Source organism: Bufo bufo, chromosome 3 (assembly GCF_905171765.1).
Source record: "Bufo bufo chromosome 3, aBufBuf1.1, whole genome shotgun sequence".
Taxonomy (NCBI): domain Eukaryota; kingdom Metazoa; phylum Chordata; class Amphibia; order Anura; family Bufonidae; genus Bufo; species Bufo bufo.
Genome location: NC_053391.1, coordinates 294036161 through 294108249, shown reverse-complemented (window position 1 = coordinate 294108249; position 72089 = coordinate 294036161).

Genomic DNA, 72089 nt, shown 5'->3' with positions numbered 1-72089 from the left:
AGGAAGGATCCTGTTTTCCCAGCCTTACTGTAGAGAACAAAACTATTATATGCAGCCAATTGAATCAAATATACAGACACCTTCTTATACCAGCGTCTGGTGCGTCGGGAAACTAAATAGGGAGCCAACATCTGGTCATTGAAGTCCACCCCTCCCATGTGAAGGTTATAGTCATGGACACAGAGGGGCTTTTCAATGACACTGGTTGCCCGTTCAATTTGTATAGTCGTGTCTGCGTGAATGGAGGAGAGCATGCAAACGTCACGCTTGTCTCTCAATTTCACCGCGAGCAGTTCTTCGTTACACAAGGCAGCCCTCTCCCCCTTGCAAGACGCGTGGTAACGAGCCGTTGGGGGAAGCCCCGGCGACTAGGTCGCGCGGTGCCACAGCAGCCAATCTGTTCTAGGAACAAATGCCTGAAGAGGGGCACACTTGTGTAGAAATTGTCCACATAAAGATGGTACCCCTTGCCAAATAAGGGTGACACCAAGTCCCAGACTGTCTTTCCACTGCTCCCCAGGTAGTCAGGGCAACCGACCGGCTCCAGGGTCTGATCTTTTCCCTCATAGATCCGAAATTTGTGGGTATAGCCTGTGGCCCTTTCACAGAGCTTATACAATTTGACCCCATACCGGGCGCGTTTGCTTGGGATGTATTGTTTGAAGCCAAGGTGCCCGGTAAAATGTATAAGGGACTCGTCTACGCAGATGTTTTGCTCAGGGGTATACAAATCTGCAAATTTGTTGTTGAAGTGGTCTATGAGGGGCCGAATTTTGTGGAGCCGGTCAAAAGCTGGGTGGCATCTGGGACGGGAGGTGGTGTTGTCGCTAAAGTGCAGGAAACGCAGGATGGCCTCAAATCGTGTCCTGGACATAGCAGCAGAGAACATGGGCATGTGATGAATTGGGTTCGTGGACCAATATGACCGCAATTCATGCTTTTTGGTTAGACCCATGTTGAGGAGAAGGCCCAGAAAAATTTTAATTTCGGAAACTTGGACTGGTTTCCACCGGAAAGGCTGGGCATAAAAGCTTCCCGGGTTGGCGGATATAAATTGAGTGGCATACCGATTTGTTTCTGCCACGACTAAGTCCAAGAGCTCCGCAGTCAAGAACAGCTCAAAAAATCCCAGGGCCGAACCGATCTGAGCTGTCTCAACCCGAACTCCAGACTGGGCGGTAAAAGGGGGAACTACAGGTGCGGCTGAAGTTGGGGACTACCAATCAGGGTTTGTCAGCACCTCAGGGACTCTAGGGGCTCTACGGGCCTGTCTGTGCGGTGACTGCAACGGGGTAACTATTGCACGTGCCACCGTACCAGCTTCAACTGCCCTTCTGGTGCTCGCCACTTCACCATGTTGTACGGCAGTGCTGGTACTAGGTCCAGGATGGGCTGCGCTGCTGGTGTATGCCTCACCACGTAATCCGACAGCGCCAGCCCCACTCTGCTGCCCTTGAAACGGATCCTGCGCAACCTGTGGTCTAGCGACACGGGGCCGGGTACGCCTGGTGCTATCAGGGACCTCAACCTCCTCGTCCGAACTTTGGGTCAGACTGCCACTGCTTTCTACAGGTTCATATTTTGACTTGCTAGATTCATCAGATGAGGGGTCCCATTCCTCATCCGACTGGGTCAGAATCCTGTAGGCCTCTTCAGAAGAATACCCCCTGTTTGACATTTGGACTACTAAATTTAGGGGTATTACCTGAGACTACCCAAGAAAAAAAGCAAGCCTGTCTTACAAATGGGAGGCTAGCGAAGTACCGGAGGCCGCTGCGATTGATAAAAAATATCAAAACAGATTTTTTTTATCGCCGCAGCGCTTGTAAAGTGATTGTGCAGTGATCAAAAAATAATATTTTTTTTGTCACTGCGGCGGGGCGGGCGTGGGTGAACGCACGTGTGGGCGACCGATCAGGCCTGATCGGGCAAACACTGCGTTTTGGGTGGAGGGCAAACTAAGGTGACACTAATACAATTATAGATCTGACTGTGATCAGTTTTGATCACTTACAGATACTATAAAAGTACAAAAGCTGATTAGCGATACGCTAATCAGCGAATCAGTGACTGCGGTGCGGTGGGCTGGGCGCTAACCGACGCTAACTACCTAACCAAGGGGCCTAAACTATCCTAAAACCTATCAGTCAATACCAGTGGGAAAAAAAATTTGACAGTTTACACTGATCACTTTTTTCCCTTTCACTAGGTGATTGACAGGGGCGATCAAGGGGTTAATTGGGGTGATGGGGGGTGATCTGGGGCTAAGTGTGGTGTTGGTGGGTACTCACTGTGATGTCTGCTTCTCTGCTGGAACCAACCGACCAAAAGGACCAGCAGAGGAGCAGAGAAGCCATTTAACACCTTATATTTATAAATATAAGATGTTAGATGGCTTGTGATTCGATTTTTAAAAAATCAGCAACCTGCCAGCGACGATCATTGGCTGGCAGGTTGCTGACAAAATACTCCTCTAACTTTTGCAGGCCCACGATGCGATTGCGCGGGCCGGCTCTGACCGAAATCTCGGGCCTCGCGAGATGACACACGAATGCGTCCAGGAGGAATGAATTGACCGCCTCCAGGACGCATCCTGCTCAAAAAAATAAAGGGAACACAAAAATAACACATCCTAGATCTGAGTTAATTAAATATTCTTCTGAAATACTTTGTTCTTTACATAGTTGAATGTGCTGACAACAAAATCACACAAAAATAAAAAAATGGAAATCAAATTTTTCAACCCATAGAGGTCTGGATTTGGAGTCACACTCAAAATTAAAGTGGAAAAACACACTACAGGCTGATCCAACTTTGATGTAATGTCCTTAAAACAAGTCAAAATGAGGCTCAGTAGTGTGTGTGGCCTCCACGTGCCTGTATGACCTCCCTACAACGACTGTGCATGCTCCTGATTAGGTGGCGGACGGTCTCCTGAGGGATCTCCTCCCAGACCTGGACTAAAGCATCTGCCAACTCCTGGACAGTCTGTGGTGCAACGTGACGTTGGTGGATAGAGCGAGACATGATGTCCCAGATGTGCTCAATTGGATTCAGGTCTGGGGAACAGCGGGCCAGTCCATAGCATCAATGCCTTTGTCTTGCAGGAACTGCTGACACACTCCAGCCACATGAGGTCTAGCATTGTCTTGCATTAGGAGGAACCCAGGGCCAACAGCACCAGCATATGGTCTCACAAGGGGTCTGAGGATCTCATCTCGGTACCTAATGGCAGTCAGGCTACCTCTGGCGAGCACATGGAGGGCTGTGCGGCCCTCCAAAGAAATGCCACCCCACACCATTATTGACCCAATGCCAAACCGGTCATGCTGGAGGATGTTGCAGGCAGCAGAACGTTCTCCACGGCGTCTCCAGACTCTGTCACGTCTGTCACATGTGCTCAGTGTGAACCTGCTTTCATCTGTGAAAAGCACAGGGCGCCAGTAGCGAATTTGCCAATCTTGGTGTTCTCTGGCAAATGCCAAACGTCCTGCATGGTGTTGGGCTGTAAGCACAACCCCCACCTGTGGACGTCGGACCCTCTTATCACCCTCATGGAATCTGTTTCTGACCGTTTGAGCAGACACATGCACATTTGTGGCCTGCTGGAGGTCATTTTGCAGGGCTCTGGCAGTGCTCCTCCTGTTCCTCCTTGCACGGTCCTGCTGCTGGGTTGTTGCCCTCCTACGGCCTCCTCCACGTCTCCTGATGTACTGGCCTGTCTCCTGGTAGCACCTCCATGCTCTGGACACTACGCTGACAGACACAGCAAACCTTCTTGCCACAGCTCGCATTGATGTGCCATCCTGGATAAGCTGCACTACCTGAGCCACTTGTGTGGGTTGTAGACTCCATCTCATGCTACCACTAGAGTGAAAGCACCGCCAGCATTCAAAAGTGACCAAAACATCAGCCAGGAAGCATAGGAACTGAGAAGTGATCTGTGGTCACCACCTGCAGAACCACTCCTTTATTGGGGGTGTCTTGCTAATTGCCTATAATTTCCACCCATCCCATTTGCACAACAGCATGTGAAATTGATTGTCACTCAGTGTTGCCTCCTAAGTGGAAAGTTTGATTTCACAGAAGTGTGATTGACTTGGAGTTACATTGTGTTGTTTAAGTGTTCCCTTTATTTTTTTGAGCAGTGTACATATTAAATCGAATATCTATCGAATCCCTCTTTGACAGATAGAGTATACAAGGTCCACAAGCTTTGCTTACTCGACCAAGCAAGGCTTAAGATTGAAATCGATATTCAGCCCGCCTGGTTTCAAAGTTTCCATTTTAAATATCCACTCCACTTCTTTGCGATTTATATCAAATACTGGATCCCCCGCCAGTTCGAACTGACTTTTTCTAATCCCATAAATTTCAAACCATTCAGGTTTTTGTTGTGATTTAATCCGAAGTGGAGTGGGACACTATGATTTTCCAAACCTTTTTTGATATTGCTAATATGCTCTTGTATTCGTGTTTTGAGTTTGCGGAGAGTCCTGCCTACATACTGGAGCCCACACGGGCACTCCAGTAAATAGACTACTCCCATTTTTTCACATGACATATCACCTTTAACCTTATGTACCACACCCACTTTAGAAATAGCAAGTTGTACATTTTTCATTTTTTTGTCCTCTCTGCTTTATTCACTGCCCTTAAATACCACACCTGAAAGGGGTGGTATTATTGCCCCTGACAAAGCTGACTGGCGAAACCTAGGTCGGGTGCTACACGAGAAACCACTATATGGTTTTATACTTTTACAATTCACTCTCTTGTGAGTATATAAAAAAATCCATGGGAAATATATCCTTGTGGAACTTCACTATTGTGCACCAAATTTTCATTACAGCGGTTTGGATGTTTTCCAGTGCATCGACACCTGAATTTATTGTGTGGCTGCATTGTGAAAAGCTTGGAAATCCGATATACCTCTGACCTGACGGACTTCTATGTATTGGGCAGCGCGACCACCATTACCTATTCGCATAGGCCTAACTAATTGGGACAAAGTCCTCAAAAATAAAAATACAGCCACAAAATGGGATATTGTTAAAAACATCCTAAAAACTAATTGTGAGATGTACATACCTTATGGGAATAAAAGGTTAGCGAACAAGAAAAAAACTATGTGGATAAATCGAAATGTAAAGAAAGCAATAAATGAAAAAAAGAAAGCATTTAAATCACTAAAACAGGAGGGTAGTGAGGAAGCATAGAAAAACTAGGACAGAGAAAGGAAAGGAAAAAATGTAATATGTAAAAGACAAATAAAAGCAGCCAAACTAGAGACAGAGAGGTGAATTGCCAAAGAAAACAAAATTAACCCTAAAATGTTCTACACTTATATAAATGGTAAAAAGTATAAATCTGAAGGTGTCGGCCCTTTACAGAGTAATGAGAGGGGAGTTACTTATGGCTTCATAAGGGATCGGTCATGTCAAACTAACTTAATCAGTTTCTATTAGGAGGTAAGTTCTAGACTTGACTGTGGTGAATCAATGGATGTCATATATCTGGACTTCTCCAAAGCATTTGACACTGTACCACATAAAAGGTTAGTATATAAAATGAGAATGCTTTGGCTCGGGGAAAATGTCTGTATGTGGGTAAGTAACTGGCTCAGTGAAAACAGAGGGTGGTTATTAATGGTACACACTCAGATTGGGTCACTGTCACTAGTGGGGTATCACATGGGTCAGTATTGGGCCCTATTCTCTTCAATATATTTCTTAATGATCTTGTACAAGGCTTGCACAGTAAAATATAAATTTTTGGAGATGACACTAAACTGTGTAAAGTAATTAACATGGAAGAAGACAGTATACTGCTACAGATGTATCTGGATAGATTGGAGGCGTGGGCAGAGAAGTGGCAGATGAGGTTTAACACTGACAAATGTAAGGTCATACACATAGAAAGGAATAATGCAAGTCATCAGTACATACTAAATGGTAAAAAACTGGGTAACACTGACATGGAAAAGGACCTAGGAACTTTAGTGAACAGCAAACTAAACTGTAGAAACCAGTGTCAAGCAGCTGCTGCCAAAGCCAATAAGATAATGGGTTGCATCAAACGGGCATAGATGCCCGTGATGAGAACATAGTCCTGCCACTTTTTCAAATCACTAAGCAGTCCACACAGAGTAATGTGTGCAGTTCTGGGCTCCGGGGAACAAGGCAGACATAGCAGAGCTGTAGAGGGTTCAGAGTAGGGCAACTAAAGTAATAACTGGAATGGGGGTACTACAGTACCCAGAAAGATGATCAAAATTAGGGTTAATCACTTTAGAAAAAAAGACAACTCAGGGGAGATCTAATAACTATGTATAAATATATCATGGTCAGTCCCATCATCTATTTATCCCCAGGACTCAGACTGTGACAAGGATTCTTTACAGTAAAAGCAGTGAGACTACACTGCGTGCAGAATTATTAGGCAAATGAGTATTTTGACCACATCATCCTCTTTATGCATGTTGTCTTACTCCGAACTGTATAGGCTCGAAAGCCTACTACCAATTAAGCATATTAGGTGATGTGCATCTCTGTAATGAGAAGGGGTGTGGTCTAATGACATCAACACCCTATATTAGGTGTGCATAATTATTAGGTAACTTCCTTTCCTTTGGCAAAATGGGTCAAAATAAGGACTTGACAGGCTCAGAAAAGTCAAAAATAGTGAGATACCTTGCAGAGGGATGCAGCACTCTTAAAATTGCAAAGCTTCTGAAGCGTGATCATCGAACAATCAAGCGTTTCATTCAAAATAGTCAACAGGGTCGCAAGAAGCGTGTGGAAAAACCAAGGCGCAAAATAACTGCCCATGAACTGAGAAAAGTCAAGCGTGCAGCTGCCAAGATGCCACTTGCCACCAGTTTGGCCATATTTCAGAGCTGCAACATCACTGGAGTGCCCAAAAGCACAAGGTGTGCAATACTCAGAGACATGGCCAAGGTAAGAAAGGCTGAAAGACGACCACCACTGAACAAGACACACAAGCTGAAACGTCAAGACTGGGCCAAGAAATATCTCAAGACTGATTTTTCTAAGGTTTTATGGACTGATGAAATGAGAGTGAGTCTTGATGGGCCAGATGGATGGGCCCGTGGCTGGATTGGTAAAGGGCAGAGAGCTCCAGTCCGACTCAGACGCCAGCAAGGTGGAGGTGGAGTACTGGTTTGGGCTGGTATCATCAAAGATGAGCTTGTGGGGCCTTTTCGGGTTGAGGATGGAGTCAAGCTCAACTCCCAGTCCTACTGCCAGTTTCTGGAAGACACCTTCTTCAAGCAGTGGTACAGGAAGAAGTCTGCATCCTTCAAGAAAAACATGATTTTCATGCAGGACAATGCTCCATCACACGCGTCCAAGTACTCCACAGCGTGGCTGGCAAGAAAGGGTATAAAAGAAGAAAATCTAATGACATGGCCTCCTTGTTCACCTGATCTGAACCCCATTGAGAACCTGTGGTCCATCATCAAATGTGAGATTTACAAGGAGGGAAAACAGTACACCTCTCTGAACAGTGTCTGGGAGGCTGTGGTTGCTGCTGCACGCAATGTTGATGGTGAACAGATCAAAACACTGACAGAATCCATGGATGGCAGGCTTTTGAGTGTCCTTGCAAAGAAAGGTGGCTATATTGGTCACTGATTTGTTTTTGTTTTGTTTTTGAATGTCAGAAATGTATATTTGTGAATGTTGAGATGTTATATTGGTTTCACTGGTAAAAATAAATAATTGAAATGGGTATATATTTGTTTTTTGTTAAGTTGCCTAATAATTATGCACAGTAATAGTCACCTGCACACACAGATATCCCCCTAAAATAGCTAAAACTAAAAACAAACTAAAAACTACTTCCAAAAATATTCAGCTTTGATATTAATGAGTTTTTTGGGTTCATTGAGAACATGGTTGTTGTTCAATAATAAAATTAATCCTCAAAAATACAACTTGCCTAATAATTCTGCACTCCCTGTATACAACTCTCTGTGGTAATGGTGAGTTCACTAAAAGAGTTCAAGAGGGGCCTGGATGTATTTCTGGAGTGTAATAATATTAAGTAGAGATGAGCGAATTTCTCAGAAATTCGATTCTGCCTGTTCACCGAATTTTCTGAAAAGATTCTATTCGATCCAAATTTATTTGTGGCGAATCGCATTAAAAAAACATCTATTCATCCCGGCTGCAGAGAGCCTGTATAGTGGTGTAGAACACTGTGCCTTGCAGTAACACGCATAAAGGAGTCTGCTGTGGTAGTGAAAAAAGACTGTGAGTCAGTATGACACGCAGATGACAGAGTCGCTTTTAGAATCAATGTACACTTCACTTATTTGCACAGTTATGGGGCCAAAACTGACCAAATAACTCCAGTGTGAACTGAGCCCTACAGGTCGATGTTAGCGTCAAGAAGAAGCGCACTTCTTTTCCCCTGTCGTCAGCTGATTCCACATAGATGTCTACAGGACCTATTCTATTAAACACTTATACAAGTAGAGCACCCCGACAGAGTGGAGAGGGTGTCAGCAGTAAGTTTGGGTTGACGACACCTATTATTTTGCCCTTCCTCTGATACGTCAGAACAATAACCCCCCAAAAAACAAATCCTGTCTGTTGAGCATCCCCCTTTAGGCTACTTTCACACTAGCGTTCGGGGCTCCGCTTGTGAGCTCCGTTTGAAAGGGCTCACAAGCGGCCCCGAACGCATCCGTACTGCCCTAATGCATTCTGAGTGGATGCGGATCCGCTCAGAATGCATCAGTCTGGCAGCGTTCAGCCTCCGCTCCGCTCAGCAAGCGGACACCTGAACACTGCTTGCAGCGTTCGGGTGTCCGCCTGGCCGTGCGGAGGCAAACGGATCCGTCCAGACTTACAATGTAAGTCAATGGGGACGGATCCGTTTGAATTTGACACTATATGGCTCAATTTTCAAACGGATCCGTCCCCCATTGAATTTCAATGTAAAGTCTGGACGGATCCGTTTGAAGCTACTTTCACACTTCAAATTTTTTCTACAATATAATGCAGACGGATCCGTTCTGAACGGATCCAAAGTCTGCATTATATGAGCGGATCCGTCTGGGCAGACCCCAGACGGATCCGCTCTGAACGCTAGTGTGAAAGTAGCCTTACTCGGTCAGCATTTGGTCAGTAATCCATCAGTATTGCTAAAGCCAAAAAAAACAGAAGTGAATCCAAAACAGAGATGACACGTGAATGGAATATTTGCATGTCTTGTGTGTTTTGTACACACTCCTGCTTTTGGCTACCAAATCATAAACCAATTCTCATGCAAAATAGGGACTATGTCATACAGACCTTACAGTTGCTACATAGACAGGATCCATTGTGCGTCTCATTTTTCCTTCCTTCTGACAGATCAGAATAAGGGTCAAATAATGACCCTTTATGGCTTGGGACTCTCCACCTCGGCTCGGCACAAGCCATCAGTTCTCTGAAAGGTGCAGAGTCCACCACTTGGAAAGTGAGAGACTGCAGCACCAGCAACTTGGCACATTCAGCTTCTGCGCCATTGGATGAGTCCACACATACTGTTGTCTCTTGGCAATCGCTTTGGTGATCGATTGCTGACAGAATGACAGATGAGGAGGAGGAGCAGGAGCATCAGGACCAGCAGATGATGGAAAAGACAGACAGTTCCCTTCGGCTGAGGTGGTGGAGCCCTTGACTGCAGGAAATCGGGTGCATGCCACTGGGTGATGCAGAGGTTGCTGCAGCAGACTGAACCACCACATCAGAGCCACGGTTCTTCCAGGCCACTTTATGGTGATGGTGCATGTGTTGATGCAGGATCGTGGTGCCCTGACCACGCTTCACCTTCTGCCTACAAATTCGGCAAATGGCCATGGTAACCTCCTCTGGCGGCCTAACAAAAAGTTGCCACACCGCCGACTATGCTCTTTTTCCCCCAACACTCCACGCTGACTGCCTGCTACCGCTGCCTTGTGAACCCCTGCACTGCTACTTTCTGGGCAGGTAGGCTCCTGCAAAGCGGGTGGTCTACCCAGGGCACATTTGGCTTCAAACCTCCTACTGCTGCCACCCTGCTGTCCCACAGCCACGCTGCCTCACGCGCAAGCTGCTACCCTCTTCTCCTGATGATGATGATGATGATGAAGCCCCTAATTCACCCGGCTTCCAAGTACGATCGGCTACATCATCATCATCATCCGCTACTGCCTGCACGTCACTGATGTCCCCCTCAATGGTCTCAAGGCCAGGAGCCTGACCGCCCGCAACACCTGTTCCCACACAACTCTCCTCATCACTACTTGCCCACCTACCGGAGGAAGCGGAGGATGTCTCCTGCAGATATTGGCTGGGCAGTAGCTGCTGACTGTCCTCACTGAAAGGTGGAGCCAAGCCTATGGCATATAATACTTCTTTCACTGAGGGAACTGAAAATGACAGAGGAAGGTTCAGGACAGATGGGGGCATAGGGCCTGCTCCCGGGCATTGCCAACTTAGCATCATGTCAGAAGAACCCACTGACTCTTGACTGGGGGTGTCTGATGTCACTTGCGACGAAGTAAAAGACAGAGTCAACCATTCAAGCACCGCTGGGTTGCTGGTCAAGACACCACCGCTAGATGACACCGGGAGCTCAGGACTCTCGCTGCGACTACTGCTGCCACCCCCCTTCTTCTGCTGCCTGCGACAGAAACATTTTGGCCACTGCTCGTTCCCCTTGAAGAGCCAGTCACCTGTCTGTCTAACATACTGTGTAATAAAACAATTAATCCTTTCACGCCCAGAGCTGTCCGCAACCGGCAGTAATGCCGATCACGGACATTTAATCCCACAGATGCCATGGTCAATTCTGACCACGGCATCTGAGCGCACTGAAACCGAAAGTGTGCACTTTCGGTTGCCCTCCGGCTCCCCCGTGTGGCGAACTTAGTAGCCGGAGCATGTATGCAGCAACCCCTGTCTTTATGAATGACAGGAGGCTGCTGCATAGTATTTCCTATGGAGCCCTTGCCAGTAATAGGGCTCCATAGGAAACTAGTAAAATCATCATAGATTCCAATGCAAGTGCAGATGATTGATTGATATAGTTCCCTATGGGAACCATAAAAAAGTGTAAAAAAATTTTTTTAAATACACATCATGGGTGTCGCAATGCACATAGTATAAGAATATAAAAATATATTCCCCATACAGCAAACAGCGAAACGTGATCAAAAAGTCATACACAGTCATATGGCGACAAAAACAGATTTTTTTCCCACTTTTAAATTTTTTTTATGACTATCAAAATGCAAAAAAAACTATACATTTAAGGTGTCGCATAATTCATACTGACCTGTACAATAAAAGTAACCGGTCAGTTTTATCGCACATCAAACGTCGTAAATAAAAAAATACGTAAAACGGTGATGGAATTGCTTTTTCTTTTCATCCCATTTGGAATTTTATTCCCCTTCTACATGATATGCAATATTAAATGGTGGCGTTAAAAAGTACAACTTGTCCCACAAAAAACAAGCCCTCATATGGCTATGTGAACAAACAAATAAAAAAGTTATGGTTCTAGAAAGGCAGGGAGTGCAAAACGCAAAAATAAAAAATAAAAATCGGGCCTTAAGGGGTTAAATTCAAATAAAACCCCCCAAAAATGGCTGTAGTACAATGTTACTTCACCCCGAAATGGCAATTAAGATGTATTATTTTTCCTATTTCTACACCCCAAAAAAAGAAATATAACGATCACAATTCACCGCAGAACGGGTCATGGGAAGTACATATATTTTCTTTTTCTACACTACGTAAATGGCTGTAGTACAATGTAACTTTACCACTGAATGCCAATTATGACATATTTTCTCCTTTTTTTTCCTATTTCTACACCACAAAAAAAATATATATATATATATATAACAATCACAAGTCACCACAGAATGGGTGATGGGACTTATGTACATTTTCTTTACCACGTAAATGGCTGTAGTACAATGTTACTTCACAGCTGAACGACAATTATGACATTTTCCCTTTTTTTGTCCTATTAATACACCCCCACCCAAAAAAAACTATGTGAAATCAACGCAGAATGGCTAATGGGATGTAACATAGTAAAATAGTATATAAGGTCGAAAAAATACATTTGTCCATCCAGTTCGGCCTGTTATCCTGCAAGTTGATCCAGAGGAAGGCAAAAAAAAAAAAGTGAGGTACAAGCCAATTTTCCCCACTTAAGGGGGAAAAAGTAAGAATTAGTCTTACCGGTAATGATGTTTCCAGGAGTCCGACATGACAGCACTACATGGAGGTTGTCTCCCCCGCCCACTATTGGGACAGGAAACAGAGAGGTTAAAAGCTCCCCCCCCACCCACCATCACCAGTGTTTTATAGATTATCACACAATAATGGGTAACATAGTGAAAAAAAGTAAAGGAAGATTACTCTAAACATTAGGGAGGGAACTACCAGTGCTGTCATGTCGGACTCCTGGAAACATCATTACCGGTAAGACTAATTCTTACTTTCCAGGACGTCCTCCATGACAGCACTACATGGAGTAGGAATACCAAATTAATCCAAAAACTAGGGAGGGACCGCAGCCTGAAGAACTTTACGTCCAAAAGACTGGTCAATATTCCCTGACACATTTAGTCTGTAATGCTTACAAAAGGTCTGGGAGCTTGCCCAGGTGGCTGCTCTACATATCTGGTCGATAGAAGCATTCGCATGTTCGGCCCATGAAGCCGAGACTGCTCTCGTTGAATGAGCCCTAATCTCCTGGGGACAGGGAAGCTCCTGGCTCTGATAGGCCTCTTTAATGACTATCTTAATCCATCTAGCTAAGGTTGCTTTAGAAGCTTTCTTGCCTTTATTGCGGCCTGAAAATTGAACAAACAGATTTGAGTCCACTCTAAAGGAACTGGTAACGTCTAGGTAGAAAAGGAGAGAACGTCTGACGTCTAGAAGATGGAACTCCTTCTCCCTTTCGGTCTTTGGGTCTGTGAAGAAAGTTGGTAGTACTATCTCCTGGTTACGATGAAAGGAAGAAGCTACCTTCGGTATAAAGGACGGGTCTAGTCTTAATATGACTCTATCTTCACAGATTGTAAGGTACGGTTCACGGATGGTGAGGGCCTGGATCTCCCCTAGCCTACGGGCTGATGTGATAGCCACTAAGAACATCATCTTTAAGGTCAGGTTTCTTAGGCTACTGTCGTGTAGGGGTTCAAAAGGTGATTTTGTTAAGGCATTAGGAACTAGCGACAGATCCCAGGGAGGGACCTGGGACCTTAGTGTTGGCCTAATCCGTGTGGTTGCCTTTAAGAACCTGCTTACCCACCGATTTTCTGACAGGGAATAGTTTAGAAACCAACTTAAGGCTGCAGTTTGGACCTTAAGGGTACTGGGCCTGAGACCCATGTTAAACCCTTCCTGGAGGAAATCAAGAATATCTCCCACACTCGGGAGTAGAGGATTCTTCTCTCTCAGCGCCATCCAGGAGCAGAATTTTTTCCAGATTTTATTATAAATCGCCGAGGTCACCTGTTTATGGCCTCTCTGAATAGTGGCTATTACTTCTTCTGAGAACCCCTGTAATCTTAACAAGTCCCTTTCAGAAGCCACGCTGTTAATTTCAGCCTGTTTATTTCCGGATTCCATATTGGACCCTGATGCAACAGGTCTGGCCTGAGAGGGAGGGGGAACCGGTTCCTCTTGACTCAGGGAGGACAGGACGGGAACCAGGCTTGTTTTGGCAAAAGGGAGCTATGAAAGATCACTTTGGCCGATTCTCTGCTGATCTTCTTTAGGGCTACTGAAATCAGAGGGAAAGGAGGAAACGCATACGCCAGCTTCATGTTCCAGGACTGAGATAGAGCGTCTACGGCCGTGGGGTGATCGGCAGGATTCCGGGAGAAGAAGGAGGTTGTTTGAGTATTCTCCCTTGAAGCAAAGAGGTCGATGTCCGGATATCCCCATGAGGCTGTCAACTCTAGAAACACCTGTCTGTTCAAAGTCCACTCGTTTGGATCTATAAAGTGTCCGCTGAGGAAATCTGCCGACTGGTTTTTTGAACCTTGTAGGTGTACGGCTGAGATTGACAGCACATTCTCCTCTGCCCAGGAAAAAATCTTGTTTGTTAGATTCTGGAGGAGAGGGTATCTTGTTCCTCCCTGATGTCTGAGGAAAGAGACTGCTGTCATGTTGTCTGACAGGATTCGTATGTTCTGTCCACTCAGAAGATCCTGACTCTGTCTGAGAGCTTCCCAAACGGCCTGAAGTTCTCTGAAGTTTGAAGACCTGTTTTTTATGGTCTGGCTCCAGGTTCCTTGGAAATAGTAGATTCCAACCTTTGCCCCCCAACCCTGTTGGCTGGCATCTGTAGTTACTATGACATACGGATTTAGATTCCAGGAAACGCCTTTTGATAGGTTGCTTGATGTCTGCCACCAGTCCAGGGATCTTCGAGCATTCTCCTTTATAAGGATCCTCCGGTCTATGGATCGGTGGTCTCCGTCCCAGACCGATAGAATCATCTTCTGCAGGACTCTCGTGTGATGTTGACTCCACGGTACTGTAAATATGCAAGATGTCATCAGGCCCAGGATGCTCATGGCATTTCTGATGGTGCACACTGATTTCCCCTGAAATGCTCTCAATTTCTTGACCAGGTTTTGTTGTTTTTGAGGTGGAAGAAAAGACCTCTGTAGGTCTGAATCTAGTAGTGTTCCTAGGAAGATCTTCTTGGTCTCTGGTAATAGGTCCGATTTTTCCCAATTTATGATCCAGCCGAGATCCTGTAAGAGGGATATTGTTGTCTGGGTTTGTGACGCTAGAACCGGTGCAGAGTCTGCGGTCAGGAGGAGATCGTCCAGATAAGGTACAATCTTTATTCCCTTCAGCCTGAGGAAGGCCACTATCTCTATTATCAATTTTGTGAACACCCGGGGGGCTGTTGATATCCCAAAGGGCAGGCACTGAAACTGATAGTGGTTTACTCTGCCTGCTTCCCTTACTGCAAATCTTAGGAATTTTTGGTGGTCCGGATGTATTGGTACATGGTAATATGCATCTTTTAAGTCTAAGGTGCACATTACCGCTCCCTGAGAAATGAGGGGTGTTGTTGATCTTATTGATTCCATCTTGAAACGACGGTACTTTATGAAGACGTTTAGAGGTTTTAGGTTGATTATAGTTCTGAAAGAACCATCCGGCTTTTTGACCAGGAATAACCTTGAATAGAAGCCCCTGCCTTCCTGACCCGCAGGGACGCGAGTCACTGCACCTAGATTTTTTAGTTTTGCGACGTCTTTTAAAAGATTTTCCTGTTGTGTACCTCCTCCGTACCCTGTTAGCACAAATTTGTGTTGCGGAATAGATATGAATTCTATCTTGTACCCTTCTTGAATAATTTGGAGCACCCAAGGATTCTGAGTTACCTGGCTCCATGCTGGGAGAAAGGATCTTAATCTCCCCCCGACTGGTCTGGCGTCATTGTTTGTCCTGGGAAGTGTTGGGGTTAAGCAGAAATCCTCTGCCCCTACCCCCTTTAGGATAGGACCATCTCCCTGATTTCCCCTTATCCTTATACGCTTGGTTTTTTGGCTGGAATTTTTTACGAAAAAACTGCGTCTTCTTAGTTTTAGTCTCAGGAAACCCTATCTTTTTATCTGAGGCCTTCTCCAGAATTTTGTCCAGACTAGGGCCGAACACGTATGACCCTGAGAAGGGGATAGCACATAGCTTATTCTTTGAGGTGAGATCACCAGACCAGTTCTTCAGCCACAAAGCCCTTCTTGCGGTGTTCAGAAGGGCCCCGCCTTTAGCTGCGAACCTGACTGACTCTGCTGAGGCGTCTGCTGTAAAGGCTGTCGCCATCTTTAGGAGTGGGATAGTCTCCAAAATGTCTTCCCTGGGAGTTCCCATTGACAAATGATTCTCCAGCTGAGATAACCACAATAAAAGGGACCTAGCCACTGAAGTAGCTGCCACGTTGGTAGACATCAAGGCCGCAGAAGCTTCCCAAGATTTCCTCAGGAGACCATCGGCTTTGCGGTCCATGGGGTCTTTCAGCTGGGAGGAGTCTTCGAATGGGATCGCTGTTTTTTTAGCTACCCTTGCGACCGGGGCGTCGATTTTGGGGATTTCTTCCCAAATTTTAGTGTCCTCTTTGTCGAAGGATAAACGGCTTCTAAATTCTCTAGGAATAAACAGCCTTTTTTCTACATCCTCCCATTCATCCAGGATCATTTGTTTTAGGCTAGAATTTAAGGGGAACACCTTCCTCTGTTTTGTAATCAGGCCAGCAAACATCTCCTCCTGAATGGATCTCTTAGCTGGTTCGTCTGAGATATCCATAGTCTGTCTAACTGCAGTTAGGAGGGAATCCATATCCTCAGTTGAGAAGCAGTACTTGCGTCTCTCCTCATGGGATGAGGAAGGTAAGGACTCCTCTTCTTCCTCCTCCCCTGAATATTCCACCTCTATGACCTCTGTGTCTGACTCCAAGATTTCCCTAGGTCTTTTAATCCCGGTGGTCTGTTCAGCCACCTTAGGCGTTATTAAGGAGGAAACTGACGCTTTGACCTCTTCCTTAATGATGGCTCTAATGTCCGTTAAAAGGGACGACTGTTCCTCTTTCATCATTTTGTTAATACAATCGGTACAAAAGCTTCTTTGTATATGACTCCTGAAGCCTTTTATTGCAAATAGCACATCTCCTGGGCTTCTTTTGATGTCCAACCTTTAGGGTAGGATCTTTCTCTCCCTAGGAGACATGGTGATAGAAAAAACAGGCCATAAATCCCTGAGCCTATCACTATCCCATATGCCAGCCCTTCACCACATGTAGTGCTGGGTTACTCACATGTCCCTGGGCAGGAGGGTCTGGGGACTGCTCTCTCACACCAGACGAGTCCATGACTGAGGGACTGACACCTAGCCCACCAGACTTTTAAATGCCACTGGCACTTACCCCTCCTGACGTGGATGCTCCTCCCACAAATTCTGGATGGACGCAAGGCCGTTCGCTAGGCCTCCAGCGTCCCTCGCCGCTTGGGGATCGTCCGCAGGGCGCCGCCATGCTGATTCCGGCGTCGGAGGTCACGCGCATGCGCACTCCTCTGCCGGCGCTTAGTCGTCACTTCCGGTTCAGCGCCGAACCCGGAAGTGAGAAGAGAAGCGCTCCGGTTCCCGCGCGATCCCTCCTGGAGGAGCGTCCTGCAGCCCAGAGCCCCAGCGGGGTTGCGGCTACCGTATCCCAGCCCCTGGTATACCCGCCTCCAGCCGCGAGTCGCGTGACCCACAGGTACTGGAGAGGGCTGGGAGGCTAAGGGACCCCAGCATAGGGGTTTTAGCCCGGCGAAATAGAAAAGAAAAAAGGATTATACAGGTCTACAAGAGACCACTCTCTGCCCTGTCCATTATTGGGACAGGAAAAAACACTGGTGATGGTGGGTGGGGGGGGAGCTTTTAACCTCTCTGTTTCCTGTCCCAATAGTGGGCGGGGGAGACAACCTCCATGTAGTGCTGTCATGGAGGACGTCCTGGAAAATTCCTTTCCGACTCCAATCAGGCAATCAGAATAACTCCCTGGATTAACAACCCCTCTCTAGTAGCTATAACCTGTAATATTATTACACTCCAGAAATTCATCCAAGCCCCTCTTGAATTCTTTTATTGTACTCACCGTCACCACCTCCTCAGGCAGAGAGTTCCATAGTCTCACTGCCCTTACCGTAAAGAATCCTTTTCTATGTTTGTGTACAAACCTTCTTTCTTCCAGATGCAGAGGGTGTCCCCTCGTCACAGTCCTGGGGATAAATAGATGATGGGAGAAATCTCTTGACTTTCCCCTGATATATTTATACATAGTAATTAGATCTCCCCTCAGTTGTTTTTTTTCTAAAGTAAATAACCCTAATGTTGATAATCTTTCAGGATACTGTAGTTGCCCCATTCCAGTTATTACTTTAGTTGCCCTCCTCTGAACCCTCTCCAGCCTGCTATGTCTGCCTTCTTCACAAGAGCCCAGAACTGTACACAGTACTCCATGTGTGGTCTGACTAGTGATTTGTAAAGTGTTAGGACTATGCTCTCATCACGGGCATCTATGCCCCGTTTGATGCAACCCCATTATCTTATTGGCCTTGGGAGCAGCTGCCTGACACTGGTTTTTACTGCTTAGTTTGCTGTTTATTAAAATTCCTAGGTCCTTTTCCATGTCAGTGTTACCTAGTGTTTTACCATTTAGTATGTATGGGTGATTTGCATTATTCCTTCCCATGTGCATAACCTTACATTTGTCAATGTTAAACCTCATCTGCCACTTCTCTGCCCAAGCCTCTAATCTATCCAGATCCATCTGTAGCTGTATATTGTCCTCTTCAGTGTTAATTACTTTACACAGTTTAGTGTCAGCTGCAAAAATTGATATTTTACTGTGCAAGCCTTCTACAAGATCAGTAATAAATATATTGAAGAGAATAGGGCCTATTACTGACCCCTGAGGTACTCCGTTAGTGAAAGTGACCCCAATCTGAGTGTGTACAATTAATAACCACCTCTATTTTCTATCATGGAGCCAGTTACTTACCCACATACAGACATTTTCTCTCAGTCCGAGCATTCTTATTTTATATACTAACCTTTTATCTGGTACAGTGTCAAATGCTCTGGAGAAGTCCAGATATACGACATCCATTGATTCACCACTGTCAAGTCTAGAAACTTAACTCCTCATAAAAACTGATTAAATTAGTTTGACATGACCGATCCCTCAAGAAGCCATGCTGTTATTTGCTTGTTTTCATTGAGATCCTCCAAGATAGCATCTCTTAGAAAACCTTCAAACAGTTTACCCACAACAGATGTTAAACTTAATGGCCTATAATTTCTGGCCTCTGTTTTTGCACCCTTTTTGAATATTGGCACCACATTTACTATGCGCCAATCCTGGGAACACTTCCTGTCAGTATAGAGTCTGTTAATATCAGAAATAAGGGTCTATGCTATGACATTACTTAATTCTCTTAGGATACGGGGTGTATGCCATCTGGTCCTGGCAATTTGTCTATTTTAATCTTTTAAAGTCGCTGTTGTACTTCTTCCTGGGTCAGACAGGGCACTTTTAATGGGGAATTTACTTTTACATTCTGCATTTCATCTGACAGTTTATTTTCCTCAGTTAATACAGTGGAGAAAATAATATTAATAGCTTTGCTTTCTCCTCGTCGCTCTCTGCAACTTCCCCCTCATTGCTCTGTAGAGGGCCGACACCTTCAGATTTATACTTTTTACCATTTATATAATTGAAGAACATTTTAGGGTTAGTTTTGCTTTCTTTGGCAATTAATCTCTCGGTCCTCTAGTTTGGGCAGCTTTTATTTTGTTTTTTACATATTCTATTTTTTTCCTTATAGTTTTTCAGTGCTTCCTCGCAACCCTCCTGTTTTAGTGATTTAAATGCTTTCTTTTGTCATTTATTGCTTTCTTTACAGTTCTATTTATCCACATTGGTTTCTTCTTGTTCCTTAACCCTTTCTGCGGTATTTACAGACAGACCAAAAGTTTGGACACACCTTCTCATTCAAAGAGTTTTTCTTTATTTTCATAACTATGAAATTGTAGATTCACACTGAAGGCATCAAAACTATGGAATTAACACATGTGGAATTATATACATAACAAACAAGTGTGAAACAACTGAAAATATGTCATATTCTAGGTTCTTTAAAGTAGCCACCTTTTGCTTTGATTACTGCTTTGCACACTCTTGGCATTCTCTTGATGAGCTTCAAGAAGTAGTCCCCTGAAATGGTTTTCAATTCACAGGTGTGCCCTGTCAGGTTTAATAAGTAGGATTTCTTGCCTTATAAATGGGGTTGAGAAAATCAGTGGCGTTGAGGAGAAGTCAGGTGGATACACAGCTGATAGTCCTACTGAATAGACTGTTAGAATTTGTATTATGGCAAGAAAAAAGCAGCTAAGTAAAGAAAAACGAGTGGCCATCATTACTTTAAGAAATGAAGGTCAGTCAGTCAGCCGAAAAATTGGGAAAACTTTGAAACTAAGGGCTACTTGACCATGAAGGAGAGTGATGGGATGCTGCGCCAGATGACCTGGCCTCCACAGTCACCAGACCTGAACCCAATCGAGATGGTTTGGGGTGAGCTGGACCACAGAGTGAAGGCAAAAGTGCCAACAAGTGCTAAGCATCTCTGGGAACTCCTTCAAGACTGTTGGAAGACCATTTCAGGGGACTACCTCTTGAAGCTCATCAAGAGAATGCCAAGAGTGTGCAAATCAGTAATCAAAGCAAAAGGTGGCTACTTTGAAGAACCTAGAATATGACATATTTTCAGTTGTTTCACACTTGTTTGTTATGTATATAATTCCACATGTGTTAATTCATAGTTTTGATGCCTTCATAGTCATGAAAATAAAGAAAACTCTTTGAATGAGAAGGTGTGTCCAAACTTTTGGTCTGTACTGTATATTTTTGTGGACTTTGTCCCAGTTAGTAAGGCCCATGGCCTCTTCTAGTTGGCTAAATTTAGCTTTTTTGAAGTTTGGTATTTTTGTTCCTCCCTGTAGAAATGCTCGTTTGAAGGATAATTGGAAGGTTATTACTTTATGGTCACTATTTACCAGGTGTCCCCCAACCTGCACATCTGTTGTTCTGTCAGGTCTATTGGTTAATACTAAGTCCAGTATGGTCGTCCCTCTAGTCGGGTTCTGAACCAGTTGGGAAAGGTAATTGTCTTTGGTTATCACCAAGAACCAAGAGATGTACAGCTTTCAGTTTCCCAGTCTATATCTGGGTAGTTGAGGTTCCCCCCATAATAACCACCTCATTATGATTTGACGCCCCGTCTATCTCGTTTAGTGGTAGATTTTCTGTGGACTCTGGTATATTAGGAGGTTTATAATAAACTCCTATTAGTAATTTATTATTATTGTTGCCTCCATGTATTTGTACCCACAATGACTCCACATGTTCATGTCCCTCACTTATATCTTCTCGGACTGTGGGCTTTAGACAGGACTTTATATCAAGGTAGACCCCTCCCCCTCTCTGGTTTTGATGATCCTTTCGAAACATACTGTAACCTTGTACATTAACTGCCCAGTCATAGTTATCATCCAGCCATGTCTCAGTTATTCCCACTATGTCATAGTCCTCCTCACACATCACTAATTCCAGTTCCCCAGTTTTAATAGTCAGGCTTCTGGCATTAGTACACATACATTTAAGAGGTTTATGTATATTTTTTACACTATACCTTTCCTTCTGAACTGTTCTAGTCCCTCCTTCCATTCCTCCCCCAGTCCCACTACCTTGCCCCCGATCTCTATCTTCCCATCCTATAACGTAATTTCCCTCCCCCCCAGTCCCTAGTTTAAACACTCCTCCAACCTTCTAGACATCTTTCTCCCAACACAGCTGCCCCTTCCCCATTGAGGTGCAGCCCATCCCTATGATAGAGCCTGTAGCTGGCAGAGAAGTCGGCCCAGTTACTCCAGAAACCCAAACCCCTCCTTCCAAAACCAGTTCTTGATCCACTTGTTAACCTCCCTAATCTCCTGCTGCCTTTCTTGTGTGGCTCATGGTACAGGCAGTATTTCGGAAAACACTACCTTTTGAGGTCCTTGCCCTAAGCTATTGACCTAAATCCCTAAAATAATTTTTAAGGACTCTCCACCTTCCTCTAACTTTGTCATTGGTTCCGATATGGACCATGACTACTGGATCTTCTCCAGCCTCTCCCATGCAAGTATCTTTCCTATTAATACACCACGTAAATGGCTGTAGTACAATGTAACTTCACCGCCGAACGGCACTTATGACATATAATTTTAACTTTTTTTAACTTTTAATACACCCCATCAAAAAAAATAAAGTAACACAATGTAAAATCAACACAGGACGGCTAATAAGACGTACGTATCTTTCCTATTAATACACCCCATAAATGGCTGTAGTACAATGTAACTTCACCGCTGAACTGCAATTATGACATATATTTTTCCCTTTTTTTTCCTAATAATAAACCCACCCAAAAAAAGTAAAACAATGTAACATCAACGCAGAATGGCTAATAGGACATACGTATATTTTCTATTAATACACCCCGTAAATGACTGTATCACAGAACTTGCACCCCAATCAGAAGCAAGGTTTGCTGCAATTAGTGATGCATCATATAGTGCAAACACCCTAAAAGCAATTAGGATCCCCAATAAGTGCAGCAAGGTGTAATATAATTGTTCCTATTGCACCCTGTTCTCCTTTTATAGCGTGGATGATGCCTCCCTATCCTTTCCCTACACCTTGACTAATCTTTCCCTGAACTTGTAAATCATTTCCTAACAATGTCCCTAGCACCTGCTGACGTCCTCTCCTGCACTAAGCACACTGGAAAATAGCAGAATCCAAAAAAGCTGAGGGTATTTATAGGGCTGTGACATCACAGGGCCTGGCTGGCTGCTGATAAGCTACATGCATGGCATTGTGGGTGATCCCTCGTTCCCAGAGTTCTTTGTTCCATGTTCTAACATGTGCAGCAGCCATTTTAGGAAAAAATTTGATTCGTTACTCGATTCTATTCGCTCATCTCTAATTACAAGCTATAGCTACTAGAGAGGGGTCATTGATCCAGGGAGTTATTATTATTGCCTGGAATTTGTTTCCCCTAAAGAGGTACAAATTGTCTTCTACCTCACAGGTTTTTTTTTTTTCCTTCCTCTGGATCAACTTGCAGTTTAACAGCTGAACTGGTTTGACAGATGTCTTTTTTCTGCCTCATATACTATGTACTATGTTCTGCAAAGCCTTGAACATTCTCAGATTCGAAGGATTGTCCAGTTTCTGGGAACTCAAACAGGAGACTCTCAACTACTTTCTCCTGGAGCTGCAGGAAGCTGGCCTTTTTTCAATAAAACAAAACCATTATAGGTAGAAATTTGAATGAGACCGATTGCTAATCTTTAGAAAAAGGCACTCTTTAGCTTGAAGTGCCAGCTCAGAGACATCTACTACTCCCATAAATTTGTTATAGTCTGTTAGATTGGTTTGTGCTTGTAAGCAGTAGACCTCCTCTTCCTAACTAGAGATGGCCTTGCGGTTGGCCCAGCGGTCGTTTCGCAGCAAACTTTGCTCGTTCGTGATTCGCCGAACCTGCGAACATATGGCGATATTCGCACACGCCATTTTTTTTGCATAGCGAGGAACTTTGACCCATGACGCATCCATCAGGTGGGACAGGACAGCCAATTGAGATGTTTCAGCACATGGACACACCCCCTACCCTATAAATAAACCCAATCTGGCAGCCATTTTACATTATGTTTTTTGCTAGTGAAGGGAGAGGTTGCTGTGTGGAGCAGGGACAAACTGTTAGTGACATCAAACGCTATCTAATAGGCCCACAAAAGTCCTTTTAAGGACTGGTATAGGTGTGCTATCGATAGGTGTGACATACAGACGGGTGTGATATATTTATAATATACTTTCTAACATAGAAAGTATATTATAGTGCATTTGTATTGTGCAGCAGTTGTGTGCGGTTCTGATGAGATACCGAAGCTAGATAGAGGGACAAACGCTATTGGAATAACTAATTGCAACTGGTGTGATATACCTGTTGCCCCCCCAAAAAAATCTGATTGAGGGGTGTGATATATCTATAATATACCTTCTAACATATACTGCGTGCAGAATTATTAGGCAAATGAGTATTTTGACCACATCATCCTCTTTATGCATGTTGTCTTACTCCAAGCTGTATAGGCTCGAAAGCCTACTACCAATTAAGCATATTAGGTGATGTGCATCTCTGTAATGAGAAGGGGTGTGGTCTAATGACATCAACACCCTATATTAGGTGTGCATAATTATTAGGCAACTTCCTTTCCTTTGGCAAAATGGGTCAAAAGAAGGACTTGACAGGCTCAGAAAAGTCAAAAATAGTGAGATATCTTGCAGAGGGATGCAGCACTTTTAAATTGCAAAGCTTCTGAAGCGTGATCATCGAACAATCAAGCGTTTCATTCAAAATAGTCAACAGGGTCGCAAGAAGCGTGTGGAAAAACCAAGGCGCAAAATAACTGCCCATGAACTGAGAAAAGTCAAGCGTGCAGCTGCCAAGATGCCACTTGCCACCAGTTTGGCCATATTTCAGAGCTGCAACATCACTGGAGTGCCCAAAAGCACAAGGTGTGCAATACTCAGAGACATGGCCAAGGTAAGAAAGGCTGAAAGACGACCACCACTGAACAAGACACACAAGCTGAAACGTCAAGACTGGGCCAAGAAATATCTCAAGACTGATTTTTCTAAGGTTTTATGGACTGATGAAATGAGAGTGAGTCTTGATGGGCCAGATGGATGGGCCCGTGGCTGATTGGTAAAGGGCAGAGAGCTCCAGTCCGACTCAGACGCCAGCAAGGTGGAGGTGGAGTACTGGTTTGGGCTGGTATCATCAAAGATGAGCTTGTGGGGCCTTTCGGGTTGAGGATGTAGTCAAGCTCAACTCCCAGTCCTACTGCCAGTTTCTGGAAGACACCTTCTTCAAGCAGTGGTACAGGAAGAAGTCTGCATCCTTCAAGAAAAACATGATTTTCATGCAGGACAATGCTCCATCACACGCGTCCAAGTACTCCACAGCGTGGCTGGCAAGAAAGGGTATAAAAGAAGAAAATCTAATGACATGGCCTCCTTGTTCACCTGATCTGAACCCCATTGAGAACCTGTGGTCCATCATCAAATGTGAGATTTACAAGGAGGGAAAACAGTACACCTCTCTGAACAGTGTCTGGGAGGCTGTGGTTGCTGCTGCACGCAATGTTGATGTGAACAGATCAAAACACTGACAGAATCCATGGATGGCAGGCTTTTAAGTGTCCTTGCAAAGAAAGGTGGCTATATTGGTCACTGATTTGTTTTTGTTTTGTTTTTGAATGTCAGAAATGTATATTTGTGAATGTTGAGATGTTATATTGGTTTCACTGGTAAAAATAAATAATTGAAATGGGTATATATTTGTTTTTGTTAAGTTGCCTAATAATTATGCACAGTAATAGTCACCTGCACACACAGATATCCCCCTAAAATAGCTAAAACTAAAAACAAACTAAAAACTACTTCCAAAAATATTCAGCTTTGATATTAATGCGTTTTTTGGGTTCATTGAGAACATGGTTGTTCAATAATAAAATTAATCCTCAAAAATACAACTTGCCTAATAATTCTACACTCCCTGTAGAAAATATATTATAGTGCATTTGTATTGTGCAGCAGTTGTGTGCGGTTCTGCTGAGATACCACAGCTAGATAGAGAGACAAACGCTATTGGAATAACTAATTGCAACTGGCGTGATATACCTGTTGCCCACAAAAAACATGATTAACGGGTGCGATATACCTGCTTTCACAAAATATTGATTAAGAGGTTTGGTTTACCTGCTTCCAGCAAATGCTCATTATTGGGTTCTATATACCTGTTTGCCCAAAATACTGACACAGGGTATTGATATACCAGCTTCCACCAAATATTGATTGAGGCCTGCGATACACCAGCTTCCACCAAATATTGATTAAGGGGATGGATTTACCAGCTTCCAGCAAATACTCATTATTGGGTTCTATATACCTGTTTCCACAAAATACTGATAGAGGGGATTGATATACTGGCTTCCACAAAATATTGATTGAGGCCTGCGATATACCTGCTTCCACAAATACTGCTCTTCTATATGGACTTTGTCACAGGGTCATTTTTAAAATGACAGGCAGGGGAAGAGGCAAGCCATTCCTCAGGGGTGGTAGGGGTCGGGCAGGTGCAGCAGGCCGAAGCCGAAGTGGGAAGTTGAAGAAGGTGCATGCGATTACATCAAAGGGCGCACCAGAGTTGGTTGAGTGGCTCATTCAGCCTTCCGCTTCTGCACCCTCCTCATCCTGTTTCAGCACCCTCCTCACTCTCTGCTGTGTGCACCCCCAAAGACACCACCACCCTAACCCCTCCACTCGAGTCAGAGGAATTATTTTCCCATCCATTCCCAGACCTTACCGATGCGCAGCCATACTTGGCATCAAATGAGGAAGAGGAGGTAGCAACAGCCGCCACCCAGCGGTCTGACGACAGTACCCAGATCAGCCCAAGGAGGATGGTCCCCGCTGTTGCTGCCTACTCCAAGATCTCTAATGTCAGTGGTGGTGAAGGTGACGAGGCAGAGCTCGCAGGGCACAGATGGCAAAAAGCAGACTGCTAATTTATCTGGAGCGAGTCATCCAGCATACACGGTCACATCTGGCACTCTCAGGACACAGGCACATGTCTCTGCAGTGTGGGCTTTTTTTAACGTGTCAGCTGCTGACAATAGTGTTGCCATCTGCAGCCTCTGCTGTCAACCTATAAGTCGCAGTAAGCTCAACACTCACCTAGGGACGATCGCCTTAAGAAGGCACCTGGCCTCCCATCACCGAGCCCAGTGGGAACAACACCATCAGAACCCACAAAGCCACACTCCCGATGCTCCACATCCTGCCTCTTCTCCTTCTCCTCTCTCCTCCCATTTCTCCTCCACATTCCACCGTGCCGTAGTCGCGTTCATCTGGCAAAAGGCAGGCTTCCGTGGCCCAAATGTTCAAACGTAAAAAGTTTATGGCGCCAGATAACCCTCTTGCCCAACGGCTGACCGCCGGCTTGTCAGAACTGCTAGCCCATCAACTACTGCTATATAAACTGGTGGACTCAGAGGCCTTTAGAAAATTTGTGGCCATTGGCACACCACAATAGAAAGTCCCCGGAAGGAAATATTTCTCCCAGAAGGGCATCCCAGAGCTATATGGCCATGTTTAGTGGCAAGTGAATGTATCTCTTGCACACAGTGTCGGTGCCAAGATACATCTGACCAAAGAACACGTGGTCCAGCAAACACAGGCAGACAAGGTACATAATTTTTACTGCCCACTGGGTGAACCTTCTTACTGCTGTCAAGCATGCAACCCGTGGCACCCGTGTGGATTTGGTGTTACAGCCATGGATTGCATGCAGGCCTGCCTCTTCTTCTCCTCCTCCTACTGCATCCTCTGTCTCCTCCTCAGCTGACTCCTCCTTGTCCACTGCTACCGCCTCTTCTGCTGCACCCCCCCATCTCCCCAGAACCTATTGGACGTGCCAGGTGAGATGTTGCCATGCTGTTCTGCGGCTGTTGTGCCTGAAAAGCCAATAGCTAGACCGGTCCTGTGCTCCTTTCAGCTCTATGGTCACAGGCTGATCAGTGGCTAACCCTGCTCAATTTGACAGTTGGTAAAGTGGTGTGCAACAACAGTGCGAATCTGATGAGCGTGCTGAAACAGGGCAAAATGACACATGTGCTGTGCCTGAACTTTGTCGTGCAGCGATTCGTTGCCAAATACCCTGGGGTCCAGGACGTCTTGCAGCAGGCCAGGAAAATCTCTGGCCATTTTAGAAGATCTTACACGGCCATGGCTCGCCTTGCTGACGTTCATCGGCAATACCACATGCCCGTTAGATGTCTGATTTGTGACTGCCCGATGCGCTTGAACTCCACCTTGTATATGCTTGATAGGCTGCTCCAGCAGAAACTTACTGTTAACGACTATCTGTACAAACTCTGCGGCAGGACAGGTTCTGGGAGCTTGGTTTTTTTTCACCGCTCCAGTGGCTGCTCATGCACGACGCATGCAGACTTCTGCGGCAATTTGATAAGATCACCAAACTGGTCAGTCGCAGCCATGGCGGCATCAGTGCCTTGTTTTTGGAGTGTGCATTGCGTCATTGATCAAGCCGTCGAGAAGCAGGAGCAGGAAGATGAGGAAGTCACAATACTGAATGAATTCCCAGGGGGGCTACTCCATCTGAGACAAGTCAGCAGGAGTCTGAAGAGGAGTCAGAGGAGAATGGTGCCTGGGGGGAGGAGGAGGAGGAGCAAGAAGAGCAGGCTTTAAACTTTTCTGGGATCCCTGGTGTTGTCCGTGGCTGGGGGGAGGAGACCTAGGACGACATTCTCCTGGGCGATGAGCAGGAGCCAGGCCACCGCTTCCAATTTAGTGCAAATGGGGGCCTTCATGCTCCAGTGTTTGAGCAGGGACCCCGTATAAAAAACATTAAAGGCAAGGACCAGTACTGGGTGGCAACGTTTTTAGACCTCCGGTACAAACACAAAATGGCATCACAGAGGGCTGTCAGAATGCAGCATTTCTAGGCTTTGCTTCGAGAGATACTGCATTCTGCTGTTGCGGGCACTGGCAAAGGAATTTCCACCTACAGCGAAACAGTTGTGGGTACCAATCCTACAACGCATGCAAGAAGAGGGAGGTTTGAAGATGTGTTGGCCACTTCGGATATGAGATCATTCTTGTAGCCAACCCATCTACAGCCGCCCTCTGAATCCAGCCTCAGGGAATGCCTAGACTGACAGGTGTCCGACTACATCGAGTTAACGGCCGATGTGGACGCTCTCAGAAGCGAGGAACACCTGGACTACTGGGTGTGCAGGCATGACCTGTGGCAAGTGCTGGCACAATTTGCCATGGAACTCTTGGATTACCCCTCGTCGAGTGTCCTGTCTGAAAGGACGTTCAGTGCAGCAGGGGGGATTGTGACAGATAAGCGCACTCGCCTAGCTCACGACAGAGTGGACTACTGTCACCGCCAGCTCTCTGAGAAGCTCTGGCAGAAGTTCTTCTGTACCTCTTGCATGATGTTCTTTGTTTTGGTTTCACTTTGTCATCTCTTTTCCTTCTCCCAGCTGTCATCTATTTATACTGATTGCCTCCCTTTATACTCCCTCCCATACTGCCTCACTTTGCGGTTTATACTACTTCCTGGATTGTGTTCACTGCTACATGCTGCAACTGCTGGTCTTCTCAGATAAGTCTTTTCCTTTATTGGTGTTTCCGTGCTGGCTTGATTCTAGGTGACCCTGACTCCCTCCGTATTAAGTGCAGGGAGCCGGTGGTCGTGTCCCCTCACTATTAAAGGGTTTTCAGGTGTCACACAGTCTAGGTACGAGGGCATGCAATTATCTATCATAAAGATCTTTGCATGGGCAGAGCAGTCAGGGAGAGCTCTGGGGGTTTTATAGGGCCCCCCATATGTTCCTTAGTTTGGGATCAAGTCAGTCGGATGTTTATTTATAACTTCCAGTTTTCTGCAACACCATCTGTGACATTATAAACCGCCAAAACCGTCTTAAGCATGGATCCGGTTTCAGCCTTGATTGACCGCATGCAGGGTCTTTCACTGGAGGTAGCAGATCTCCGTAAAACTGTGTCTCAGTTTCAAGTGACCGGTTCTGCTTGCGTTCATGGAGTTTGTTCCGAGCCTAAGATCTCGCTTCCGGATACGTTCTCCGTGGGTAGTGAGAATTTTGTTCGTTTTAGAGAGGCTTGCAAACTCCATTTTCGCCTACTTCCCCATTCCTCTGGTGATGAGGAGCAGAGGGTGGGGATCATCATCTCGATTCTCAGGGATAACGCTCAGTCTTGGGCCTTTTCGCTGCCGGTGGGGGCACGGCCCCTCCGATCGGTGGATGCATTTTTTGTAGCCCTGGGGCAGATATATGATGACCCGGATCGAATCTAAACTGCGTCTGTTATGCCAGGGTAAACAGTCCGCAGAGATATATTGTTCAGAATTTCAGAGATGGGCAGCTGATACTGGTTGGAATGATGCTGTACTCCGAAGTCAATTTTGCCATGGTCTTTCGGAGGGATTGAAAGATGCATTTGCCTTTCATGAGAGACCTGCCTCGTTGGAGTCTGCCATGTCTCGAGCTGTTTGTATTGACAGGCATCTTAGAGAGAGAGGAGAGATCACTCCTTCCTGTCATATTCAGTCCAAGGACAGTGGGGCGGTCTCATTCAGTGCGCAGGGGCCTCAGTCTCTCTCAATCCCCTCTGAGCAGGAGGCCATGCAGCTGGGTTTACTTGCCTCTGATAGTAGAGGATTCAGCTCTCAGAGGAGGGTTTGTTTCTGTTGTGGAGGTATAAATCATTTGGCAAATGTTTGCCCCTCTAGGAGATTCAGGGAGTTTTCTGAGGGTAATAAAGAAACAAAAAAAAAATCCTCTAAAAACTTTACATCTGTTACTATTGGCAAGGTTGATGCGGAAATTGAAGGTTTGCCATTTGCTTGTAGTTCCTGTTTTGTCCTACCTGCCAGGGTGGCGCTAGATAGCAAGAACATTGTGAGATTTTTGTAGATAGTGGAGCAGCTGTCAATCTCATTGATAATCAATTTGCTATAACACATTGTTTCCATGTATGCACTTTGGGAAAGGATATACCTGTTTTTGCTATCGATTCCGCTCCACTTTCTCAAAAATCGTTAAAGGGCATAGTTCACAATATCCGTTTGACTGTGGGTGATGCTCATGTTGAGGATATGTCATGTTTTGTCCTAAGCGGATTACCTACTCCTCTAGTGTTGGGGCTACCCTGGCTCACTAAACCTAACCCCACCATTGATTGGCAAGCAAGGCAAATAAATGGTTGGAGTGACTTTTGCAGAGAGAATTGCCTCACGGCGTCTCTTTCAGAGGTTTCTACCAAGACTGTACCATCTTTTCTCTCTGAATTTTCAGATGTGTTTTCAGAGAGTAGTGTCCAGGAGCTTCCCCCTCACCGGGAGTACGATTGCCCTATTAATCTCATCCCAGGCGCCAAGCTGCCAAAATCACGTTTATACAATCTCTCCCAACCTGAAAGGGTCGCTATGCGTAGTTATATCTCTGAGAGCCTGAGAAAGGGACACATCCGACCCTCAAAGTCACCTGTTGCCGTTGTTTTTTTTTTTGTTAAGAAAAAAGATGGTTCTTTAAGACCTTGTCTGGATTTCTGGGAGCTGAACTGTATCACAATTCGTGACCCTTATCCGCTTCCTCTGATCCCGGACCTGTTTAACCAGATTGTTGGGGCTAAAGTTTTTTCTAAGTTGGATTTAAGAGGGGCATACAACCTAGTCAGGGAAGGGGACGAATGGAAGACGGCCTTCAATACCCCTGAGGGCCATTTTTCGAGAATTTGGTTATGCCCTTTGGTTTGATGAATGCTCCTGCCGTCTTCCAACATTTTGTAAACAGCATTTTTTATCATTTAATGGGGAAATTTGTACTGGTGTATCTAGATGACATTTTGATTTTTTCTCCTGATTTCAAAACTCATAGGGACCACCTACGTCAGGTCTTGCTCATTCTGCGGGAGAATAAATTGTACGTTAAACTGGAAAAATGTGTGTTTGCGGTTCCAGAAATTCAATTTCTGGGTTTTCTTCTCTCCGCTTCTGGTTTTCGCATGGACCCTGAGAAGGTCTGCGCTGTGCTTGATTGGGAGCTTCCTGAGAATCAGAAGGCGCTGATGCGGTTTTTGGGTTTTGCCAATTATTACAGGAAGTTCATTTTGAATTATTCCTCTGTTGTTAAGCCACTCGCTGATATGACTAAAAAGGGGGTAGATTTTTCCTCCTGGTCGGTAGATGCGCTTAAGGCCTTTTCTAGTAACAAAGAGTTTTGCTTCCGCTCCCATCTTGGTACAACCTGATGTCTCTCTGCCTTTCATTGTTGAGGTGGACGCTTCTGAGGTGGGTGTGGGTGCGGTCTTATCTCAGGGTCCCTCTCCTGCCAAATGGCGACCGTGTGCCTTTTTCTCAAGGAAACTCTCCTCTGCAGAGAGAAATTACGATGTGGGAGATAGGGAGTTGTTGGCCATCAAATTAGCTTTTGAGAAATGGCGCCATTGGCTAGAGGGAGCCAGACACCCTATTACCGTGTTTACTGACCATAAGAATCTGGCCTACTTGGAATCAGCCAAGCGTCTGAACCCGAGACAGGCCAGATGGTCTTTATTCTTTTCTAGGTTTAATTTTGTTGTCACGTTCCGCCCTGGGGTTAAAAATGTGAAGGCTGATGCCCTGTCACGTTGTTTTCCGGGAGGGGGGAACTTTGAAGACCCGGGTCCCATTTTGGCTGAAGGGGTGGTCATCTCTGCTCTTTATCCTAATTTGGAGGCAGAGGTTCAGGCAGCCCAGGCAGAGGCTCCTGATCTTTGTCCTCCTGGGAGGTTGTTTGTGCCTCTCGCTTTACGACAAGGTTTTTAAGGAGCACCACGATACTGTCCTTGCTAGACACCCGGGGAGTAGAGCCACAGTGGATCTCATTGCTCGGAGATTCTGGTGGCCGGCTCTTCGTAAGACGGTTGAGGGTTTTGTGTCAGCCTGCGAGACCTGCCCTCAGGCCAAGGTCCCTCATTCACGGCCATCGGGTTCTCTCCTCCCGTTACCCATTCCTTCCCGTCCTTGGACGCATCTGTCCATGGACTTCATTACGGACCTGCCTCGTTCCTCGGGGAAGACTGTGATTCTGGTAGTAGTGGACCGTTTTAGCAAAATGGCGCATTTCATTCCCTTTCCTGGGTTACCCAATGCTAAAACGCTGGCGCAAGCATTTGTTGATCATTGTCAAATTGCATGGCATTCCTTCAGACATAGTTTCTGATAGGGGCACGCAGTTTGTTTCCAGATTCTGGAAGGCTTTCTGTTCTCACTTGGGGGTTCGGTTGTCGTTCTCTTCTGCTTTTCACCCGCAATTGAATGGCCAGACCGAACGCGTCAATCAGAATCTGGAGACATATCTGCGCTGTTTTGTGGCGGAGAATCAGGAGGATTGGTGTACTTTTTTGTCTCTTGCTGAGTTTGCTTTAAATACCTGTCGCCAGGAGTCCTCAGGTAAGTCACCATTTTTTGGTGCATATGGGTTTCATCCGCAGTTTGGGACATTCTCTGGAGAGGGGTCTTCTGTTTTACCTGATGAGGAGAGATTTTCCTCGTCTTTGTCATTTATTTGGCAAAAGATTCAGGGTAATCTGAAGAGGATGAGTCAGAGAATAGCGTGTGGCGGTTAAGAGACGTGTGCCTGGTCCGGACCTGAATGTGGGGAATCTGGTGTGGTTGTCTACAAAGAATATCAAACTGAAGGTTCCCTCCTGGAAGTTGGGTCCCAAGTTTATTGGGCCTTACAAGATCTTGTCCGTCATCAATCCCGTTGCCTTCCGTCTTGATCTTCCTCAGACTTGGAAGATCCATAATGTTTTTCACAGGTCCCTATTAAAACCGTATGTCCAACCCAGTGTACCCTCCTCTTTGCCTCCTCCTCCGATTGTTCTTGATGGTAATCTTGAATTTCAGGTCTCTAGGATTCTGGATTCTCACATTATCCGCGGTTCTCTCCAGTATCTCGTTCATTGGGAGGGTTATGGTCCTGAGGAGAGGATGTGGGTCGCAGTGGTGGACATTAAAGCCACTCGTCTTATCAGGGCTTTCCATAGGTCCCATCCTGAGAAGGTGGGCTCTGAGTGTCCAGAGTCCACTCGTAGAGGGAGGGGTACTGTCACCGCCAGCTCTCTGAGATGCTCTGGCAGACGATCTTCTGTACCTCTTGCATGATGTTCTTTGTTTTGGTTTCACTTTGTCATCTCTTTTCCTTCTCCCAGCTGTCATCTATTTACACTGATTGCCTCCCTTTATACTCCCTCCCATACTGCCTCACTTTGCGGTTTATACTACTTCCTGGATTGTCCAGCATCAAAACGTTTGAAATTCCAGGGTTATATACTGCTGTCATATTCAGTTATTAAACTATCACCCGTTTGGGCAAAAAAAAAATTTTGTCAGCCTTTGCTACAGATGTCATTGTGAGATACATCCTTTAAATACATGGGTTATATTCAGGTATTTGAAATATAGCCATTTTGTGCACAAATCTTTGATTGCGGCCTAGTGTTGGTCAGGGCTTCTGAGATACACTCTTTACATACAGGTGTTCTATTCAGTTATTTGAAATACAGCCATTTTGTGCACAAATCTTTAATTGTGGCCTAATGTGTGTCAAAGTGTATAAGATACACCCTTTAAATACAGGGCTTCTATTCAGGTATTTGAAATACAGCCATTTTGGGCAAACAAATTTAATTGAGGCCTAGTCTGGTTCAGGGCATGTGAGATACACCCTGTACATACTATCGTTCTATTCTACTATTAATTAAACACCCATTTAGGGCAAGATCCTAAATTCGAGAAATATGAGGAGAGCGTCAAATAAGGGACGTGGCCCAGGTCGTGGTGCTGCTGGTGGAGCTCCTGTTGCAGGGAGAGGACAAGGTCGATCTGTGCCAGCTACACGCACAAGTGAAACCCCTTCCTCAGGTGCGAGTAGGCGACAGAACCTGCAGCGGTATTTGGTCGGGCCTAATGCGGCTCTACGAATGGTGAGGCCTGAACAAGTACAGGCGATAGTAGATTGGGTTGCTGACAGTGGATTCAGTTCCTTCACATTGTCTCCCACCCAGTCTCATGCTGAAAGACCACAGTTGGCACCTGCAACCGATGTCCATCAGTCTTTCACCTCACCCCCTTGCAAATCAGCCAAGCAGTCTGAGCCCCAAGTCATGCAGCAGTCTCTTCTGCTTTTTGATGACTCTGTTAGCAGGGTTTCCCAGGGCCATCCACCTAGCCCTGCCCCAGAAGTGGAAGAGATTGAATGCACCGATGCCCAACCACTTATCTTTCAAGATGAGTACATGGGAGGACCATCGCAGCACGTCTCGGATGATGACGAAACACAGGTGCCAACTGCTGGGGCTTTCGAAAGTGTGCAGACCGACAAGGAGGGCAGGGGTGAAGACTGGGTGGAAGATGATGTGGACGACAATGAGGTCCTCAACCCCACATGGAATCAAGGTCATGTGAGTGACCTATGTAGTTCGGAGGAAGAGGCGGTGGTCGCACAGAGCCACCAGCACAGCAGAAGAGGGAGCAGGGTGCAAAAGCGAAGCGGTCGTCCTGTAGACAGTACGCCTGCTACTGCCCACCGCAGCATCGGACCAAGCACACCAAAGCCAGCTCCAAGGAGTTCCCTGGCGTGGCAGTTCTTCAGAAAATGTGCTGACGACAAGACACGAGTGGTTTGCACGCTGTGCAATCAGAGCCTCAAGCGAGGCATAAACGTTCTCAACCTGAGCACAACCTGCATGACCAGGCATTTAAGTGCAAAGCACGAGCTGCAGTGTAGTAGACACCTCAAAAACCAAGAAAGATCTCTGGCTCCTCCTGCTTCCTCTTCTGCTGCAGTCTCGGCCTCTTCATCCACCTCTGGAGTGACAGTGCCACCTGCCACCCCGCAAACATAGGATCTTCCAGCAACACCACCACCTGGGTCACCAAGCATCTCCACAATGTCCCACGGAAGCGTTCAGCTCTTTATCTCCCAAACGCTGGAGAGGAAGAGGAAGTACCCAACTAACCACCCGCGATCACTAGCCCTAAATGCCAGCATTTCTAAATTACTGGCCTTTGAAATGCTGTCATTCCGTCTGATGGAGACGGACAGTTTTAAAGGCTTTATGGTGGTGGCTGTCCCACAGTACGTCGTGCCCAGCCGCCACTACTTTTCCAGGCGAGCCATTTCTTCCCTGCACAACCAAGTAGGGGACAAAATCAGGTGTGCACTGCGCAACGCCATCTGTGGCAAGGTGCACCTCACTACGGATACGTGGACCAGTAAGCACGCTCAGGGACATTATATCTCCATAACAGCACACTGGGTAAATGCAGTGGCGGCTGGGCCTGAGGCGGATAGCAGTTTGGCGCAAGTCCTTCCACCACCGAGGATTGCAGGGTGCTTCAGTTTGCCTCCTGTTGCTTCCCCCTTCTACTCTGCTTCCTCATCCTCTACCAGCTCCTCATCCGGTCAGCGTAACACCTTCACCACCAACTTCAGCACAGCCAGGGGTAAACAACAGCAGGCAGTTTTAAAACATATCTGTTTGGGGGTCAAACCCCACACCGCGCAGGAGCTGTGGACGGGCATTGAACAACAGACCGATGAGTGGTTGGTGCCAGTGAGCCTCAAGCCCGGCCTGGTGGTGTGCGATTGTAAGATGAGCAGCTCTGGGACTAGCCTGTTTGACGCACATCCCTTGTCTGGCGCATGTGCTGAATTTGGTGGTGCAGAGGTTCCTTAAAAATTACCCTGATATGTCAGAGCTGCTGCATAAAGTGCGGGCCGTCTGTGTGCTCTTTTGGCGTTCTCACTCTGATGCTGCTCGCCTGTCAGCGCTGCAGCGTAACTTCAGCCTTCCCGCTCACCGCCTTATATGCGACGTGCCCACAAGGTGGAACTCCACCTTGCACATGCTGGCCAGACTGTGCGAGCAGCAGCAGGCGATAGCGGAGTTTCAGCTGCAGCACGCACAGGTGAGTCGCTCAGCGGAACAGCACCACTTCACCACCAATGACTGGGCCTCCATGCGAGACCTGTGTTCCTTGTTGCGGTGTTTCGAGTTCTCCACCAACATGGCCAGTGCTGATAACGCTGTTCTCAGCGTAACTATTCCACTTCTATGCCTCCTTGAAAAAACGCTGCTGGCTATTATGGAAGAGGATGTGGCACAGGAGGAGGAGGAGGAAGAGGGATCATTTTGTAGGGTTTCCGGCCAGTCATTCACAAGTGGGTGGGTTCCTGCACCCACAAACGCCAGGTACACAATTGTCCAGCCAGGGCACAGTTCTGGAGGATGACGAGGTGGAGGATGAGGAGGAGGAGATGGAGGAGGAGGAACCATAATCACAGCAGGGTGGCACCCAGACAAGCTCATGGCCATCTCTGGTGCGTGGTTAGGGGGATACAGAGGACACACTTCCCACAGAGGACAGCTTTGCAATTACATGCTGCAGTGTCTCCATAACAACCGCTGAGTTGCCCACATTCTAACTTGTGCTGATTACTGGGTGGTCATGCTACTGGATCCCCGTTACAAGGACTACGTACCGTCCTTAATTCCGTCACTGGAGCATGATCGTAAGATGCGCGGGAACAAGCGCACGTTGGTAGACGCGCTGCTGGTGGCATTCCCACCTGACAGTGGGGGCACAGTGAAAGCACAAGGCGAAGGCAGAGGACGAGTAAGAGGTCGCCAATGCAGCTGGGGCACCACCAGCACCTCAGAAGGCAGGGTTAGCATGGCCGAAATGGGGAAAAGCTTTGTCAGCACGCCACAGCAACCAGCACCACCAGCTGATATGGAACGTCTTAGCAGGAGGCAGCATTTCACCAACATGGTGGAGCAGTATGTGTGCACACGCCTACACGTACTGAATGACGGGTCTGCCCCCTTCAACTTCTGGGTCTCCAAATTGGGCACATGGCCTGAGCTTGCCCTTTACGCCTTGGAGGTGCTGGCCTGCCCTGCAGCCAGTGTATTATCTGAACGTGTGTTTAGCATGGCAGGGGGCGTCATCACAGACAAGCGCAGCCGCCTGTCCAGAGCCAATGTGGACAAGCTCACGTTCATTAAAATGAACCAGGCATGGATCCCACAGGACTTGTCCGTACCTTGTGCAGAATAGATGTAATGACCGGCCTCACGCACAGGGAGGGAAAAGGGAAAGCCCTGCCCAAGGGAGAGGGAAAGGTGGTGACCCCTGACTCACCTTGCGGCTGGCACCTGACTGCCCTGACGTCCCTAGACGGGTTCCTCACCCGTGCGGTGATCACGTGCCTAAACCCTGGCTTTCCCTAAAATGAGCCCTAGATAGTGAACGGGCCGGTGGGATCGCTAGTCCGCACCACTGACACTAAGAGGGAAACACCAGGGAGAGGACAGACAATACAGACAAACACATACACCCAGGTGGGTGACCACAGCAGACCACAAAGGTCCAACAGGGATCCGGAGGGTAGCGTTCTGGACCAACAACCAGAGAACGCAGCAACACAGCTCCAGAGGGTCAGAATAGATGTCCAGGCAGGAAGCTCTATATCTGGCAACCAGAGAAGTGTGAGAGGGGAATATAAGGAGGTTGGGAGTGCTGGACAAGGAACAGCTGAGGAGAAGGAGCTACGGATCCCTGAGTGAGCCAAAAGGGTTTGCAAAGCAAACCCAGAAAGCTACCATAAGGAAACAGCCCTATCTTACATAGAGCGCGCAGCCAACCGCTGCGACATCCTGACCCCGGGTATAACGGAGTCAGGCGTGGTTCTTGACACCCTCGTGACAATAGACATGTATACCAGCACTAACCAGCCAGGGGCGTAGCGTGGGGGGGGCCAGGGGGGCCGTTGCCCCGGGAGCCAAATTGTAGGGGGCGCCAGGCAGAAGGCAGTAAAATGAGGGTGATGGAAGCATATGGCTTCCATCCCCTCCGTTCCGCCTGGCCTGAAGCTTTAAGAAGCAGCAGAGCGGCGCAGGAGTCTCGCGAGTTGACGTGATGACGGGATGACGCGGCGCAGGAGGGCAGGGTGATGTGTTTCTGAACGCCTGCGCCGGGACGCCCAAGCAAAGACTACAGAAGGTGATGAAGAGAGGTGAGTATTATATATATTTTTTTTTTTATGTAAGTACTGGGGACACTATGGAGGTGGGCAGAAGAGATACAAAAGAGGCCGGTATATTTAGAAAGAATGGGCACAGTTTTATATTACACAGAGGGGCCATGATATATTATACAGGGGGCCATTATATATTATAGTTATACAGTGGGGCCATAATATATAATAGTTATACAAGGGGGCCATTATGTATTATAGTTATTCAGAGGGGCCATAATAAATAATAATTATACAAAGGGGCCATTATATATTATAATTATACAGAGAGGCTATTAATAATGGGCCCTCTGTCTCTGTATAATTCTAATATATAATGGCCCCTCTGTATAATTATTATATATAATGGCTCCCTGTATAATTATTATATATAATGGCCCCCCTGTATAATCATTATATATTATGACCCCACTGTATAACTAATTTATACAGTGGGGCCATAATATATAATAATTATACAGGGGGCCATTATATATAATAATTATACAGGGGGGCCATTATATATTAGAATTATACAGAGGGCCATTATTAATAGAATTCTTTCCCTGGTGAAGAAAACACCCTTTACAGCAGTTGGCCAGATCAAGAACACTCTCCAGGAGGTAGGTGTATGTGTGTCATAGTCAACAATCAAGAGAAGACTTCACCAGAGTGAATACAGAGGGTTCACCACAAGATGTAAACCATTGGTGAGCCTCAAAAACAGGAAGGCCAGATTAGAGTTTGCCAAACGACATCTAAAAAAACCTTCAGAGTTCTGGAACAACATCCTATGGACAGATAAGACTAAGATCAACTTGTACCAGAGTGATGGGAAGAGAAGAGTATGGAGAAGGAAAGGAACTGCTCATGATCCTAAGCATACCACCTCATCAGTGAAGCATGGTGGTGGTAGTGTCATGGCGTGGGCATGTTTGGCTGCCAATGGAACTGGTTCTCTTGTATTTATTGATGATGCGACTGCTGAAAAAAGCAGCAGGATGAATTCTGAAGTGTTTCGGGTTATATTATCTGCTCATATTCAGCCAAATGCTTCAGACTGCGATGGACGGTGCTTCACAGTGCAGATGGACAATGACCCAAAGCATACTGCAAAAGCAACCAAAGAGTTTTTTAAGGGAAAGAAGTGGAATGTTATGCAATGGCCAAGTCAATCACCTGACCTGAATCCGATTCAGCATGCATTTCACTTGTTGAAGACAAAACTGAAGGGAAAATGCCCCAAGAACACGCAGGAACTGAAGACAATTGCAGTAGATGCCTGGCAGAGCATCACCAGGGATGAAACCCAGCATCTGGTGATGTCTATGCGTTTCAGACTTCAGGCTGTAATTGACTGCAAAGGATTTGCAACCAAGTATTAAAAAGTGAAAGTTTGATTTATGATCATTATTCTGTCCCATTACTTTTGGTTCCCTAACAAGTGGGAGGCACATATAAAAACTGTTGTAATTCCTACACCGTTCACCTGATTTGGATGTAAATGCCCTCAAATTAAAGCTGACAGTCTGCAGTTAAAGCACATCTTGTTCGTTTCATTTCAAATCCATTGTGGTGGTGTATAGAGCCCAAAAAATTTGAATTGTGTTGATGTCCCAATATTTGTGGACCTGACTGTATAATGGACCCTCTGTATAATTACTATATATAATGACCCCCCCCCCTGTATTATTATAATATATAATGGCCCCCTCTGTATTATTAGGATATAAAATGGCCCATTATATATCCTAATATTACAGAGGGGCCATTATATATTATACAGAGGGGGCCATTATATATAATAATAACTACAAACCGGATTCCAAAAAAGTTGGGACACTATACAAATCGTGAATAAAAACTGAATGCAATGATGTGGAGGTGCCAACTTCTAATATTTTATTCAGAATAGAACATAAATCACGGAACAAAAGTTTAAACTGAAAAAATGTACCATTTTAAGGGAAAAATATGTTGAATCAGAATTTCATGGTGTCAACAAATCCCAAAAAAGTTGGGGCAAGGCCATTTTCACCACTGTGTGGCATCTCCCCTTCTTCTTACAACACTCCCCAGACGTCTGGGGACCGAGGAGACCAGTTTCTCAAGTTTAGAAATAGGAATGCTCTCCCATTCTTGTCTAATACAGGCCTCTAACTGTTCAATCGTCTTGGGTCTTCTTTGTTGCACCTTCCTCTTTATGATGCGCCAAATGTTCTCTATAGGTGAAAGATCTGGACTGCAGACTGGCCATTTCAGTACCCGGATCCTTCTCCTACGCAGCCATGATGTTGTGATTGATGCAGAATGTGGTCTGGCATTATCTTGTTGAAAAATGCAGGGTCTTCCCTGAAAGAGATGACGTCTGGATGGGAGCATATGTTGTTCTAGAACCTGAATCTATTTTTCTGCATTGATGGTGCCTTTTCAGACATGCAAGCTGCCCATGCCACATGCACTCATGCAACCCCATACCATCAGAGATGCAGGCTTCTGAACTGAGCGTTGATAACAACTTGGGTTGTCCTTGTCCTCTTTGGTCCGGATGACATGGCGTCCCAGATTTCCAAAAATAACTTCGAATCGTGACTCGTCTGACCACAGAACAGTCTTCCATTTTGCCACACTCCATTTTAAATGATCCCTGGCCCAGTGAAAACGCCTGAGCTTGTGGATCTTGCTTAGAAATGGCTTCTTCTTTGCACTGTAGAGTTTCAGCTGGCAACGGCGGATGGCACAGTGGATTGTGTTCACTGACAATGGTTTCTGGAAGTATTCCTGAGCCCATTCTGTGATTTCCTTTACAGTAGCATTCCTGTTTGTGGTGCAGTGTCGTTTAAGGGCCCGGAGATCACGGGCATCCAGTATGGTTTTACGGCCTTGACCCTTACGCACAGAGATTGTTCCAGATTCTCTGAATCTTCGGATGATGTTATGCACAGTTGATGATGATAGATGCAAAGTCTTTGCAATTTTTCGCTGGGTAACACCTTTCTGATATTGCTCCACTATCTTTCTGCGCAACATTGTGGGAATTGGTGATCCTCTACCCATCTTGGCTTCTGAGAGACACTGCCACTCTGAGAAGCTCTTTTTATACCCAATCATGTTGCCAATTGACCTAATTAGTGTTAATTGGTCTTCCAGCTCTTCGTTATGCTCAAATTTACTTTTTCCAGCCTCTTTTTGCTACTTGTCCCAACTTTTTTGGGATTTGTTGACACCGTGAAAATTGTAATCAACGTATTTTTCCTTTAAAATTATACATTTACTCGGATTAAACGTTTGATCTGTCATCTACGTTCTATTACAAATAAAATATTGACATTTGCCATCTCCACATCATTGCATTCAGTTTTTATTCACAATTTGTTTAGTGTCCCAACTTTTTTGGAATCCGGTTTGTAATAATAATAATAAAACTCTGCATAGATGAGACGCGGCTGAAAGAAGGTGTCATGGCGGTCTTATCTCCGAATGAAGACGCTGAGGAAAGTCTACATCACAGGAGATGTCACTGGATGGATTAGGTATGTGGTGCTGTATTCTCCTGTATATTTTGAAGTGATGTATGTAATGTCCAAACACATATTTGTTTCACTGTAGGGTTGGGGGGTGGATTGAGAATTTGGCCCACCCTGCCGCATCCTGGCCCCAGACTTCAGGTCACACTGTATGTGTTCTGAATTCTGGGGCCTTATACCCATCTACTACATCATCTGTACTTAGAGAGTTACCACCATGTTATCTGTGGTGTTACATAGGACTACTACATTATCTGTAAAAGGGGCTGGCCACAGGTTGGGGGGGGGGGGCGCAATACATGGCTCTCCCCGGGTGCTGGCAACCCACGCTACGCCACTGTAACCAGCCATTGTTATACTGCAGCGCAATTGCTCATTCTTGTATTTTGGATAATTTACACTCTTTTGGAGTGTACCTTAATTTAAAAAAATAAAATTAATACCAAAAACCTGTGTTGGCTACCTCGTCCTCCTCCACCACCGCTTCCACCTACACTGCTACATCCACCACCTCCTCAAACTCCTACTCCATATGGAACTCTTCCTCATAAATCTAAATTTTTTATTTTATTTGTACGTATATTATTTTATATCATTTTACTACTTTGTCAGTTATATTTTCTGGTGAAATTCACAAATTTTTTGGGTGTGAAGTACCACTGCTATACCTAGTAGACAGGTTAAAAAAAAAATTGTCAGTTACATTTTCAGTTGAAATTCAACAATTTTTGGGTGTGAAGTACCACTGCTATACCTAGTAGACCGGTAAAAAAAAAAAAAAATTGTCAGTTACATTTTCTGGCAAAATTCACCAATTTTTGGGTGTGATGTACCACTGCTATACCGAGTAGACAGGTAAAAAAAAATTGGCTGTTGCATTTTTGGGTGAAATTCACAAATGTTTGGGTGTAATATACCCCTCCTCTATCTAGTTGACAGCTTAATACATTTCAATAATTTTTTTATTTATTTTTTAATATCTCTTTATTATGTTTTGTGAGTCTCCATACAATATCATACAATTTGAAAGCATTGCATTCTCTTCCATTTAGCATTGTGATACATAAATTAGAGCAAAATAAAGTACAGTTCAAATAATACATTTGGAGTCACATTTTTCATTTTTCACCCCCCCACCCCCCTTAAATCAACCTTACCCACAAACTGACATACCTCCCGTTTCCCTCCCACCTCCAATTGATACGATTTGTTGCCCTAAGCAGGTTCCAGTAGAGTCATAGTCACAATAAAGGTGCCTCAGCATATACAGGTGGTGAAAGAAAAGAAATAAAAAGAAAATGATTTTCGCCTTTGGGGATTACAGACAAACTGAATTGTCCTCCCCTCTTCTAAAAGTATTTAGTGTACCAATCCCTGAGTGAATCTGAGAATAACAACTGAATATTATCTGGATACTTTTAATGGTCCCAGATCCCCCCTCAGGTCCTCTTTTAGATACCAAGCTGTTAGCCTGAATGGCCTCATTATTTTCATGTACTCTGCCTGGAATATACGTCAAGACAAATAATTTCCATGTATGAAAAAGTCGCTGTCCTAGCACCTCTTTACATTTTAGCACTTCTAACCATTCCAAATGAAAAAGGTTACGCATTTGTGTTACCACCATTTCCATAGTAGGGATCTCTATTGATAACCATAGTTGAAGCAGACATTTTTTTGCAACAATAATTAGTTTATGGCCTACTAATGGTATTTTAGAAAGGTCACCTTCCTTCTCCTCTGACCCTTGTTTATCTGTATGTTTAGCAGCATCACAGTGCAGTATTGCCAACGATGGTGTGACTGCAATGCTCATCCTGCTAATCTTACTTAAAGAGGACCTTTCATCAGAATCAAGTATGTAAACTGAATATACATACATGGAGAGCGGCGCCCAGGGATCCCCCTGCACTTACTGTTATCCCCGGGCGCGCCGCTCCGTTCTCCGGTTATAGGCTACGGTAAAGTCATAGTTAGGCTCCACCCATTTGAGCCTGCCGCGGTCTCCTTCTCTTATGCTGTAGCGCTGGCCAATCGCAGCGCTCAGCTCTTAGCCATGCTATGAGCTGAGCGCTGTGATTGGCCAGCGCTACAACATAGGAGAAAGAGACGCCGGCAGGCTCAAATGGGTGGAGCCTAACTATGACTTTACCGGAGCCTATAACCGGAGAACGGAGCGGCGCCCGGGGATAACAGTAAGTGCAGGGGGATCCCTGGGCGCCGCTCTCCATGTATGTATATTCAGTTTACATACTTGATTCTGATGAAAGGTCCTCTTTAACATCTGGCTGATCTCTTCCCAGTACCTCCTCAGTTTCGAGCATGACCATAAACCATGATACAGATCTGACTTGGGGGTATCACATTTGGGGCATGCTGTTATTCTCCCTGGACTGGCTAGGGAACTAGGTAAGTCAAATTCGTATATAGCATGATGCAAAATTTTCAAGTGAGTTTCCCTCCATGTTTCATTTATTATGGCCTTGCGCATAGCTGTGATTCCTGACCAAACTGTTTCGTGAATCTCCACCACCTCCAGCTTTTGGCCCCATTTTTTGAATATCCCCTTAGGGTCTTTAACTCTCCACCTATCTCTCAGCGCCTGGTGTAACATAGACAGTGATCTCTTTGTCTTGATGCTTAGGAACGAGTCAAAATCATTGGGTTTCCACTCCTTTGACAAGTCACTAGCTAATCTCCTACAATAGTTTCTAACTTGAGTGTATTGCATAAATGAGGAGCTTCCCAATGCCAATTTCTTTTTTAATTCTTGCAAAGTCGCCCACCTCCCTTCAGTCTCATGAAACAAGTCTCCTATTTTATTTATCCCCTTGAGGGCCCATTCTTTAAAAAATGCATTATCCCTGCCTGGTACAAAAGAGGGATTCCCCCTTAAGGGGAGATGTTTAGAAATCTGGTATGGGAGATGGAAATGAGTTCTAAGAGTTTTCCAGACTACCGTCGTGTCCCTTACTACTAGAGAAGTTTTGATGCTCACAGGTAAAATGGGTCTTTTAGCATGAAGCAAAGCAACCAGGTCCCAGGGACGTATTAACTCCCGCTCTAAGGCCAGGTTTGAGTAATGAGATGTCCCGTTGATCCAATCCAGAATGTGTCTACTTATGCACGTCAGATTGTAGCCTCTAATGTCTGAAAAGCTCAGACCTCCCTCCTCCTTTCTAAGTTTTAGTTTGTCAAGTGAAATTCTGGGTCTTTTGCCTTGCCAGATGAACCGTATGAACCTGCTTTCCAGCAATTGAACGTCTGCATGATGAAGAAGAAGTGGGATGGTCTGTAGTGGATAGAGAAGTTTGGACATACTCATCATTCTGATAAGATGACATCTACCTACCAGGTTTCACGGTAGCCCCTGCCATCTATCTAACTCCTGTACAATCTTGGCAATGAGAGGTGGAAAGTTCAGGGTATATAATGAGTGCGGGTCGTTGCCAATTTTTATTCCCAAGTACTTGATGCTCCCTTGTGCCTTTGCTATGTTCAAGTGCTTAGGCAACTGATATTTCCCTGTATCTTTCTGGGATAGGGCCAACATCTCACACTTTTTGACGCATTCAATCTATACCCTGAATAGGATCCGAAGTGATTCAATGCATGAAAAATCTGCTCCACATGTTTTTTAGGATTAGCTATAAATAACATTATATCGTCTGCGAACAGCGCGATCTTTAGTTGCCTAGTGCCAATCCCTATTCCTTCATATAGATCAGAGTGGCATAAAAACCTAGCTAATGGCTCTACAGAAAGATTAAACAAAAGGGGTGATAGGGGGCACCCCTGGCGTGTCCCTTTTTGGAGTTGAAAGGGTTTGGATAGAAACCCCGGAGTGTATATCCGTGCCCTAGGAAACCTGTACAATTGTGAAAGGAAAACCCTAAAAGTCCCAGTGAATCCCATCCTATCCAATACTGCCTCCAGCCATGCCCATCTCACATTATCAAAGGCTTTCTCAGCATCCAAGGAGAGCATGGCTGGAGCCTCTCCAGGCTGTGATTGGTGGCGAACCCTATCCAGCACCGTTAATACAGTACAGATATTGGTTACCGCTGAACGGCCCTGCACAAACCCCACCTGTTCTTTACCGATGAGTGATGGTAAGATATTTGCCAAACGATCTGCAATGATCTTCGAAAGTATTTTAGTGTCCACATTTATAAGTGAAATCGGTCTATATGACCCTGGTAATAAGGGGTCTTTTCCCGGCTTAGATAGTAACTTGATATAGGAGATATTCTCCTTGTCTGGGGATGCTTTGCCGATTAGAACGTCATTATACCATCTTAATAGGACCGGGGATACCTGGCCTATCAATGCCTTATAATATTCCCCGGAATAGCCATCCGGGCCAGGTGCTTTAGTGTTCCCTAGTTTTTTAATGACTGACTGAAGTTCCTCGAGACTAACCTTTCCATTTAGATATTGTAATTGTTCTCTATTGAGACAGGGTAGTTTAACCTTTTCCAAGAGGGAATCCGTAAGATCTGGCTTAGTGACATCCTGGTATAATTTCTCATAGTAATCACCTAGTATTGAGTTTATCTTAGAAGGGTCAGTAATGACTCCCCCTTTTTTTTCTTTTAGTCCAGATATGAACTGAGGGACTCGTCTCCCTTTGGCAAGGTTAGCCATAAGGCGTCCAGACTTATTTCCAAACTTATGTAATGTTGCTGTAAGATTTGTATTGTTTAATAATTCCCTATCCTTCTCATTGGCCTCAAAGGCTACCCTGGCATCTATCCACTTCTGTTTGTTCATAGCAGTGGGGTCCCTCCTATATTCCTGGCAGGAACTTCTTACTAACAAGCTTGTTTGCTCTAATCGTGTTTGAGTCAGCTTCCGTCTACTAAAGATATAACTCATGATCTTACCCCGTATGACCACTTTAGAGGCATTCCACAACAACTCCGGTGAGTCAACATGCTCCTGGTTGTCTCCCATGTACTCCTCCCACCATGCTATTAATTTATTGGTAAAGTCTTCACTAGCTGTTAGATTCGCAGGGAATCTCGACAAATAATCGGATCCTTTGGGGTAAGTATCTCTTACCTGTAACCAAATTGGGGAGTGATCTGATATCACCAAGTCGCCAATATCAGCCTTTTCCACCTTTCTCATTAAATTGGAGCTAGTCAATATATAATCAATTCGCGACCATGAATCCTGTGGATGAGAATAGAAGGAATAGGATCTTTCGTCAGGGTGAAATTGGCGCCATGGATCCACCAAGGCCGCCCCCTCCATCAGCCTACCTAGTGCTCTGTCATGTTTGCTTGACCCTGCTTTTGTGGGGTTACCACGTTGCCTATCTTCCACATCTTTCACCACAGAATTGAAATCTCCCCCCACTATTTTATTCATGCAAGGGTCAGACAAAAGTTTGGTTTCTAGGTCTTTGAAAAAACTCTCGTTATTTTTGTTGGGACCATATGCATTATAGATACTCTAGTGAGTATCTTGAACTACAATCTGGATTTGGATCAACCGTCCCCCTCTATCAGATGATGTCCCTAGAACCTGGCAGCTTAAATTTTTGTTAATTAGGATCAGTACCCCAGCCTTCTTAGCAATCGAAGCCGACCCGTATACCTTTCCTACCCACAATTTATTCATTCTTGCAAAATCGCCTTCTGCAAGGTGCGTCTCCTAAAGAAGCACTATATCCGGATTGGCCCTCTTCAAATGTCGCAGCACCATCCACCTCTTGTGAGGCGACCTTAGACCCTTCACATTCCATGATATGACCTTCATTTACCTGCTTTTCTAGGTGTAGTACTGTGTAACTTGGAAAAGCTTTATATCTGTTTCACCCACTTGGGTGGAGTACGCCTCTCTGGAAAATAGGACAACAAATCCCCAGCAATTGTGATGAAAACCCCCCTCCCCCACAAAATAAAAATATAAAAAAGAAAAACCTTAGACCATGTACCTTTAACAACAACAGGTGATAAACCCCTACTTCTCAACACTATTTCCTTTTGTTATTGGGGCTTCCTTTTTTCTGAGCTGCCAGGACCCTCCCACCCCTCACCTCCTATATCCTGCCTTGTTATTACATCATCGTACGTCACCCTCTGGGTGGAACTAGCGGCATATTTAGCATTTTAAAATGCCTAGAACCAGAACAAGTTAAACATAATTGCACCAGTAATCCTAACTTCGCCCTTGGCCACATTGCTTATCATATTAACATCACTTGCTTATGAGAGAACATTGCAATGCATTAAACCATAACAGACAAGACTTGAGTCCTTAACTGACGCAGGACATACGACCCCTTCCGTAAGGCTGCTCTCTGCCTCTGCGATCCCGTTCCCTCTGAGGAAGATGATTCCCATTCGGGCTGTTTGATCTTTCCCACCGCTTGCATTTAATATTGTCCCGGGCAGCTAAGTCCCGTGTATCTTCAGCGGTCAATAGATCCTGCAGCGACTCAGACGCTGCGGAAGGGTCACTGAAAATGGCGGTTGATCCATCTAGCATGGCTACTCTCAATGTGGCCGGGTATTGTAGCTGGAACTTAATTTGTCGGCGAAACAAAGCTGAGCATAGGCCACTAAACTCCCTCCTTTGCTTTGCTACCTGAGCGGAATAGACCGCAAATAGCAGTATGGCTTGTCCTCTAATCTTCACGGGGCCCCTTCTGGTTCTGTAGGCTCTGAGAATCGCCTCCTTGTCGCAATAATCCAGGTATCGCATAATGACTGGACGGGGTCTCTGCAATAAGTTGTTACCTTCACGGTTAGGTGAGCTATGTGGGTCTGGCGGTGGTCCGACCCGATGCGCCCGCTCCACTTTGTGCTTTCCATCCAGCCCCAAGGCCCGCGGTAAATCAATTTCACAAATCTCTTTAAGGGCCTGTGCTTTGACCACCTCAGGTAGGCCCAGAAGCCTCAAATTATTCCGTCTGGACCGGTTCTCTAAGTCCTCAAGACGGTCTCACAGGATGATGTTATGTTTCTGTAACTCCTGGATGGCCAGATTTGATTTTGAGTTCTCATCTTCTAAAGAGGTACACCGCTGCTCTAGGTCCACCAGACACGTGTCATGCTGCGCCACAGTCTCATGCAGCTGCTGTAGGGACATCGCCAGTGTTTTGGACAGTGTCTCCTTGATGTCTGGGGCCAGGTGTCTGGCTACTTCTATGACCAGCGATTTATAATTTATTTTGGCCATGTCCGATGGTTCTTCAGGCTGCGAGCTTGTCAGGGCCTCTATTACGCTTTCCACAGCACTCGAGGGGGACCCATGCTCCGAGCCCTCCATCTTGTCTGGCATGCTGGCGTCGGTTAGTGTAGCGCCGCTCCGTACCTGCTTTCTGCCACTCCGGAGCAGATATCTGTCCATGGGCCTCACGTTCTTGGGAGGTCAGGGTCACTGTCCCGTCCCTTGCTATGTCGGTTTGCAACGTCCGGAGCTCGTTATAGGTGAGGGATGGTCGGAGCACACTTACTCCGCGTCCTCCATCTCAGCGCCGGAACCGGAAGTCTCTTCAATAATTTTTATTTCACATTTTAGGGTGACAATAAACAATTTTTTTCTGTCATAGACCCCTGCTCTACCAAGTAAACAGGTTAATAAATTTCAGTAATTTTTAAATTACATTCTTGGGTTAACATTATACAATTTTAGACGTGAATAAACCCCTGCTCTGCATAGGTGACAGGGAATAACATTTCTAAAATGCTTCTTTAATTGATGGCCGCCACCTCCTTTGATTCAATGCTTAAACTTTAACAAGTTGTACCACATTTGCGCTTCAATAATTTGTACCACAATTCCGCTTTACTCTTTTGGCCAACATTTTTGCCTCAATAACTTTTCCCATAATTCCGCTTTACTATTTTGGCCCACATTTGGGCTTCTGTAATTTGTCTCACATTTGCGCCTCAATAGCTTTTCCCACATTTCCGCTCGATCCCAAAAAAATTTAATAAATTTATCTCCCTTAAATTTGGTCTCTTTTTATCACGCTCCCTCTCCGGCGTAGAACCCTGATTTGCCGATAACCATGATCAACATGGTAGGCTCAGAAAAGAACATCGAAAGTTGATAAAGAAGATATCCAAATGGATGGTGGATGTCACTGGGGCACCTCTACATAGGTGACAGGAACATAAATTTTTAAAAATCGTCAATTACATTGTCAGGTGACATTTTTCAAATTTTGCCGGATAGAAACCCCTGCTCTGCATAGTTGACAGGGAATAAAATTTTATAAATTCTTCATTAATGCGCGCCACATCCTTTTATTCAATGCTTAAACTTAAAAAAGTTGTCCTACTTTTAAGCTTTAATAATTTGTCCCATAATTCCGCTCTATAATTTTAAATTTGAAAAAATGAATCCTCCCTTGGATGTGGTCTCTCTTTCTCACACTCCCTCTCCGGTGTGGAACCCTGATTCCGCGCTAACCGTGATCACCATGGTAGGCATATAAAAGAACATCGAAAGTTGAAAGAGTAGATATCATATTGAATCGTGAACATCACGGGGACGTGCGACATGGTGGGGCAGTAAGTGTGCACACGCCTACACGAACTGACTGACAGGGGTCAGCCCCTGCAACTTCTGGGTCTCCAAATTGGGAACATGGCCTGAGCTTGCCTTTTACCCCTTGGAGGTGCTGGCCTGCCCTGCAGCCAGTGTAATGTCTGAACGTGTGTTTAGCACGACTGGGGGGGGGTTATCACAGGTTATATTTCCCAATGTTTTGGGGTGTACCCTGATTTAAAAAAATAAAAATAAATTTAAAAGCAAAAAAGCAGTGTAGGCTACCTCCTCCACCGCCGCTTCCACCTACACCGCCACATCCACCGCTTCCTCAACCTCCTACTCCATATGGACCTCGTCCTCCTAGATCAAGATAATTTTTTTTTTTTTACGTATTTTATGTTATTTAAAGTCATTTCCCTATCCACATTTGTTTGCAGAGCACTTGCCATGCTCTTAACCACATTTTGATGCCATTTGCAGCCCTCTAGCTCTTTCCATGACATTTTTACAGCCAATTTAGTGCTCAAAAGTTCGGGTCCCCATTGACTTCAATGGGGTTCGGGTTCGGTGTCAAGTTCGGGTCCCGAACTCAAACTTTTTTCTGCAGTTTGGCCGAACCCGTCGAACCCGAACATCCAGGTGTCCGCTCAACTCTATGTAGGACATGTTGGCTAATCTCTCAATTTTAACATCAGTTTGAGGGCTTAGTAAGACCGCAGAGTGCACCTGTCTTTGTTTTTGTTAAATAGCACACTTGAAATGAACTCTGGACCCTTTATCTGCTCATTGTAATTGGGATATTGAGGGAATAACACACACCTGGCCATGGAACAGCCGAGAGGCCAATTGTCCCATTACTTTTGGTTCCTTAACAAGTGGGAGGCACATATGCAAACTGTTGTAATTCCTACACGGTTGACCTGATTTTGATGTAAATACCCTCAAATTAAAGCTGACAGTCTGCAGTTAAATCACATCTTGTTTGTTTCGTTTCAAATCCATTGTGGTGGTGTATAGAGCCAAAAATGTTAGAATTGTGTCGATGTCCCAATATTTATGGACCTGACTGTACACCTCCAGCCACATAATCACTTGTTGTTTTCTATCCGGTGAATGCCTAATGTTTGGGACCTGTACTCCCGTGGTCTAAAATAAAAAATTTCTAGGCTCCAGCAGGCCACATTTTTGACAGTTTCCCTTTAAGACACATAAAAGTGGCCCCTGATTAAAATATATATTTTTTTGTGGGAATTTTTGTCATTGATCCTACTCTGGTATGTTACGGTCCATTTTGTGGGACAATTTGTGCACTTCTAGTAAGTATTTGATGGCTGCAAATATGACCTGAAGGTTTTTCAGATTCGCCTGCCTTTAAAGTGAATGGGGCCCGCCGTGAACTTGTGGTTAGTGAACATTTGATCGCATTCGCGCAATTGCGTTTGTGAATCGTCCCGGCCGATGTTTGTCCATCACTATTCCTAACTGTAGTGTCTGTACGCACGGTGGTGAGGATATAAACATCCTTCCTGTCCGTCCACTCCACAGCAAGTAGCCTGTCACTTGCAAGTGCGAAGTATGTTCCTTTCTCTGTTTGCAGCACGAAAGGAAAAAGAGTGTTGCCTGTGCAGAATGTTGATGAGGGTGGATGGGTGTATTTACACAGCATACAGAGGCTCAAGCATTTATTTTACTTTAACAGGGACAGTCTAGGGCCGTGATGGCTAACCTCCGGTCCTCCAGTTGTGGTGAAACTATGACTCCAGCACGCTCCATTCATTGCTATGGAGATCTAAAAACAGCAACGTAAGTGTGCATCTTGGGAGTTGTAGTTTTACCACAGCTGGAGTGCCTGAGGTTAGCCATCATAGGTCTAGGGAAAAAAATATATATTGAGGGACTTTGATCAGGGAAAGCTTTTAGTGAAAGGCAAAGGACTCGGCGCACTATGTAATACAACTGCTGCAATCTAGAAGTTTTGAGTTACAAACAAACCACATACATTTCATTTGAACCTCAAGTTTGTACATAGGTTTGTTGCCAGCTTATTGTCACTACAGAACCCCAATAGCATTCTGCTGCTGAGTAATTGCACTTATTTTTTAAACACGTTGCATTATAGAAAAAATGGCATACCATCAATAAAACATTGAAATTCATGCCAACTATTAGCTTAGACACCCCCCTCATAGTTCTCATACCCAACAAATGGCATTTTTGGCATAATACAATGAGACAAAACAAGACGTTATCAGAAGCCCCGATAAGCTCCATCCGCAAAGGCAATAAGATCATTCCTCGCGAAGATCTTGAAAACCTTCTTGACAACACCTCCATTCCAGAAAAACAATATCAGATATTGGAAAAGATACTGATAAGTCATAACTTTGACGATATTTTGCTTACAGAAAGCAACTGGGTAACACATCACCTCCGCAGCAGAACCTCTGCGGCCCATCTGTTATCTAAGTGGTACAAACTTATAAATGATCCAATAGACAAACCAATTTATGTTGAAAAATGGGCTAAAAACTTAAATTTACCCATGAATGAAGCACAAACTCAAGGCTTGCTTAATTATGCCTTTTCAGACCTGAAGCCCTATGCATATCAGGAGATTCAGTTTTTTGTTTTTTTTAAGTTTTGAAAATACTTTATTTTGAGGAGATTCAGTTTAAAGGGACACTGACAGGCCCAAAAAGCATATTTACCGTATATACTCGAGTATAAGCCGACCCGAGTATAAGCCGAGCCCCTAATTTTACCCCAAAAAAATGGGAAAAATTATTGACTCGAGTATAAGACTAGGGTGGGAAATGCAGCTATAATGCAGAGTGTATGTGTAAATAATGCACACACTCTACATTATATACACACATCTGCAAGAGGGTGACTCCCTGTATTTAATGCAGAGTGTGTGCATTATATACACACACACTCTGCATTAAATACAGGGAGCCATCCACAGATCTCCACCCTAAACAGTGCCATCCACAGATCCCCCCTAAACAGTGCCATCCACAGATCCCCCTCCCCTAAACAGTGCCATGATGGCACTGTTTAGGGGAGGGGGTATCTGTGGATGGCACTGTAGGGGGATCTGTGGATGGCACTGCCATCCACAGATCCCCCTACAGTGCCATCCACAGATCCCCTACAGTGCCATCCACAGATCCCCCTACAGTGCCATCCACAGATCCCCCTACAGTGCCATCCACAGATCCCCCTACAGTGCCATCCACAGATCCCCCTACAGTGCCATCCACAGATCCCCCTACAGTGCCATCCACAGATCCCCCTACAGTGCCATGCACAGATCCCCCTACAGTGCCATCCACAGATCCCCCTACAGTGCCATCCACAGATCCCCCTCCCCGACGCTCACAGCAGTATTCTTACTTTGTCTTAGCTGCGGTAATACAGGCAGTGCGGGGAGCGGCGCTCACTCACTGACGTCACGCGCCTTCTCCCACTAGGCGGCGCAGGCGCGTGACGTCAGTGATTGAGCGCCGCCCCCCGCACTGCCTGTATTACCGGAGCTAGACTAGACTCGAGTATAAGACGAGGAGGCTTTTTGAGCACAAAAATATGTGCCAAAAAACTCATCTTATACTCGAGTATATATATATGACAGTACAGGTCTTATAAAGTGTATTAGAATAATCTAAGTATCCCCCCTGTCCACCTTATAAATACAGTAAAATGAAGTTTTATAACCTGCTTGAATCGTGTTCAATCTGCCCAAGGGGAGGTGTTTCATCTCAACTTGCGCCCAGCCAGCCTCGCCACAACTGCCGTTTGAAGCGCTGCCCAGCTCATCAATATTCACTTCGCTGGGCGGCTACTAGTGACCCCGACGCAACATCCGGCGCATGCCTAATACAATCCCATGGGCATCGGCCTCCGGCTCATCTTCAGCGCATGCGCCCGGCACCCTCACTGGCCGGGATCGCATCGCGCCTGCGCACAGTCTGCATCTCAGAGGCCAATGCAGCTTCTGCTTCATGCGCATAAAGCAGAAGCTGCATCGGCCTCTGAGATTATGCGCATAAAGCAGAAGCTGCATCGGCCTCTGAGATGCAGACTGTGCGCAGGCGCGATGCGATCCCGGCCAGTGAGGGTGCCGTGCGCATGCGCTGAAGATGAGCCGGAGGCCGATGCCCATAGGATTGTATAGGGCATGCGCCGGATCTTCGCCTGGGTCACTAGTAGCCGCCCAGCGAAGTGAATATTGATGAGCTGGGCGGCGCTTCAAACAGCAGTTGGGGCGAGGCTGGCTGGGCGCAAGTTGAGATGAAACACCGCTCCTTGGGCAGATTGAACACTATTCAAGCAGGTTATAAAACTTAATTTTACTGTATTTATAAGGTGGACAGGGGGGATACTTAGATGATTCTAATAAACTTTATAAGACCTGTACTGTCATATATATACCTAAATATGCTTTTTTTGGGCCTGTCAGTGTCCCTTTAAATTATCTTCTAGATGGTACAAGTCTCCAGTTCTTATGAACAGAATACAGTCGTGGCCAAAAGTTTTGAGAATTACATAAATATTGGAAATTGGAAAAGTTGCTGCTTAAGTTTTTATAATAGCAATTTGCATATACTCCGGAATGTTATGAAGAGTGATCAGATGAATTGCATAGTCCTTCTTTGCCATGAAAATTAACTTAATCCCAAAAAAAACTTTCCACTGCATTTCATTGCTGTCATTAAAGGACCTGCTGAGATTATTTCAGTAATCGTCTTGTTAACTCAGGTGAGAATGTTGACGAGCACAAGGCTGGAGATCATTATGTCAGGCTGATTGGGTTAAAATGGCAGACTTGACATGTTAAAAGATGGGTGATGCTTGAAATCATTGTTCTTCCATTGTTAACCATGGTGACCTGCAAAGAAACGCGTGCAGCCATCATTGCGTTGCATAAAAATGGCTTCACAGGCAAGGATATTGTGGCTACTAAGATTGCACCTCAATCAACAATTTATAGGATCATCAAGAACTTCAAGGAAAGAGGTTCATTTCTTGTTAAGAAGGCTTCAGGGCGTCCAAGAAAGTCCAGCAAGCGCCAGGATCGTCTCCTAAAGAGATTCAGGGACAGATTGATCTTCTGCAGAAAGTATGGTGAATGGACTGCTGAGGACTGGGGCAAAGTCATATTCTCCGCTCTTTCCGATTGTTTGGGGCATCTGGAAAAAAGGCTTGTCCGGAGAAGAAAAGGTGAGCGCTACCATCAGTCCTGTGTTATGCCAACAGTAAAGCATCCTGAGACCATTCATGTGTGGGGTTGCTTCTCATCCAAGGGAGTGGGCTCACTCACAATTTTGCCCAAAAACACAGCGATGAATAAAGAATGGTACCAAAACACCCTCCAACAGCTACTTCTTCCAACAATCCAACAACAGTTTGGTGAAGAACAATGCATTTTCCAGCACGATTGAGCACCGTGCCATAAGGCAAAAGTGATAACTAAGTGGCTCGGGGACCAAAACGTTGACATTTTGGGTCCATGGCCTGAAAACTCCCCAGATCTTAATCCCATTGAGAACTTGTGGTCAATCCTCAAGAGGCGGGTGGACAAACAAGAACCCACAAATTCTGACAAACTTCAAGAAATGATTATGAAATAATGGGTTGCTATCAGTCAGGAATTGGCCCAGAAGTTGATTGAGAGCATGCCCAGTCGAATTGCAGAGGTCCTGAAAAAGAAGGGCCAACACTGCAAATACTGACTCTTTGCATAAATGTCATGTAATTGTCGATAAAAGCCTTTGAAACATATGAAGTGCGTGTAATTATATTTCACTACATCACAGAAACAACTGAAACAAAGATCTAAAAGCAGTTTAGCAGCAAACTTTGTGAAAACTAATATTTGTGTCATTCTCAAAACTTTTGGCCACGACTGTAGACCAGAACATCTCTAAACTCTGTTGGCGCTGCGGAGATGTGTTGGGGACTATGCACACATATGGTTTAACTGGCCCCGAATCTCAACTTTTTGGAAAGAGATCATAAATGATGGTGTGTTAGGGTCGAAAATTAAGCTTTCCATTAATTTGGTGTTATTCAACTTATATGACGTATACCAATCAACTGTGAGATCAGAGTTGTGTACATAGTAACATAGTAGCATAGTACATAAGGCCGAAAAAAGACATTTGTCCATCCAGTTCGGCCTGTTATCCTGCAAGTTGATCCAGAGGAAGGCAAAAAAAACCTGTGAGGTAGAAGCCAATTTTCCTCACTTTAGGGGAATAAAAAATTCCTTCCCGACTCCAATCAGGCAATCAGAATAACTCCCTGGATCAACGACCCCTCTCTAGTAGCTATAGCCTGTAATATTATTACGCTCCAGAAACACATCCAGGCCCCTCTTGAATTCCTTTATTGTACTCACCATCACCACCTCTTCAGGCAGAGAGTTCCATAGTCTCACTGCTCTTACCGTAAAGAATCCTTTTCTATGTTTGTGTACAAACCTTCTTTCCTCCAAACGCAGCGGATGTCCCCTTGTCACAGTCACAGTCCTGGGGATAAATAGATGATGGGAGAGATCTCTGTACTGACCACTGATATATTTATACATAGTAATTAGATCTCCCCTCAGTCGTCTTTTTTCTAACGTGAATAACCCTAATTTTGATAATCTTTCAGGGTACTGTAATTGCCCCATTCCAGTTATTACTTTAGTTGCCCTCCTCTGGACCCTCTCCAGCTCTGCTATGTCTGCCTTGTTCACTGGAGCCCAGAACTGTACACAGTACTCCATGTGTGGTCTGACTAATGATTTGTAAAGTAGTAGGAATATGTTCTCATCATGGGCATCTGTGCCCCTGTGCCCCTTTTGATGCAACCCATATCTTATTGGCCTTGGCAGCAGCTGCCTGACAGTTTTTTGCAGCTTAGTTTGCTGTTTATTAAAATTCCTAGATCCTTTTCCATGTCAGTGTTACCGAGTGTTTTATCATTTAGTATGTACAGGTTACTTGCATTATTCCTTCCCATGTGCATAACTTTACATTTGTCAGTGTTAAACCTCATCTGCCACTTATCTGCCCATGCCTCCAATCCATCCAGATCCCTCTGTAGTAGTATACTGTCCTCTTCAGTGTTAATTACTTTACACAGTTTAGTGTCATCTGCGAAAATTGATATTTTACTATGCAAGCCTTCTACAAGATCATTAATAAATATATTGAAGAGAATAGGGCCCAATACTGACCCCTGAGGTACTCCACTAGTGACAGTGACCTAATCTGAGTATGTACCGTTAATAACCACCCTCTGTTTTCTATCATTGAGCCAGTTACTTACCCACTTACAGACGTTTTCTCCCAGTCCGAGCATTCTCATTTTATATACTAACCTTTGATGTGGTACAGTGTCAAATGCTTTGGAGAAGTCCAGATATACGACATCCATTGATTCGCCGCTGTCAAGTCTAGAACTTACCTCCTCATAGAAACTGATTAAATTAGTTTGACATGACCGATCCCTCACGAAGCCATGCTGATATGGCGTTATTTGCTTATTTCCGTTAAGATGCTCTAAGATAGCATCTCTCAGAAAACCTTAAAACAGTTTACCCACAACAGATGTTAAACTTACCGGCCTATAGTTTCCAGGCTCTGTTTTTGGACCCTTTTTGAATATTGGCACCACATTTGCCATGCGCCAATCCTGTGGGACATTCCCTGTCAGTATAGAGTCTTTAAATATCAGAAATAAGGGTCTGGCTATGACATTACATAATTCCCTTAGGATACGGGGGTGTATGCCATCCGGTCCTGGCGATTTGTCTATTTTGATCTTTTTAAGTCGCTGTTGTACATCTTCCTGGGTCAGACAGGACACTTTTAATGGCGAATTTATTTCAACATTCAGCATTTCATCTGACAGTTTATATTCCTCAGTGAATACACTGGAGAAAAAATTATTTAACAACTTTGCTTTCTCCTCGTCGCTCTCTGCGACTCCCCCCTCATTACTCTTTAAAGGGCCGACACCTTCAGATTTATACTTTTTAACATTTATATAATTGAATAACATTTTAGGGTTAGTTTTACTCTCTTTGGCAATTAATCTCTCGGTCTCTAGTTTGGCCGCTTTTATTAGTTTTTTACATGTTCTGTTCTTTTCCTTATAGTTTTTCAGTGCTTCCGTGCTACCCTCCTGTTTTAGTGTTTTATATCCTTTCTTTTTGTCATTTATTGCTTTCTTTACAGTTCTGTTTATCCACATTGGTTTCTTTTTGTTCCTTAACCTTTTATTCCCATACGGTATGTACCTCTCACAATGAGATTTTAGGATGTTTTTAAAGATATCCCATTTTGTGGCTGTATTTTTATTTTTGAGGACTTTGTCCCAGTTAGTTAGGCCTATGGCCTCTCTTAGTTGGCTAAATTTAGCTTTTTTGTAGTTTGGTATTTTTGTTCCTCCCTGTAGAAACGCTCTTTTGAATGATAATTGGAAGGTTATTACTTTATGGTCACTATTTCCCAGGTGTCCCCCAACCTGCACGTCTGTTGTTCTGTCAGGTCTATTGGTTAATACTAAGTCCAGTAGCTAAGATATTAATCCCCAGGAAATAGTTACAAACTGAACCTCCCACGATACGAGAATGGCTCACAGAATTACAGAGGGTACAAGGATTTGAGAGGAGAAGATGCCGAGTTTTACTCAAACCCGCGAAATTTGAAACCATCTGGAGCAAATGGACTTCCTAACTCCTACCAAAACACTTCAACTGTTTGGACTTTAGTAACATTTGGCTAGTTCAATGTTATAGAATCTTTCTTTGCCTTAATATGCTTTAGAAAAGAAATTATCCACACCGTCTCCTTTCTTACACTATTCACAATGTGTTGAGGTTCGCTATAAAACTTCACCACTTTAGTTGTTTTTTTTCTATTTTTCTGACCGTGATTCTTACGCCTTCAACATCTATTTTCTGAATCGTGAGAATAGTCTTTGGGTTTCTGACTGGTACTTACTCCTCACTCCCTTCTTTCCCTTCTCCCCTCCCCCTTATTCTCCTGTGTAAATCTAGCGCCTGCGCCTTCCCGTTCAGTATTCGGCACAGGCGCAGTGAGTGAAGGGCACTCGCCGGCTGCCGCCTTCCTCACTGTGCCTGCGACGAATACTGAACGGTGCCAGAATTCCCCAGCACACAGGGTTGGCAGCTGGAGGTGAAGGCTGCCTGGCCCTCTCAATCTAGTGTAGCAGGGCATGGCCAGAGGTGGGAGAACGGAGCCTCTAGGAGCAGGGGCAACGCCCCCCTGCACCTAGAGGCTAGTTAGTATAGATAAAAGTAGGTTGAGGTTCAGCTGACATTAGCACATCGCTAATATCAGCTAGTTTAATAGAGTTAATTCTGTGACAGAAACCCTTTAAAGGCAATTGGAGCAACTTTGGTTCGGGTACAATCCGTAAGGCCTCTTTCACACGAGCGTGACGGATTGACTCCGGATGCATTCAGGGTGCGTTCAGTGAAACTCGCACCATTCTGCAAGCAAGTTCAGTCAGTTTTGTCTGCGATTGCGTTCAGTTCAGTTTTTTCTGCGCGGGTGCAATGCGTTTTTCACCCGCGTGATAAATAACTGAAGGTTTACAAACAGCTCCTAGCAACCATCAGTGAAAAACGCATTGCACCCACACTTGCGTGGGAAGCAATGTGTTTTTCACGCAGCCCCATTCACTTCTATGGGGCCTGCGTTGCGTGAAAAACGCAGAATATAAAACATGCTGAGATTTTCACGCAACCCACAAGTGATGCGTGAAAAACAATGCTTATGTACACAGACCCATTAAAATGAATGGGTCAGGATTCAGTGCGGGTGCTATGCGTTCATGTGACGCATTGCACCCTTGCGGAAAACTCGCTCGCGTGAAAGGGGCCTAACAGTGGCTGCTGTACGCCGCTGTTTACCTGCCTACAGTCGTGGTCCTGGGTGCTGTGCTCAGCGGTGATCCTTCTATCCACCGCTGCAGTCCTGGGCTTTGTCGCTGTACTTGATGTGGTGCTGAGGCTCCCTCGGGTTCCACTCAGCCCTGGCCACAGCATGCTTGCTGCTGGTTTCTTGTTACACTACCCTAAGGACGGCGTGCATCACTCCCTGGGCTGCATGGGTTGGGTCTTGTGACCTCGCTGGCCGACCCAGGCTCTCCTGCAGGTACTAAAGTGGCTCAGCCCCCTTCCCAGATGCCTCAGTGTCAAGGTCCTTGTGTTTGCTAAGCTCCTGATACGTGTGCTCCTGACTTATACTTCATTCCTGGATTCTGCTACTCACCTGATCCCTGCCTGCTTGCCTTGACTCTCCTGTTGCGGACCCAGATTGCCTGACCTGTTCCTGTGCCGCCTGCCCTGACCTTTTGCCTGTCTGACTATGCCTCTGCCTCATCCTTCGGTCTTGAACTGTTGCTCCTGGTAACGACTCTGCCGGCCTGACTACGCTTGTACTTCTGGTACCTACTCAGGTACCTCCTGGTCCGCCTGGACCAGCTGCCTTGTGTGCCTACCCTCCTCAAGAGGTAGGGACCTGATGTTCCCCTCGGGAAAGTCTATCCCCTCCATCAGGGGTACTGTGAAGAATCGAGGGGGACACTTAGAAAATGCCCTTAGAGGAGGTGGGACACATGGCACAGTGGGTTCATATCCGCTTGTTCGTGACAGAATCTATTTGTGTTCTGTAGAAAAAATTGATAATTGCAGCACTCTGTCTTTAGTAGTGTATAGTTTATTCACCAACTGTGCGATGTTTTGACTTCACAGAGTCTTTCTCAAGCATGCTAAATTTTTTCTATGGATCACCGGGGGCCCGTCGGGCATGGACCCAACACCACTGGCCCCGCCACCACTGGGACTTATTCTGAATATATTCAGTGAGTAGTGCTGTTTTCTTTTCTTAATAAGAATTTATTTGTGTGCAACCATACTTCACAAAAAATTTGGCGAACCTCAAACATAGTCACATAGTAACATAGTTTGTAAGGCTGAAAAAAGACATTTGTCCATCCAGTTCAGCCTGTTATCCTACAAGTGGATCCAGAGAAAGACAAATTCCTTCCCGACTCCAACCAGGCATTCAGAATAACTCCCTGGATGAATGACCTCTCCAGAAATTTAATAGCTATAACCCAGTATATTATTACTCTCCAGAAATACCTTCAGGCCCCTCTTGAACTCTTTTAGTGAATTCACCATCACCACCTTCTGAGGCAGTGAGTTCTATAGTCTCACTGCTCTTACCTTACAGAATCCTCTTCTATGTTTGTGTACAAACCTTCTTTCCAACAGACGCAGAGGATGTCCCCTTGTCACAGTCCCAGTCCTGGGAATTAATAGATGATGGTAGAGATCTCTGTACGGACCTCTGATATATGTATACGTAGTTATTAGATCGCCCCTCAGTCGTCTTTTTTCTAAACTGAATAACCCTAATTTTGATAACCTTTCTGGGTACTGTATTCCATCCATTCCGTTTATTAATTTAGTCGCCTTTCTCTGAACTCTCTCCAGTTCTGCTATGTCTGTACTGTTCACAAGAGCCCAGACCTGTACATAGTACTCCAAACGAACCCAATCTCAAAAGTTTCTCTCATATTTAATCCTCTAAGGCCTCTTTCACATGGGCATTACGGATTGGGCCGGATAGGATGCTGGTACATGGCGGGGAAATCGTGCGAGTGAGCACACAATTTCAGTCAGTTTTGACTGGGATTGCATTGCGTGGTTCAGTTTTTTCCGCGCAAGTGCAATGTGTATTGCACGCGCATGAGAAAAAACTGAATGTGGTACCCAGACCCAAACTTCTTCAATGAAGTTCGGGTTTAGGTTAGTTGTAGTGTAGATTTTATTATTTTCCCTTATAACATGGTTATAAGGGAAAATAATAGCATTCTTTAATACAGAATGCTTAGTAGAAGGTCAATTGAGGGTTAAAAAAAAATTAATAAATTAACTCACCTCCTCCATAGCTGCCAGTCTCTGCTCTTTCTTCAGGACCTGTGGTGACATCACTGAGCTCACCACATGGTCCAATCACATGGTCCATCACCACGGTGATGGACCATGTGATTGGCCCATATGATGTGATGTCACCACAGGTCCTTTAGCCGGCAGCTCATGATTAAAGTAGTAAGAAGAGATCGGCAACTACGCGATCAAGAGGAGGAGGTGAGTTAATTTTTATTTATTTTTTAATCCCTCAATCCACATTTTACTTAGCATTCTGTATTGAGAATGCTATTATTTTCCCTTATAACAATGTTATAAGGGAAAACAATAAAGATCGGGTCCCCATCCCGATCGTCACCTAGCAACCATGCGTGAAAATCGCACTGCATCCGCACTTGCTTGCGGATGCTTGCGATTTTCACGCAGCCCCATTCACTTCTATGGGGCCTGCGTTGCGTGAAAAATGAACAAAATAGAGCATGCTGCGATTTTCACGCAATGCACAAGTGATGCGTGAAAATCACCGCTCATATGCACAGCCCCATAGAAATGAATGGGTCCGGATTCAGTGCGGGTGCAATGCGTTCACCTCACGCATTGCACCCGCGTGGAAATCTCGCCCGTGTGAAAGAGGTCTAAGACGTGTGAAAGAGGTCTAAGAAGGATGGATTATTATTATTATTTTTTTTTTTACTATGCCTACTCTTACTATTAAGAGTAATGCTGGAAAAAAAAAATCCTTCATTTCAGGGACACTTGTTGCCTTTTTAAGTACACAGATATGGGCTTTTTAGCATAAGGGTCCATTCAGACGTCCGTTGAATGGGTTCGGATCCGTTCCGCAGCTGCGGACAAGAATAGGAATGACCTATTAAGTGCCGGCGATGTGCGGTGTCAGTGCGGACCGCAAAACACTATGGACATCTGAATGGACCCTAAAGAATAGTGTGCTATACAATTAATTACAGGACTTTTTTGGAGAAAAAATTGTGACTTACTCATTTATTTGTGGAATAGCGAAGAGTTGGGGTAGTTGGTGGGGGGGGGGAATGAAGTTGCAGGATTCCATGCTATAAAAGGCATAGCAACACTTTGGCTGTGAACATAATGACTCAGCGACAACTTCTTCTACCACTATAGGGCTATTGGGTCCGCTACTAGAAGTACAGCTTGAGTCACCACTATCTGAATAGATTTCCACCTCTGAAACGGTGTCAGTTTTACTATCTGTACAGTCAGCATAAAAACTTCTATGCATTGTCCACAGTATAAACTGTAAAAGCCATTTTTGTTATGAATCCCGGTAGATGAGAAAATATGTATCCCACCCTATAGTAACACTTTTTTTAGTATTTTACTCTTTTAACAAAGAGGTGTATAAGGTAACAGTAACTGTTGCCCAGTGATGGACAGTAATAGATACGGTAGGAAGGAACAAGGGGCCATCATTGGTGGTTGGTACGAGTCACCGAGGTTCCTGGCCTTGGTGAGGTAAGAGCCGTTTTTTTTCCTGAAGTGTCATTATTGCTTTGCAGTCTGACACTTCAACTGTTTAGTATGGCTGTAAAGCCGATCCAGGACAGCTCTTACTGGGAGTAGCCAAAGTGCTGGGTGGGTGGCTACTCCCCACGTTCCAGGCCAGGTCTTGGGAGGCTTATAAAAGCAGTCACCATCAATCAGGTGGGGTGGATTATCCTCCATCTCACAGTCAAGCTGTGGAGTCTCTGTGGTTTGGGATCTGAAGTTGTGTGCCGTGCAAAAGGGCTGAGAGCCGCATGATGGAAAACAGGCCTCTAAAGCCTGCTGGGGACCGCTGATGAGAAACTGCTAACAAGGTAAATGTTTGTGTTCTGTGGACTTTCCATGGTGTGAGCAAACACCAAGACTGCAAACTGTTATTTTGTTTTGCCTTCTGTGTGAATAAACGCTGAACTTTTTAAGTTAAAGACTTTGTGATTGCTTCTATACTGCGTCCGCTAACCTGCCTACCAGAGCAAAACCCCACAATTGGTGTTGGATGCGGGCAAACGCAGTGAGGCAGGCCTGAAGGCTGAAAAGTTTTTTTGTTTTTCCTGGGCACGAGTGTATGTCCTATATTAAGCCGGCAAGGTTATGACTAGTGTCCCCTGACAAAATGGAAGCGGTCGTGAAAGCCCTTGTGGAGACTAAATTGCAGCAGTGGGAGGCTAACAAGCAGCAGCAGGAAACTAACCAGCTGCTATTACAACATGTAATGGCATTGCAAGTGGCAGGAGCGTCCCAGAACATCCACGATGCCCGGAAAACTGTCCGTGCTGCAATCCCTAAGATGACCCCCTTGGGTGACGGTGTTCAAAAAGGTGGCCGTGAGGGAGAGGTTACCCCAAGACCAGTGGTGTCACGGCGGTATAGGATCTCAGATACACAGATAAACCCACAAACAATTTGTCACTAGGGTGTCAAGAGCCACGCCTGACTCCGTTATACCCAGGGTCAGGAAGTCGCAGCGGGTGGCTGCGCGCTCTATGTCTAAAGACAGTGCTGTTTATTAATGGTAGCTTTCTGGGTTTGCCTTGCAATCCTTTTTGGCTCACTCAGGTATCCGTAGCTTCTCCTCCTCAGCTGTTTCTTGTCCAGCAATCCCAACCTCCTTATATTCCCATCTCTCACTTCTCTGGTTGCCAGATATAGAGCTTCCTGCCTGGACTTCTATACTGACCCACTGGAGCTGTGTAGCTGTGTTCCCTGGTTGTTGTTCCAGAACGTTACCCTCCGGATCCCTGTTGGGCCTTGGTGGTCTGCTGTTGTCGCCCACCTGGGATTATATGTTTGTCTGTATTGTCTGTCCTCTCCTTGGTGTTTTCCTCTTAGTGTCAGTGATGCGGACTAGTGATCCCACCGCCCTTTCACTACATAGGGCTCATCTTAGGGAAAGCCAGGGTTTAGGCACGTGATAGGCGTACGGGTGAGGAACCCGTCTAGGGACGTCAGGGCAGTCAGCTGCCAGCTGCAAGGTGAGTCAGGGGTCACCATCTTTCCCTCTACCTTGGACAGGGCCTTCCCATTTCCCTCCCTTTGCGTGACGCCGGTTATTACACAATTACAATGCGAGCAGCTGGGAAAGGGTCACCTCCTAGCGAATCCCTGACCTCTCTCCCTACACTGCTAAGCCCACATTCAGACCTTAATGGTAGGAATAATGTGTCCTCGTGCCTGGGCTGCAAATACCCTAGAATTCCTGAGCTGGTGAAAGGGGAAATAGGGGCAGCCTGCTCCCACAGAACCTGGAGGAGACAGATGACATACAAACAATTTAGACAGCAAGCAACAAACACAGAAACCAAACTTATCTTATCTGAGCTGGAAAAGACAATCCTTCCTTCCTTCCTTGACTCCAAGGCCAGACTGATTTCTATAACCCGCCCAGAACCCTGAGATTGAGTGATATTTAAACCAATGACCCCCCCCCCCCAGTGCACCTGAAGGAAGGCGGAACCAGCACGACTCCAAAACAAAATAAAAAACTAAACACGTGCTGCTATTCTGGCCGACCTCCGCACATAGTCAGAGCAGGGCATGACAGTACCCCTTCCCCCTTCTACGGGTGACCTCTGGACACCCCGGACCAACCTTATCCAGATGGGATCTATGAAAAGCCCTCACCAGTCGGCTGGCACTGACATCCAGCGCTGGAACCCACATCCTCTCCTCAGGGCCATATCCCCTCCAGTGTACCAGATACTGAAGGGAACCCCGAAGAACTCTAGAGTCGAGAACCCTAAAGATCTCGAACTCCAAATTTCCATCGACCAAAATAGGAGGAGGAGGCAATGGTGATGGTTCCACCGGTTTCACGTATTTTTTCAGTAAAGACCTGTGAAACACATCATGGATCCTCCAAGTCTGCGGAAGATCCAGCCGAAGCGCCACTGGATTGATCACCGCAGATATTTTGTACGGACCAATAAATCTTGGACCCAGTTTCCAAGATGGCACTCTTAATTTAATGTTTTTAGTGGACAACCACACCAGATCACCCACACACAGGTCCGGACCAGTCACACGTCTCCTGTCAGCCATACGCTTATACCTCTCACCCATCTTCTCCAAATTCCCTTGGATCCTCCGCCAGATAGAAGACAAGGGAGAAGAAAATCTCTCCTCCTCTGGCATCCCAGAGGAACCAGCCCCAGAAAAGGTACCAAACTGAGGATGAAAACCGTATGCGCCAAAAAATGGCGACTTACCTGTGGACTCCTGCCTACGGTTATTCAAAGCAAACTCTACTAGGGACAAGAATGAGGACCAGTCCTCCTGATTCTCAGCCACAAAGCACCTCAAGTAGGTCTCCAGGTTTTGATTAGTACGCTCTATCTGTCCATTCGACTGCGGATGAAAAGCCGAAGAGAACGAAAGTTGAATGCCAAGTCGAGAGCAGAACGCCCTCCAAAACCTGGAGACAAACTGCGTGCCCCTATCAGAGACCACATCCGACGGTATACCATGCAATCTCACAATATTATCAACAAAAATCTGCGCAAGAGTCTTGGCGTTAGGCAGACTAGTTAATGATATAAAGTGAGCCATTTTACTGAAACGATCAACTACCACCAGAATTACTGTTCTCCCGGAGGAACTCGGCAGATCCGTAATAAAATCCATAGACAAGTGCGTCCAAGGACGAGACGGAATAGACAATGGAAGAAGTGAACCAGCCGGTCGAGTATGAGCAACCTTTGAACGAGCACAGGTTTCACAAGCTGCCACGTAATCCTCAATTGTCTTATGTAACCCTGGCCACCAGAACCGCCGGGACACCAGGTCACAGGTGAACTTACCACCAGGATGTCCAGCAAGGACAGCATCGTCATGTTCCTTGAATACCTTGTATCTCAGACCTTCAGGAACAAACAACCTCCCTGGGGGACAAGAGCCAGGAGCCCCCTCCTGGGCTCCTAATACCTCCATCTCCAATTCGGGGTACAGAGCGGAGACCACCACCCCATCAGCCAAAATCGGAGCAGGATCCTCTGAATCACCTCCCCCAGGAAAGCTGCAAGACAAGGCATCCGCCTTGACGTTCTTAATCCCCGGGCGAAAGGTAACTACACAATCGAACCTGGAAAAAAAAAAAGTGACCATCTGGCCTGTCTAGGGTTCAGGCGCTAGGCAGATTGCAGGTAAGCCAAATTCTTATGATCTGTATATACTGTAACGGGGTGAGACGCCCCCTCCAACCAGTGACGCCATTCCTCAAAGGTCAACTTGATAGCCAGCAACTCTCTATCCCCAACATCATAATTCCTCTCGGTGACCGAGAGCTTCTTGGAGAAAAAAGCACACGGGACCCACTTGCCAGGAGATGAACCCTGCGACAGCACTGCTTCAACCCCCACCTCCGATGCATCAACCTCAACCACGAATGGCTGAGACACATCAGGCTGCACCAGAATGGGAGCAGACTTAAAACACTCCTTAATAGCCGAAAAGGCCTGCAATGCCTCTTCTGACCAGACAGAGACGTTGGCTCCCTTCTTAGTCATATCAGTGAGAGGTCTTACAATGGTAGAATAGTTCGAAATATATTTTCTATAATAATTCGTAAACCCCAAAAACCGCATCAAAGCTTTCTGATTCTCTGGTCGGTCCCATTCTAGAACTGCCCGGACCTTTTCGGGGTCCATACGAAAACCAGAGTCAGAAAGCATATATCCCAAAAACGGAAGCTCCTGCACCAAAAACACACATTTCTCCAATGTGGCATACAATTTAATCTCCCGAAGGATCGTCAAAACCTGTCTCACATGATCCTGATGGGTCTTCAGATCAGGAGAGTAAACTAAAATATCATCCAAGTAAACCACCACGAACCTCCCCACAAAATGATGGAAAATGTCATTGACGAATCGCTGAAATACCGCTGGTGCGTTCGTCAACCCAAAAGGCATCACCAGATTCTCAAAATGACCCTCGTGCGTATTGAAGGCCATTTTCCACTCATCCCCTCCTTGATTCTGATCAGATTGTAGGCCCCTCTCAAATCCAGCTTGGAGAACACCTTGGCACCAACAATCTGATCAAAAAGGTCAGAGATCAAAGGTAGGGGATATGGTTCCCGGACCGTAATACGGTTCAATTCCCGGAAATCCAAACAAGGTCTCAGTGATCCATCCTTTTTTTTTTTTTACAAAGAACAAACCCACTGCCATCGGAGACTTAGATGGCCTACTATGACCTTTTGCCAAACTCTCGGCGACATACTTTCGCATGACCTCTCTTTCGGGTTGAGAAAGATTGTAAAGCCGAGACTTCGGCAACTTAGCCCCTGGGATAAGATTAACTGGGCAATCATAGTCACGATGAGGGGGCAATTCCTGAGCCCCACCCTCCGAAAAGACATCAGCAAAATCTGAGAGATACTGAGGTAAAGTCGTAGTGGACACACCAGAGATAGAAGTGCCAAGACAATTATCCGAACAAAACTCACTCCAACCAATGATTTGTCTCGCTTGCCAATCTATAATTGGGTTATGTTTAATCAACCATGGTAACCCCAAAACTATAGGAGCCGGCAAATCCTTCATGACGAAACAAGACATAATCTCAACATGTGAATCACCCACCCTTAAGTGAATACCATGAGCAATATGAGTGAGACTCCTTTAAAAAGAGGGAAGAATCAATTGCAAAAACCGGAATATCTCTTTCTAAAGTACAAGTACTAAGACCCAGATTTTGAAGAAAAATAAAGTCAATAAGGTTAAGTCCAGCACCACAGTCAAGGAACACCTCAACAAAAAATTATTTTGAGTCTAGCGCCACCACAGCTGGAAGGAGAAAACGGGTATTACAGGGAGCTTGCATTCCAGCCTGCTCCACCACACCATTCACGCTACCAAGAGTCAGGAAAGTTTTTTTTTTCTTTTTCTCTTCCACCTGCGGTTTAAAAAAAGGACAAGCAAAAATAAAATTACCACTTTTCCCACAGTAGTAACATAGTTTGTGCAATCTCCTAAAGTCTCTACCACCAGAACGGAAAGTAACCTGACCCTGCTGCATGGGTTCCTCCCCTACCCCACCTACAACATCACCCTGGAAAGCAGTGGAGACGAAACCACTCACAGAAGCGATCCCTTGCGCGGAGGGAGCCTTACACCTCTCTCTAAGGCATCTATCCAACCGCACTGCCAAAGACATAGCATTCTCCAAAGAATCCGGGTACTCATGAAAAGCAAGGGCATCCTTCAGACAACCCCTGACAAAACTGACTACGTAATGCGGGATCATTCCATCCTGACTCGGTAGCCCATCTCCTAAACTCAATACAGTAAGCCTCTGCAGTATGTTCACACTGAAATAAATTACGCAATCTCGATTCCGCCATCGAGACCAGATCTGGATCATCGTAAATTAAACCCAGGGCCTTAAAAAATTCCTACACTGTCCGGAGGGCCCAAGAATCGGGCGGCAGAGAAAAGGCCCAGGATTGCGCGTCCCCTTTAAGCAGAGAAATGATTATACCTATCCTCTGACTTTCATTTCCTGATGACCATGGACGCAGCCGAAAATACAATTTACATGACTCTCTAAAACGGATAAAGTTATCCGTACCCCCTGCAAATCTATCAGGGAGAGCGACTCTCGGCTCCCCACAAATTTGATCTGCACCCGATGCCAGGGCGCTCTGACACCGTATGACCGAACCACGTAGCTCCGCAACCTCTAGGGATAGCCCCTGCATGCGGTCAACTAACGCTTCAATTGACGCCATCACAAAACCGCTGAGCAATGACAGTCAAAGTATGGCGGGCGGGTTATAATGTCACGGCGGTATAGGATCTCAGATACACAGATAAACCCACAAACAATTACAATGCGAGCAGCTGGAAAAGGGTCACCTCCTAGCGAATCCCTGACCTCTCTCCCTACACTGCTAAGCCCACATTCAGAACATAAAGGGACACTGACAGGCATAATAAGCATATTTAGGTACTGCCGTTTGAAGCGCCGCCCAGCTCATCAATATTCACTTTGCTGGGCGGCTACTAGTGTCCCCGATGCAAGATCCGGCGCATGCCCAATACAATCCTATGGGCATCGGCCTCCGGCTTATCTTCAGCGCATGCGCCCGGCACCCTCACTGGCCAGGATCACATCGCGCCTGCGTACAGTCTGCATCTCAGAGGCCGATGCAGCCTCTGCTTTATGCGCATGCGCCGGGCACAGTGTATAGCAGCGCTTCAGAGCACTGCTCTGTTACATCTCAAAAGGGGTTTATTAGTGCGCAGGCGCGATATGATTAGTGCGGATTAGTGCGCCGCCCAGCGAAGTGAATATTCATGAGCTGGGCGGCGCTTCAAACGGCAGTTGGGGCGAGGCTGGCTGGGCGCAAGTGGAGATGAAACGCCGCCCCTTGGGCAGATTGAAGACGATTCAAGCAGGTTATAAAACTTCATTTTTACTGTATTTATAAGGTGGACAGGGGGGATACTTAGATGATTTTAATACACTTTATAAGACCTGTACTGTCATATATATACCTAAATATGCTTATTGGGCCTGTCAGTGTCCCTTTAATGGTAGGAATAATGTGTCCTCGTGCCTGGGCTGCAAATACCCTAGAATCCTTGAGATGGTGAAAGGGGAAATAGGGGGAGCCTGCTCCCACAGAACCTGGAGGAGACAGATGACATACAAACAATTTAGACAGCAAGCAACAAACAGAAACCAAACTTATCTTATCTGAGCTGGAAAAGACAATCCTTCCTTCCTTCCTTCCTTGACTCCAAGGCCAGACTGATTTCTATAACCCGCCCAGAACCCTGAGATTGAGTGATATTTAAACCAATGACCCCACCCAGTGCACCTGAAGGAAGGCGGAACCAGCACGACTCCAAAACAAAACAAAAAACTAAACACGTGCTGCTATTCTGGCCGACCTCTGCACATAGTCAGAGCAGGGCATGACAAGTGGGCTGAGGTCATTAATCTGTTCCTGGCGTCTGGACCTCAGCAAGTGTTGTTCGATCTACCTGATGATCAAGCGGCCGACTACCCGACCGTAAAAGGTGAGATTGTCATTAACATTTTCGGGTGAAATTCACCACTTTTTGGGTGTATAGTACTACTGCTATACCTAGTAGGCCGGTTAATAAAAAAAAAAATAATTGTCAGTTACATTTTCAGTTGAAATTCAACAATTTTTGTGTGTGAAGTACCACTGCTATACCTAGTAGACAGGTTAAACAAAATAATTTGTCTGTTACATTTTATGGTGAAATTCACAAATTTTTGGGTGAGATGTACCACTGCTATACCTAGCAGGCCGTTTAAAAAAAAAAGAAATTGTGAGTTACATTTTCGGGTGAAATTAACCAATTTTTGCGTGTATAGTACCACTGCTATATCTAGTAGGCCGTTTAAAAAAGAAATTGTCAATAACATTTTCGGGTGAAATTCACCAATTTTGGGGTTTATAGTACCACTGCTATACCTAGTAGGCCGGTTAATAAAATAAAAAAATATTTGTCAGTTACATTTTCAGTTGAAATTCAAAAATTTTTGGGTGTGAACTACCACTGCTATACCTAGTAGACAGGTTAAACAATAAAACAATTTGTCTGTTACATTTTATGGTGAAATTCTCCAATTTTTGGGTGTGATATGCCACTGTTATACCTAGTAGGCCGTTTAAAAAAAAATAATTGTCAGTTACATTTTCGGGTGAAATTAACCAATTTT